General features: G+C 41.9%; 1 pseudogene; it reads right to left on the bottom strand.

The window, feature by feature from the left end:
• Positions 1-43,269: 43,269 nt before the first annotated feature.
• On the bottom strand, positions 43,270-50,058 carry LOC100449557 (dehydrogenase/reductase SDR family member 2, mitochondrial-like; annotated as a pseudogene).
• Positions 50,059-72,089: the final 22,031 nt, after the last annotated feature.

Raw genomic sequence — 72,089 nt, 5'->3', positions numbered from 1 at the left:
CTCCTGAGGATGGGGTCAGTGGTGAGGAAACAGGCCACTGAGACAGTGATGGTGTTTGTAGGCAAAGAAGCTACTTGTATTTGCCAACCACACCAGGAGGCCAGGTTAGTAGTTTCAAAACAAGTTTTCTGCCAAGAAAAACACACAAAAACCCATAGATTCATGCTCTGTAAATCTCAGAAGCAACTCTGTCCCATCCCTGGTCATGCCCTACACTGGATCTGTCTTAGAATTCTATGTGCAAACTGGCCCCTGCTACCTGTGACACCCCCGAGGGCCTGGCTTTCATTCATCCTCCTATCCAATCACTATCTGGTCCCCAGGGTAAAGTGCAGTATCTATACCCAGAGTCACAGCCTGCAGAGCCTCTGGGAGAAGCCGGCCACCAGGATGCTCTTCCCAGTGACGTAGCTGGCATCTGCAGAGTGCAGGAAGGACATGGTTCCTGCACAGTCCTCTTAACCCCTGCATGGAAAGAGAACAGAACTGAGGCCTCAGCCTATGCTCTAATGAACTCTGACCGCTGGTCCTGCTGCTCTGAACACAGGGCCCAGCACCACCTCCAGCCCTGAATCCCACCTCCTCGGCCCATCAGAGGCCTGGGCTCCATAGAGAGATATGGTGGGGCCCCTCAAGCCCTCCAGATCCCACCTCATGGGCTGTGTATCCCCAGACTCTGTGAGAGGACGGGCTGATAGGTGAGGATACAGTCTGAGAGCCCTGTCTCCCCTGGAGAAGACTACCTGTACCTGTTATCCACAGAGGTTCTTAAAGGAGTTTTGCAGAGCCAGGTTATCTTCAACCTGAAAAAATTCAGAGGCTCAGTGCTAGATAGAACTGTGAAGGGGCAGAGAGGCTGCCATGGCAGACTCATGCCCTTGTGGGCAGATGGCCCTGCTCAGTGCTGGGTCTGCAGTCCCTCGACTGCTCCCACAGAGGACAGCCTTGGTGCGGATACAGGAAGTGAGAGGCTGCTGGTCTCACAGAGCCATGGCCAGGCTGGGGAAACCAACAAAGTGGTTGGTGGGGGCAACTGGGAGCTGCTGAATCCTCATCATGTGGTTAAATTCAGTTCTTGATGATTCCTGGCAACAGGTGGGGCACCTGGATGCCCTTTGGTGCCAGCTCTATAGCCAAGGGCTTGGTGAGTCCCAGCAGTGCAGTTTTGCTGGTGGTGTAGGCCTCCAGCATCTAAGAAGGAAATGAAATGGATAAGGTGCACTGCGCTGGAGGAGAAGGGCTCTTGCTAGACCCCCAAGGCTATGGAGGATGACTATGCCTGCTCTTACACCTGCACTCACATGTTTCTCCCACTCCACTCCAGGAAATTACCAGTGAATAAATCTGAGCAGGAGCGGAATGAAACCTGGGCTTAAAGAAAAGTCAGGAAGGCAGAGGCTGTGTTCACCCATGCTTAGCCCAGAGAGAATTGCCTAGGGTGCAGAGCCAGGGAAATGCACTAAAGAGACCCATGACCAGATTCCTGCTCTACCATGACTGGTCACCCTTGGGCAAGTCACTTAACATCTCCATGTCTCAATCTCCTCCTCTGCCACAGGGAGTTTATCAGGCCTGCTCTGTGACAGTCATAGGAATGTCATGAAGGGACACTGATAGCCTATAGTGCCCCCTGGTGTAAATTTTTTTAAAAAACTTTCCTCTGAGCTTATGCAGCCCCACTGGTGCCTGATTTTGTGAGAGCAAATAGTAAAGCCATCCTGTTCTTCAGGTGAATGTAGCCCCAAGCCAGGGTACATGTCTTGTCAAGCAGAGCATGGACTGGATTTCAGCTCCCACTTGTTTCTAGACTAGGTGACCTTGTGCAGTGAACAACCTATACAACCACACATGGCAGCCCTGGGGCTTTAGGAACTAAATGAGATAATGGCAATAAGTGCGGTTTTAAATGTGGGCAGGACAGGCATACAGTGTTGTGCACTTGGATTTTACTATCATGCGGGATCAATATTCACCTCCCTCATCCTGGCAACCAGTCCACTGCCCTATCCCCAAACTCCCCACTAACTGTTTGAGGTACACAGACAGCAGCAGAGGCAATCAGCGCCACAGGCCTTCCCCTGTGAGAAGAGGACAGGCATGACAAGTGGAAGATGTACATAATTAAGAAGCTATTTGCTTCCAGAAAATGAGCTTCCAAGTGACGAGGAGGCAGAATTGAGGAAGAGGAAAGAAGGGAAAGTAGGGACAGTGCCAGGGTCTCTGGGAAGAAGTTACTTCTTTGGGGAAGTTAGAGCTGAGAAGGCCCTGACACAAGCTCCCCTGCTCAGATGCCCCAGGACTCCCAGGAACTAGCACCCAGGCAGGGCCAATCAGCATCTGGAATTCTGGAGAACAGGACCTGGGAACATGGAGCCATCAGTGTGAGGCTGCCACCTGGGGATGGCCACTCTCACAGGAGGAAAATGCATTGAGAGTGGCCTGGGTTGCAAATCTCACTTCAGAGCAGGAGCAGTAACTAGTTGCTGACTTGGATTCAAACAAGCCCAGACGAATGGCAAAAGGTGGAGAGTAGCTCCACCATGAGAGACCTCAGCAGGGGAGGGACTGAAGGAGCTTCTTTTGGCCTCTCTGGAAAGGTTAAGGTCCCATGGCTATACCGCATCGCCCTGTCCCATGCCTTGCAGCTACCACTGGCCTGTGGTTCTCAGAGGACAGAGCACGTCAGAGATGATTGGGGCTCCCCTCTTGGTGTGGAGTCCACCCGCCACATTCTTTCCAAATGTTCCCTTTCGCTGTGTTGGTCACATCCTGTGGGGCCCAAGGAGCCTGAAGACGTGGTTTAGGAAGTGACAAGAGAGCCTGGCATCCAGGGCACACTCCACCCTGTTCTCCTTGGGATATTCCACTTCCTGGGCCCCATCCCCCAGTGTTGCCTCGGGATAGCAGAGAGCAAGGCAAAGTCTCCCCAACTCCCGTGGAGCCCTCACCCCATCTTCTCCATATGGGGCAGCAGCTGGCTTAGCAGTAGGGCCAGGGCCTTCGCATTCCTGCTCGGGATCTGAAGTCAGAACGAGGAGGGGAAGGGGGACTGTCCGTTCAGCCGGCACCTCTGCTCACCTGGAGTCCCACGGACCAGACTGAGGGGAGGCGCTGAGGGTCTGCGTTGCTGCTATGTGACCGCTGAGTCATGGAGGAAAAAGGGACCTGCGGGATGTGCCCTGCCCCCCAGGAACACTTGGCTAAAAACCACCTCACTGTGATTTGCTGCACAGACTCGCCGCAGGGCACAGCACCCTCCAGAAAAACAGGTCACTGAAAATAATATCAGGGGAGGATGTTAAGAAGGCTGCTTTAATGAGTAGAGGTGAGAATTCACAAGGCATAAACACCAGCCCTGCATGGGGCACTGTTTGGGGCAGGTGCTGAAATTTCAGTTTTTTATAAAAGCAAGAGGCTGGCCTGGGCAGAGATGGGCCAGGAAGGTCACGGACTGTGAGAACCAAAGAGTCAAAGTGGGGCAGGTGGAGAGAGGAGAGGCCTGGTCAGCAGGACAAAGCCTCCCTGAGGACAGGATGGCTCATCCAGATCATAGCACCCAGTCTCTGCCAACAGGGTCAGGTTGGGGGAGATGAGGACTGAGCCCTCACAGGGGAGCACGTCAGGCATGGGGTCTACAGAGGCAGTGGGAGCCCCTGGAATACTCCTGGATTCTGGCTGGGAAGGGGCCTGGGCAGAGGTGTCTTCTCTCAGCTGTGACTGTGGGCAGGTGAGGTGTCCCTGTGACAGCCCAGAGGGGGCCCATGGGACAGGTGCCAGTGAGTCTAGACTGAGACAGCCTCAGAAACCTGAGCCAGGAGACAATCAGGAGCAGAACTGGTGGCAGCTTCTCAGATCTGGGGCTTGATGTGGGACTGAATTGGAGTGACTCCCTCCTAATGAATAGAAAAACGTGAAAATGACAGCATGCAACTTTGGGGACTAGGTCAGAAAAAGCACTGAGGCTTCCATCTTGGTTGCTCTCTCTTAAGCTGTCCTCTTTCTGTCAGCTCCCTTGCTTTGGAGGAAGCCAGCTACACAGAAACTCAGGCAGTCTATGGAGAGGCCCACCTTGTGAGGAGGAAGGCCTCCTGCCAGTGGCCACTTGAGTGAGCCATCTTGGAAGTGGCTCTTCCAGCCCCAGACAAACCTTCAGAAACTAAAGCCATGCTTCACATCCTGACTAGAACCTTATGAGAAACTCTGAGCCCAACCCACCCAGCTAAACCACTCCTGAGTTCCTGCCCCACAAAAACTGAGATAATAAATGGTCATTGTCTTAAGCTACTAGATTTTGGGGTGTTTTGTTACAGAGCAATAGATAATATAATTATGCAAAAGTAACTCCCCATATTTCTCCCAAACCTGCTCCATCTGCCGCCTTCCCCTCCTCTGTTGCTGGCAGGCAACTCCATCTTTCCAATAGCCCCAGCTCAAGACTTGGAGTCATCCTCGATTCCTATCTTTGTCTCATACCTCACATCCAACCTGTCAGAACATCCTGTTGATTCCATCTTCACTATACATCAAAATGTAACATTGTCGCCATTTCCACTGCTACCACCTAGTGGGGCCACCATGACCTCTCTCCTTGCCTACCTGAAGTCTAACCTCAACATGGGGTCTCAGTGATCCTTTAAACATGTAGGCCAGAGCAGGTGACTCCTTTCCTTAAAGTCCACAGTGGCTCCCATTGCCCTCAAAGTAAAAGCCCAAGTCTTACAATGACCTATAAGGCTCTAAGTGATCTGTGAAGCCCGCTTACCTCTGACCTCACTACTGCTCTCCTCCTGGCCACCCCTGCTTCCTTAATGTTCTTCAAACATGTTGAGCACACTCCAGCCTGAAGCCTTGTGCACAGCTGTTCCCTCTACCTGAAATGTTTTTCTTCCAGATATCTACACACCTATCATCCTTCCCTCCTTCAAGTCTTTGCTTAAATGTCTCTTCTCAGTGAAGCCTGATCTGACCACTCTGTTTACAGTTGCAGTCTATCCCCACTACTTCCAGCACTCTGAATCCCTCTTATTCTTTTTCTTTTTCTACCCTACTTATCACCTTCCCACGTCCTATGTAACTGACTTATTTAAATGTTTATTGTTTACCGTCCATACCCCCTGCTAGAATGTGAGCTCCAAGATGGCACTGATCTCTGTCTTTGGTCTCTGGCATATCTCAAGTGTCTACATCAGTGACTAGCACATAGAAGCACTCAGTAAATAAGTGTTGAATGAATAAATTGGCAAATCTACATGTTCCTACATAACAGCTTTATGCAATAGTGCGCTTTTAATCTAAAGCTTCCTGTTTTGAAGTTATTCCAAGTGCTCTGGAGCACCTAACATTATAGTCCCTGAGAACCTCCACTGACCTTCAGCAAGCAGGAGTGCTAGAAAGTACAGAGCAGAAAGGAAACCATGAACCTTAGATTCACATGCTCAGATTCAAGGATGGCAAAGGAGTTGCTGATGATGCAGACAAAATAGATTGTCCCTCTGCAGTGTTAATTAGGTGTATCAGAAAATTACTTATAAAGTATTACAGAAGAGGAGGTAAGAAACATGGCGTCATACATCCCTGATCTTCTAATGAATGAACTATAACAGTGCTGGCCAAAAGAAATATAATATGAGCCATATATTTCAACATGAAATCAATATAAAGACATTAATGATATATTTAACTTTTTTTTGAGACAGGATCTCACTCTGTTGCCCAGGCTGGAGTGCAGTTGTGCAATCAGGGCTCACTGCAGCCTCGACCTCTGGGCTCAAGAGATCCTCCTGCCTCTGTCTCCAGAGTATCTGTGACTACAGGTGCACACCACCACACCTGACTTATTTTTAAATTTTTTGTAGAGACAGTATCTCCCTATGTTGCCCGGGCTGGTCTAAACTCCTGGGCTCATGCGATCCTGTTGCCTCAGCCTCCCAAAGTGCTGAGAGTACAGGCATGAACCACCATGCCCGGCCAAACATTTCTTATACTGAAAAATTTTATGTGCATTGTATACTTACAGCAGGCTTCAGTTCAGACCAGCCACATTTCACATGCTATAGTCTCATGTTGCTAATGATTATCATATTGAACAGTTGCCCAGGCTGGTCTCAAACTCCTGGGCTGAAGTGATCCTCCTGCCTCGGCCTCCCAAAGTGCTGAGTGTACAGGTATGAACCACTATGCCTGGCCAAATATTTTTTGTACTGAAAAGTATATGTGCATTGTATACTTATAGCAGGCTTCAGTTCAGACTAGCCACATTTCACATGCTATAGTCACATGTTGCTAATGACTATCATATTGAACAGTATAGATAAAGAAGCACATATGAGATATGTTCCCATCTTAGTCCAGAAAATGTGGTCGATTTTGCCATAACTCACACTCCTGAGAGTGATGTCAGCCAAGAACATTCTACAGTATCCACAGGCATCCAAACAGTTACAATACTATATCCTAAATCTAGGCCTAATCCTAGTTGAAGATTTGTCCTAGCCTCCTGGTTTTCAGTGACACATGATACACAAGAACTGCAATAGCACAAAGAAGCTTTGTGCTCTGAGCAAATACATTGTCTTACTAAAATTAGAGCAAATCCGAATGACTTATACTCTTTGCTAGGAATCTATAAGAACCTCAGCACTCCACCTAGGACTACAATTCAAAATAAAACATAGCTATATGCGCAAGTAACTTTATCATCTTTTTATAATAGCAGAAAAGTGAAAATAACCTAAATTCACAATAACAAGAAATTTTGGACATTTTTCCTTGATGGGACTATGCAGATAGTTAAATGAAAGTTTTTAAATAGTTCATAATAGTGTGGGGGAAATGCTTATGTTAAAATGCTAAGTGGAAAATCAGGACACAAAATTGTGTATGCAAATATTGAATAATCAAAATTATGTTAAAATAAAATAATACATACAGAAAAAAGCAGAAATACACCATAATGAGATAAAGATTATAAATTAAGCCACACTCCTGCCTGTCCCTGCACAATATATCATTAGAAAAAGAAAAAAAAGAAAGTTAAAAGAAAAAGAAAAAAATCAATAGCAGCACATGAAAACATGAACTGGTGTTCTCGATTAACCAAAATTTATGAGGAATGGAGTCACACTGAAAGATAAACCATAGCCCAAAGTCATGGAAGAGCAGACTGTGTCCAAAGGTAAGAACAGTTATGGCGCCCTGAGTTGGATGGCAGCAGACACAGGAAGGTAGGAGGTGGTCGGGGTGACAGTTTGCAGGTGCTGTGCTGAGAGGAGCTGGCCAAGATGGTCCCTTCCCCAGTACCCACCCCTTGCCAGGCAGCCATTGGCAAAGGTGTTACCCCCATTGTGAGTAATGATGATAAGAATGGAAGGCCACTAACCCAGTATACCAGAAGTCAGAAAAGAGATAGCCTTGTAATTAGAAATCACTTTTAAAAGATGGAAAATTGTAAAAGCATTATTTTAAACCATGCAGCTTCAGAAAGAATAGCAGATAAACTCAAAATAGAAAGGTCATAAAAAAGATAAAAGCAGAAATTATTGAAATGGAAATTAAATTTACCAAAACCTCAAAAGCAATTTTCTTTGGGTGATAGGGCTTTAAGCGTTTGCTTTCCTTTGACTCTCTATTTTTCTTCTCTTACCAACTTTTCTAAGTCTGACTTTTATAATATGAAAATCCTATCTTTAAAAATGTCCTATAACACCACAGAGGATTTTGAAAGTTTATCTTCAAATGCGAATACTTATTAAAGTTCCAACAGTGAAATCTGTTTTTAAGATTTGAACAAGTTGCACACAAGCAATTGGGCAAATTGTATAAAAACTGTAGTGTTCTTAGATTTGCTGAAAGATTACCATGGTCCAAATCTGCTGTTTCAGCCCCACATTTCCTAGACATGGAAATCAGTGGGAGACATCTGGAAGGAGTTGCCTAGGGCAGCGGTCCCCAACCTCTTTGGCACCAGGGACTGGTTTTGTGGAAGGCAATTTTTCCACAGATGGAGCAGGGCAGGGGAAGAGAGGGTGATGGTTTCAGGATGAATCTGTTGCACCTCAGATCATCAGGCATTAGATTCTCATAAGGAGTGCACAGCCTAGACCCCTAACATGCGCCGTTCACAATATAGTTCACGCTCCTACATGAATCTAATGCTGCAGATGATCTGACAGGAGGCAGAGCTCTGGCAGTAATACTTGCTCATCCGCTGCTCACCTCCTTCTGTGTGGCCCAGTTTGTAACAGGCCGTGAACTGGTACTGGTACCAGTCTGAGGAGAGGAAAGCCTCCAGGCCTCTAGGAGTGAAGCCAGCTCAGTAGTGCCTCAGGCAGTGGCTGTTGGCTTCTGCGGCCCAACGGAGATTTGGTTTTTTATCCTCAGGGAAAAAAAGTTTGTTTTTAAAGAAAGTTAGTATTTCTTCTAATAAGAACCTCGTAGCCAAAGGGTAAAAAGGCAGGGTCAGAACTTGGAGAAGCATGTGTACTTCACACACATAGGTGTACAACTACTGCAGACTAGTCCATGAGCCCTTTCCTGGCCACACTCTGGTCACTCCTGGTGGTGAGCAGGGCAAGCGCTCGCCCAGCTCCATTCTGGCATCCTGTAGGGCAGGGAGTAAACTCAGCAAAGGAAGCAACCTGTCTTCAGAGTCCCAGCCCTGAGGGGACATTTCCACCCAGTATTCCTAGGAGACAAGATGCCTCTCTGGAGAGGACAGAACCTTACCTTACCTGAGGACAGAACCCAATTGCCTTTGCCTCTGATTTATGGAAGCGTTGTTTTGTAATGGTGTCAGCTCCATCCATGGATTCCCAGATGCTGTCTCCTTTGTGCACAAATACTTCAACATTAGGTTCAACTCCCAACCCTTCTCTCTTTTTCCTCTTTCTCTTCCTCTAGAATACTCCCCTTGAGTTCAGGCCCATGTGTGTGGACACATGCCACACCCCAGTATAAGTCAGCCCCTCAGAATCTGTTTATAGTGGCTCCATCCTGCAAAGAGCTCTTGCTTGCCTTAGGGTGAAAGTGGGAAAGGAAGAAGAAATGGGAGTCAGAGGATTGTATAATCCACTATCATGTATCATATGATATTGATATGATGTTTCTCACTATCATGTACCATGTATGATAGTGGGAATGCCCCAGAAGGGAAGGGAGGCAAAGTTAGGACAGGATAATGGGTCACCATGGGAAGATTTTAAATGTGAGCCCCATGTCAAGAGTAATCATTTGATGTCCAAGCCACCAACACAACCATGATTCTCCTTTTCACTTAATGCACTTTTGTAATGACCATAATTACCTGTTTCAGTTGATAACATACTTATCTGTATTTCTGACATGGCATGTTAAATTTCTTCAGGACAGTGACTATGCTTATTCTCAGTGATATACCAACACACCCAGAATATTGTTATTCAATTCTAGCTAACAAAACAAACCGCATTAAGTGAAAGGGACTCTCTTATTCTCTGCCAAAGCACTAATGTCCCTTCATATGCAATGAACTTTTCCACTGTCTTCTGCTTGAATGTCTAGTTTTACAAGTTTGCAGTTGAGTCTATGTTCTGTGATGATTTTTTTCTCTTTCTAACTAAAAGTCTAATGAGATTTTACAGTAACTTCCAGAAACAAACTTCCAGGCTACAAAATATTTTACAATGCAGTGTTTAAATCCATGTTTTCTTGGGGTTTTTGTTTGGGACTTTTAAAATCCTTAATCCTGAGCAATTCCTCCTGGCATTGTATAGTCTTTAAAAATATGATTTCTAAAAGATGTATATGCCACCTAATAATGGTCCATAATTAATTTAACAATTTCACTGTTGTTGAATGTTTATGCTGTTTTCAGTTTTTCCTTATTATATGTAATGCCGTGCTCATCCTTACTGATAAAGCTTTGCTTCCACACCTGATTATATCTTTGGGTTAAAATCAGGTAAGTAGAATTAATGAATGATAGATATAAATATTTTAAAGTCTCAGTGCAGCTGTCAAACTGGTTTTCAGAAAGTCTGTACCCCTTTATTCTCCTAATAGCAGTGTATAAAGTTCATTTCATTCACTATTGGTCACCCTGTCACACTGTGTATTTGAATTTCACTTATATGGGGATTGGTGTGGATAGAAATTCAAAGAGGTATGCAAGCCCGTTCCAGCCATGTTGGGTTATGTGGCCTGACAAGGCTGCCTTTTTATTTGAAACATAAAAGTTCATGACTGTGGTATCTTCTACAGGAATTGTAAACTTTTATCAGTTGAAAATATCCTCACACACTGGGGCCTGTCATGGGGTTGGGGAAGGGGAGAGGGATAGCATTAAGAGATATACCTAATGTAAATGATGAGTTAGTGGGTGCAGCACACCAACATGGCGCTTGTATGCATATGTAACAAACCTGCACGTTGTGCACATGTACCCTAGAACTTAAAGTACAATAAAAAAAAAAAGAAGAAAAAAAGAAAATATCCCTCTTTCAGGGCATTGCTCCATTAATTGTCTTCTAGCATTACTATTGCTGACAAGGGGTCTGATGTCAATCTAAGTCTTAGTCTTTTGTATACTTCCTATTATTTTCTCTGTCCAATAAATGGATGAATGGTTAGGTAAATTATGGCATATCCATTCAATGGATTATTATTATGATTCAGCTTTTTTAAAAACCACATCTGTTATTTACCTGAATGAATGTTCCTTATATTTTATCACATGAGAAAAACAAGTTACAGAGATATATACCACTTTTTGAAAAACAAACAAAATTCTCTACATTTCTAATCATATTTTACATAGATTTTTACACATAGAGAAAGATGTCAAAAGGTAAAAATCAGGCTGTTAGTTTTAGATTCCTTTTACTTTAGGAGAAGGAATTTAGATTGCTTTTAATTTAGGTGAAGATCATGAGGTATACTAATAATGTTATTGCATATTTCCTTTAATTTGAGTTTTTGTTACTAGTGGGGTGAGATATCTTTTCATGTTTATTGATCACTTGATTATATTCTTGTGTAAATTTTCTCTTCACATTTTTATCCATTATTTTATTGAGCTATTTGAGGTTTTTTTGGGAATCAATTTATACGAACCCTTTGTATATTATAAAATTACATGTTTGCACATATTTGTTCTAAGTCTACTATTTTTCTTTTACTTTGTTTATGGTATCTTTTGCCATATAAAAAAATGTTAAGTTGGCTGGGCCCGGTGGCTTATGCCTGTAATCCCAGCACTTTGGGAGGCCGAGGCAGGTGGATCATGAGGTCAGGAGTTCAAGACCAGCCTGGCCAAGATGGTAAAACCCCGTATCTACTAAAAATACAAAAAAAAAAATTTAGCTGGGTGTGGTGGCAGGTGCCTGTAATCCCAGCTACTCGGGAGGCTAAGGCAGAGAATTGCTTGAACCCAGGAGGCAGAGGTTCCAGTGAGCCAAGATTGTACCACTGTACTCCAGCCTGGGCAACAAAGCAAGATTCCGTCTCAAAAAAAAAAAAAGTTAAATTGCTATATACCCAGATATATTTATCTTTTTCATTGATGAGCTCTGGGTTTCATGCCATGTTTCAAAATATTTCATCCACTTCAATGTTATACATAAATAATATTCTAAATTTCTATTTTTTCTATATTTAGATCTATAAATCTGATGGGTTTTACCATATATATATCATATATATATATATGATATATATATAACCACACAGGTCAGAGAACCAACGTGGAGATTCCTCAAGTTGCTAATTATGCCTATTATAATTAGACATTTAGGAATTGGGGAAATAACAGGGTGAGCCTATGGAATGACTAGGCCCACTTGAGCTCAGACTCCACTGGTCCCCTGACTATTGTAAGCCCCTACTTTAATAGCAGACCAAAGAGGTGCTTTGGGTCCCCAAGAGTCAATGTCAATTCAGAGTCAGTGTCTACCAACCCCTGCAAGGTCTGGGTATTTTCTTTCTCTAATGAACAGTTACCTAGTAAATTATCACAGTACATTTGGTGAAGGCTTGGAGGAAGACTTATGGTATGTATTTGTGGAAATGATATAGGGTTATTCTTCAAAAGGACTCAGCCTCCCCTTTAATCAAGAGGTTCTGTATCCGTGACTTAACTTAGATTTGGAAACTGAGTAAGAGATCATGACTCTCCACTGTGGTGACTCAAGTCAGGTTTTTGACTACTATATCTAGAGTATTTCCTATTATATAGATCAAACAATAATTTAGTAGGATGACCATCCATCTTTTTTCTACAGACACAGTGATCAATTGCCCCACCAAATATCTCTGTGAGCCGAGGCATTCTAACAATCAGCATGTCCTTGTTGCTCTTTAAAACAGAAGTACTTACTTTGTTTTTGGAGGTTAAGTGATACCACCAGTCCTCTGCTATTCTAAAAACCCATTATCCCCACTGAAATCAGGGAGGCCATCTCAATAGTGAGTAACAGTTTCTACAGTCATATCTGGCCAACAAATAAAACCACTACAGAGATTTACAAGGATTCTGGTCTCTGCACTAATGTATATCTCAAACCCTTAATAAAGGGAGTCTCTTTGAATTTTTCCACAGAACTCTTACCAATACAGGAATAGAAGACATAGGGTGCAGCCACTTCTCCAGGCTGAAACAGAGCCCCTGAGGAAGGAGAAAATCTGAAGATCCCCTGCACCCAGGGCTTTGATTCAGATATTGTTGGAGAGAGCATTGCATGGCTCATGACTCACTAGGTGATGGATAAGCTCATTGAGGTATGGTGCTAGGAAGAGTGACTAGAAAGCCACCTTCTGGGGTATCAGGAGAACCATCTCAGGAAGGTCCTGTGCCTAGGAACTCACTACAAACCATCAAGGAAGTACTGGGTGGAGCCATGCACACAGAGGTGCCACACCGTTGGAACTCACTGGGAAACTGCTTTTTGGAGCCCCAGGAGGAGCTGTGCATGGTGTGCTGTGCTGCATGGAGGCAATGTTTTAGTTCCACAAGCAGGGGCACAAAGGGTGTATTTGCAGCAGAAAGACAATAGATTTAATAACTGACACAATCTCTAAGCAACTAATGACCTCCATCTAATTCTATTTACTTCACTGCTATGTGGGTGTTTTTTATACTCATGTAATATTATTTCAATGATATCTCAAAAATGAGTGGAGACAAAATGTGGGCTGAGTCTGCCATCTTGAACAGGAAGTTTTTTTTTATTATTATACTTTAAGTTTTAGGGTACATGTACACAACATGCAGGTTTGTTACATATGTATACATGTGCCATGTTGGTGTGCTGCACCCATTAACTCGTCATTTAACATTAGGTATATCTCCTAATGCTGTCCCTCCCCTCCCCCCATCCCCCAGCAGGCCCTGGTGTGTGATGTTCCCCTTCCTGTGTCCTTGCGTTTATTGTTCAATTCCCACCTATGAGTGAGAACATGCGGTGTTTGGTTTTTTGTCCTTGCGATAGTTTGCTGAGAATGATGGTTTCCAGCTTCATCCATGTCCCTATGAAGGACATCAACTCATCATTTTTTATGGCTGCATAGTATTCCATGGGGTATATGTGCCACATTTTCTTAATCCAGTCTATCATTGTTGGACATTTGGGTTGGTTCCAAGTCTTTGCTATTGTGAGTAGTGCCGCAATAAACATACGTGGGCATGTGTCTTTATAGCAGCATGATTTATAATCCTTTGGGTATATACCCAGTAATGGGATGGCTGCATCAAATGGTATTTCTAGTTCTAGATCCCTGAGGAATTGCCACACTGACTTCACAATGGCTGAACTAGTTTACAGTCCCACCAACAGTGTAAAAGTCTTCCTATTTCTCCACATCCTCTCCAGCATCTGTTGTTTCCTGACTTTTCAATGGTCGCCATTCTAACTGGTGTGAGATGGTATCTCATTGTGGTTTTGATTTGCATTTCTCTGATGGCCAGTGATGATGAACATTTTTTCATGTGTCTTTTGGCCGCATAAACGTGGAAGTTTCATTTTTTAAAAATGTCTTTAAAGCTGAGTGGAGAACAAACGAAACCCTGGCAATATGTGTGCTGCCAAAGAGAGCACATCGAACACTGGCAATAGATGGCTTATTTAAGTCAACAAAAATTGGCTAAATTGTTAAGTTGTTGAACTTAAAACTCTGGTAGCCTTAGCTTCAATAACACTGCTGTAGGGCTGGGCTGCTCACTACTGTAATCCAAGCCAGCAGTGGGAGGCTGAAGCAGAAGGATTGATTGAGGCCAGGAGTTTGAAACCATCCTAGGCAACATAGAAAAACCTCTGTCTCCACCAAAAAAAAAAAAAAATTAGTTAGCTGTGCATAGAGGCTCACACCTGTAGTCCCAGCTACTTGGGAGGCTGAGGTGGGAGGATTGCTTGTGTCCTGGAGCTCAAAGTTACAGTAAACTATGATGGTGCTACTGCACTCCAGCCTGGGCAACAGAGCAAGACCATGTCTCAAAAAAGAAAAAAAAAGCTGCTATATAGAATGCCCTATTTCTAAAATTAAAAAAAAAAATGCTTTCCTGATGATGTGGCTGAATCAATTAAATGATCTAACGGTGTGAAAGTGCCTAGCATGATAACTGACAATGGAAGGTACTCGATAAATGTTGAGTGAGTGAATAGCAATTACTAAGGAACACCTTCCCCTCCCTTCCACCTTCCAGACAGATGGAACTGGAATGCTGGCAGACAGTGGACAGATACCAAAAACTGTTTTTCTTCTTCCGAGTTTCGTAAGACTATTGAGCACTTATTATGCACTAGGTGATATGCCAGGCTCTGGGAATACACAGAAAAATAACTCAAGGTCTCTTCCCCTAAGAAACTTCCATCTAATGAACAAGATAAGTAAAAACATATTTCGACATGATGTGTATGTGCTATAATAGAGGTAAATGTAAGGTATGAATATAAGACATAGGAAAGGCTGCCAACCCAAACTGGTATGGGCTGGAGAATTAATCCTGGGTTGCATCTAGAAAGATAAATAAGAGTTAGCAAGATAAAGAAAGATGTATTTTCTAAGCACAGGGGCATATATGCAAATATACCTGGTAGGAGAAAGCATGGCACATTTGAGGAGTCCAAATATTTGGTAAGGCAAAAGTATAAAAAGATATTTGAAGTGGTAAGAGATTAAGGTGGAAAGGTAGGGCAAGCAACGGAATTTGTAGGACAAATGTGATATGCTCTCATTTGCATTTAGGAGAAATCTTTTGCCACATTTGGAGAAAGGATTGAAGAGAAATCAGAGCCTGGATGTGAAGAAAACATTAGGAAGCTGCAGCAGTAACCTACGTGAGAAATTAAGAGAACCTAAATCAGATCCATTGCCCATCGAGATTTCACTCATTTTGAGACCTAGAGATTGGTGCTCCTGGAGCTGTGAAATGCACGGCCTCTGTACCCCTGGTGAGTGAGATATGGATACGTGGCTATGGATCTGAGAAATACCTGTGAAACATAATCCACAGATATGATAAGAGGGTAAAAAAGAGGAGTCAGCAATCATACTCAGATTTTTTACAAAAGCAAATGCTTACATGTGGTACCAGTCACTGTGATTGGGAACATTAGAAGAAGAGTATAATTGGGTGGATAAACAGTAAAGTTAGATTTGAGAGATGATGATTTTGAGATGGCTGAAGGACATCTGAGCGGATACATCCAGAAGGCAGTAGACTTTAAATCAGGAGACTCCAGTCTAAAGATAAAAGTGTTGAAGTACTCAGTGTATAGATAGCAATAGAAGCTCTAGAAATGAACAAAGTTGCCCAGGGAGAAGTTGTATACTGAAACAATGAGAAAGTCTAGAACATAACACTTGGAAGCAAATCATTCTAGATATAAGCACTGGCCTGGAAGATAAAAAAAAAAATTTTAAGTAGGAACAACAACAACCAAAAAGAACAGCATCTCTCAAAAATCAATGGAGGAAAATTTCAAGAAAAATAATTATAAACAGCATCAAACTCAGTAGAAAGATCTAGGAAGGTAAATACAGAAAAAGATTCATCAGCTTTAGAAACCAGGAAGTCAATGGTACAAGAGCAGTTGCAGAGGAGTGGTGAGGACAAGGGCCAGGCTGCTCTGCAGTATATGGAAGATTGAGTGGTAGCTACTGCCTGAATCAGGACCCTTTCTGTTGCAAGTATTAGAAACCCAACTCGAACTCATTTAACAAAAAAGAAATTTATTGTATAGTATAAATGGAAAGTATACAGGTAGAGCTGGCTTCTGTCACAGCTATTAATAGACCCAGGGACACTCAGAAATAGTTTTCAGAAAATGGTTTGGATCTCTATCTAACTATCCCTTTTTTCACCCTCCACTTCATCTTTTAATTCTGAATTTAATTTTAAACCTCTGCCTTATTCCCTCCTTATTCAGATGGACTTCTTCCAAGACCACCATAGTTAGTTACCAAATTTCAAATACTCTCAGAATCATAAATCGGAATGAGAAAATCTTAGCTTTATCACAAGAGTTCAGCGACAATTCTAACTGGCCCATCTTAAGTCATGCACCGATCCCCGAACTAACCCTGTGGCCAGGTGAATGGAGAATGCTGACTGCATAGCCTCTAGCAGGTGTGCAACGAAGACATAGGGCAGACACTTTTGGTGATACCCAGGTGCACACGGAGTAGGGAAAGGGTGTTTCCCCCAAAGAAGAGATTCTGGATAGAGGAACAATATATGTCCACTATATTCTACCCTTTGGATGTTTAGCATTCTTTCTTCTCATACATATAGTATCAGAAATGCCCCCACCTACTGCAATGCAACTATCCCATTTATAAATGAAAATATTCTAATTCTGAAAGAGAAATGACCAAATGTAATGTTATTATTGCATCCAGCTCCAACTCTAGATCCTTGAAATATGGGCATTCCTCTTCATTTCAAATCTTTCTCCTCATGGCTATGCACCTATGATTAACTGATACATTTTACCACCCCAGCAGATATAAAATGGTGAAGGGAAATATAAAATTTTAAAATTAAAACATACTATCATCTGGAAAAGGAAACAAACAGCAGCCATCCACCGAAAGTACCTGTTTCTGGGCAGGGATAGCATGGAGTTCTTGTCTCGGCAAAGGAGTGAATTTACTAGTCAGCCAATATGCCTGCCTGCAGTCCCACTGGGAGACCTCTTTTATCCATGGCCATGCTGAGAAGGGTATAGAAGAGATCATAAAATAGAAATCCCTTCCAGAGACTGAACCTCTCTAGCAGCCCACTTCCTGATGACATAGTTTATGAGAGGTGGGGGCCTATGACTGCCCTTGAGGCTGAGGAAACATAAGTTACCATTTTGTTTAGGCTTGGAATTTCACTGATAACCAACTCCAATAAAACTCTAATAGGCATTAGAACCTTTGGGTTCACAGACCTGTACTCTGTCTTGTCTCTATAGCCTCAGAACTTTGCCTGTAGCCCTAGGCCTAAATTTAATCATTTCCTTCTTGGAAAGTAATAAGGTGAAGGCAATAAACCTCTGGTGAAACACTAGGTGAGGCAGAATGATGTGCACCTGTGACCAGCCTGCAGCCCATTGGCTAACCCTAACAAACAGGAAGAAAGATTCCTTGAATCAGATAGTTTGAGAAAGGAGGTATGTGGGAAGATCCCAGGGACTCCAGCTTCCTTCATTTCTCTGGCCTCTCAGGTATCCCAATTTTATCTCCCTGCTGTGTTTCCCACCTTCTTGCCTTTTATGCTAGTTTTAAAACAGGGCAGAAACTTTGGTTTTGGCAATTCTATAAGAAGCATAGTTAACCGAGCCTCAGCAATCTCACCCATAGGCAGAAGGATCTCTATTAGCAAAGTTGTATGTTGTTCCCTTTCTACTTTCAGCCAGGTCAGCTCAGTTCAAATCTTATCCTTTTGGCTTGTTTTTTGGTAAAGGTCACAAGAAACAGCCAATATTTTCTAACACCCTGATATTTTTCTACTAAGTTTCCTAAAGCTCCAGCTTTAATAGACATTGGTCTGAGATAGCTAAGCTGCAGTAAAGACAAGTTTAATCATCTTTGTCACTACCACATAACAAGGAAAGAGGGCTTCTCACTCAGCCAATTTCAAATTTTAGAGTCAATACCCTTGTAAATATTGATTTGACTCAAAGGTCCTTTTTTTGTCTTATTTTTAGAAACATGCAATAACTTGCAGTGCAATGAAATACAGAATTTAATTGGGCTTTAAAATTTAAAACCTTTTTCAAGGCTAGACAGTGATGAACTTTGTAGATAGATTGTCTTGAAATGGAGGTCCCACATAGGATGTTAGATAGTGACAAGTGCTAGGAAGAAAAATAAAGCCAGGAAAAAAAAGTATGGTAGAGAGGTGCAGTTTTATAAAGGGGTCAATACAAAGGTGACATTTGTATAAAGATCTGAATGAGGTAAGATTGCAAACCATGCACTTATCTAAGGGAGAAGTGTCCTAAGAAGAGAGAACAGCTAATGCAATTGTCCTAATGCTGGAGCAAGCCTGGCCTATTGAAGAAACAGAAAGAGAACAATATGGTTAAAGTACAGTGAGTATAATTGCCCAAAAGGTTCTTCCTGCCTGCAGCACAGACAAAACCAATTCACTGAGACTGTGGTATTGCAATAGAAAAAGAACTTAATTATCACAAGGCAACCTAGTGGAAGGACAGGGGTTATTACTCAAATCAGCCTACCTAATGACTCAGAGGATAGCATTTTTCAAAGATAGTTTGGTGGGCAGGGGACTAGGGAATAGGTACTGCTGATTGATTAGGGATGAAAACATAGGGGTGTAGGAAATTGTCCTGTGTGCTGAGTCAGCCTGTGAGTAGGTGCCATAGGACGGATTGAGTCATGAGTCAAGGGTCCAGGTGGAGTCAGTCAGTCTCAGAATGTAAAAATCGGAAAAACATCTCAAAAGAACTTACCATTACTATCATAGAACCTACAATAGTGATATTATCTATGGGAGCAACTGGGAAAGTTGCAAAGTTTGTGACCTCCAGAACAATGGCTGGTTATCATCTAACTATGCCTACATACTAGCAGAATTAGGGCCCCTGCCATAATCCTAATCTCATCGGCTTTTATTAGTTTTAAAAAGGCAGTTTTGGTCACTGAGCAAGGTGTTTGCAAGGGTTAGTTTTAGGAAAGACTATTATCATCATTGCTTCAAAGTTAAACTATAAACTACACTCCTCCCATGGTTAGTGTGGAGTCCTAATTAGGGAAAAGGAGTCAGGCTAGTGGGAATAAGGGAAAGCAGATAAGCTATAAGTCAGGCTTTCTTTATGGCCTAAGACATGTAGCCCTCCTGCGCAAATAACTCACAATCTTCCTGTGCCAAACTATCACCAAACACCTGCAAGTTAGTTCACTGCAACCTTGGTGTTATCAATACTGCACAAAGCCCTCTTCAGCAGACAACATAAACATTATGCTATAAAATCTCCATCAAACCCTTGCTTCCTGGAAGTCAGCTTTTCTTCTGCTGACCTGCCCATTGCCTCCTCACAATGTGTTTTCCCACTTTCTCTGATAAATCTCTCTTTCTTTACCTACAACTGTCTCAGTAAATTAGTTTCCTCCTGCACCACCGGCCCAAATAGTCATCGCTCACCTGAGACATTTTGGTGGCCCATATGTGAACTCTGTCTCTTCATAGGGAACTCTCTCCCTCTCTCTTTTTCCAACTTGGAATCTTCAGTGGACAGCATCTAAGCATGGAGACAATTGCAGGTCTCTGGCCAGAGCTACACTGAGGGTGGGACTAAAAGCTGTCCATGAGAAAGCGTCTAACCACCATCATTCATTCAGATGAGGGACCTAACTCTACTTATTCTTTTCAGTCTTTCAGTAGCTGGCTTCTAGTATCTCTCTGGAAATTGATGGTATAATATTTGACCAAGCCACTCTCTGGTGTTGCTTGAAAGCTGAAAGATGAACAGAGCTGGCTGCCTTGCCCAGAAGGGAGGAAGGCTCTCTCTCCTATCTTTCCTGGTTGAAAAGTCCCTAATCCCTACATGTGATGCAACTGACAGTGGAAGCTCGTTCAAAGCGAGTTCATACACGTTTTAAGTGAATTAGACCCTCTTTTTCTCACTCTGAATTCTCCTATGGAGTCAGCCAGTTGTCCTGTCCTGGACATTGCTAAATCAGGTGATCACAAACAGCCACAGAACAGTGAGTCTTTCCCCACCCACCCCCTCTCCTGGACCCACACTAAGCAGAGATCTTTCTTTATCCCTTTTGAGAGGTGAAGCCAGCTGGACTTCTGGGGTCGAGGGGGGGGGGGAGGTTTGAGAACTTTTCTGTCTTACAAGAGGATTATAAAATGCACCAATCAGCACTTTGTAAGTAGGATTGTAAAACGCACCAATCAGTGCTCTGTAGCTAGCAAGAGGATTGTAAAATGCACCAATCGGCACTCTGTAAAATGCACCAATCAGCGCTCTGTAAAAATAGACAAATCAGCAGGATTCTGAAAGTAATAAATCATGGGGAGGATTGAGAAAAGGGCATTCTGATAGGACAGAAACAGGACATGAGAGGGGACAAATAAGGAAATAAAAGCCTGCCACCCCTAGCTGGCAGCTGCAACCCACTCAGGTCCCCTTCCACACTGTGGAAGCTTTGTTCTTTTGCTCTTCACAATAAATCTTGCTGCTGCTCACTCTTTGGGTCCATGCCATCTTTAAGAGCTGTAACACTCACTGTGAAGTTCTGTGACTCCATTCTTGAAGTCAGTGAGACCACAAACCCACCAGAAGGAACCAACTCCTGACACATTTTTCCCTTGTACCTGGGCTAATCACCCAGTATAAGAGAGTACCAAGACTAGCCATCTAGTATAAGACCCCTGAGCTCCAAATGGTCTTTTCCAACAGGTGGGATGCCCCTTTAGAAAGTGCACCCTGAGTCTCTCAGCTGACATAAGTGAAACCCTTTTCATTGGTGAAGTGCGCCAAGTGAAAGTACAGTTCAATTAGCCCCCAGCTGTGTGTTTTCCAGTCCCACCATGGGAAAACCCCCATCAATTCCTTCTGACTTGCCTCTAGGCTCTATTCTAAAGCTCTAGGACAAATTTGACCCACAAACCCTCAAAAAGAAATGTCTAATTTTCTTATGTAACATAGCATGGCTTCTATGCAGAAAATCATCAAATTAGCCTCCTCAGTCTTTATAACCAAGAGCAGAATAAGGAAAACAAGGCTAAGAAAAAAAAATGCAAAGACAAAAGGCAGGCTAAACTGTTGGCTGCTTTACAAGCCCCAGCCCACTCCAGACTACTCTATAAACACTCCTCCAATTAACTGCCACTGGTGCAGAGGGCCAGGCCACTAAAAGACAAACTGCTTCAATGAGATTAAAGGGGAAAAGCCCCACACAGCTTGCCCACTTGGCTACATGCTTGGCCACTGGAAATGGAACTGCCCTGAAAGCCAAAGGGCCCCCAAGAAAGAATCCCAACCCTCAGTGGCTTTCAGCTCAATGGGCTCTCATCTTTGAAAACAGCTCACCTTAACTCATGACTTCTGGAGGTGGGAAGAATTCATCCCACACTTTGTAGTCTAGGGTGCTAAGGCTCTCTCTGATGGAAGAAAAACAAGGGTGGGAGGGGTTCTAGCCCTGAACCACAATGTGCAGTGGCTGGAAGGCTCACAAGCCATCTTATAAAGCTTAACCTTCTCCTCTTCATTCCTTTCTTTTCTTTTTTTCTTTTTTTCCTGTTCAATCCAGGGGTCCAGCATTAAAAAGGAGAAGGCAGATTCTGACATCCTAACCCCTGATTTTGTTGTTCTCTTTGAAACTAGCTGGTTACCTATTACAGCCTGTTTTTGCGCACATTTCAAGCTGATCGGCAAACTATAGCAGGAAAACTCAAAGCTCAAATGGTTAACCTGCACTATAGAGTTAAGTCTTTGAAAGCTTTCTGCCTCTGTTTTTCTACCTGCTTTAAATCTGCTGTTACTAAGCTGCTGGTGCTGAGATAAGACTCATTGTTTATAATCAAACTAAAATGTAAACATTGAAACCTCATTTAAAGTTAAAAAAAGGTAAAGCAGAATTTTTGGTAAGGAAGGTTATAAAAAATTTATAGAAAAACAATCTTCTATAGTAAACTCTAAAATAAAATGACTGGTTTTTTTTTTTAAAAGTGGTGATTAGAAGAAGTCAGAAAGTCCAAGCATGTCATAAATGGTCTGTTTAAGTCATAAACAATTCATAAAGGGGAATTTATGAAAGAAATTTTGTATTTAATTAAGTTGGTTATAAGTTTTTAAAATTGTAAATGTTTCTTTAAAACAACAACAACAAAAAACTTTCTCAGAATCATATCTCAAAAGTTCAACTTTGCTGCGTCCCACAGCTTCAGCTTTCTTTCCCTGGAAAAGGCCTAAGATAGTAAGTTCTTCAGTCTTTGTCAGCTCCTGTTGTTATTATAGCCTAATGCTAAAATGTTTCATCTTGAAGGTCAAAATTAAACAATAGTCTTCTCTGACATAACTTAATTCTATACTCTTCACTTTTCTTAATATGTCTAAATTCCCAATGTAATAAAAAACTTTTCATGCTCTTCCTATAAGACATAACACTAAACATACCATTCTTGTGTCTAATTAAATTCAAACACTTTTCGTTAAGTTTAACTTCCAGATTATCTAAACTGGCTTCCAATAAGAAAAAAAATCACACTACAAAAGGTTTTTCTTTGCCTTTTTGGTAACTGGCTTTAAAAAAACACAAAATTTTTCTTCTAGGGTTTTTATGGTTTTAAGTCTAACATTTAAGTCTTTAATCCATCTTGAATTAATTTTTGTATAAGGTGTAAGGAAGGGATCCAGTTTCAGCTTCCTACATATGGCTAGCCAGTTTTCCCAGCACCATTTATTAAATAGGGAATCCTTTCCCCATTTCTTGTTTTTGTGAGGTTTGTGAAAGATCAGATGGTTGTAGATGTGTGGTATTATTTCTGAGGGCTCTTCTCTGTTCCATTCATCTATATCTCTGTTTTGGTTACTTTAACTTTGTAGTATAGTTTGAAGTCAGCTAGCGTGATGCCTCCAGCTTTGTTCTTTTTGTTTAGGATTGTCTTGGAAATGCAGGCTCTTTTTTAGTTCCATTGGAAGCCCATTTAGCCTATGATAGAACAAGACTCCATCAAAAAAAAATCTGTAGTAAATCAGACCAGCAGCAGACCGCCAAACAGTGACTATGCTTTTTTTTGTGCAAGTTTGGCTTTGGGAAGTACTTTGGAGCTTCTTCTTTGTCCAGGCACTGAGCTGGTCATCACCTGTTGTTGTATAAAATCCACTTTTCATCACATGTCACAATCCAATTGAGAAATGGTTCATGTTGTTGCAAAGAATAAGAGAGGATGACACTTCAAAATGAAGTTTTTTGGATTTTTGGTCAGCTCATGAGGCACCCACTTATCTAGATTTTTCAACTTTCCAATTTGCTTCAAATGCCAAATGACTGTAGAAATGTCAAGGTGAGTTCTTTGGCAACTTTTTGTGTAGTTGTAAGAGGATCAGCTTCTATGATTGCTTTCAATTGGTTGTTGTCAACTTCCGATGGCCAGCCACTATACTCCTCATCTTCAAGGCTCTTGTCTCTTTTGCAACACTTCTTGAACTACCACTGCCCTGTACATTTGTTAGCAGTTGCTGGGTGAAATGCATTGTAGATGTTGCAAGTTGTCTCTGCTGCTTTACAACCCATTTTGAACTCAAATAAGAAAATCCCTCAAATTTGCTTTTTGTCTAACGTCATTTCCATAGTCTAAAATAAATATAAAATACACAGCAAGTAATGTCATTAGCAAAAAAATAAAATAAAATGAGAAATGTGCATTAAAATCATGTATAACATAACCACATTTATTTAAGAATGTATTCCAATATCAAATAGTAACTTTCAACAATGCAAAAATTGCTATTACATTTGCACCATCTAAATACATGAGGTATACATGTTATTAAACTTCTGCTTGTTTTTCTCTTATTAATTTGCCTTTTGTTGCAGAAAGTTCCAGCTAAGAAATATGAAGGGTGGAGGAGAAAATCATTTTTCCTCTCCTATACTTGTTATATGCTATGTTTAATAATTTTGCCCATTATCTACTTAGGCATCGTATTTTTCTTATAAATTTGCACAATCTTTTTCTTAAGCTCATTAAATCTCATCTGTCATTTTTTGCTGAATCTCCAAAAATAGTATGTAGAAGCAACTCAGGGTCATGAATATTTTGCTTATTGCTTCACCATCACCATAGTGGGAGCTTGCACTCAGAAACTGTGGTATGTAAGAACTCAGGCTCATAGTGCAAATATTAGACTGTACATTTTGTCTCCCCTTTCTGAGGCCCACAACTCATCCTATCTCCTTCCTCCAATTGTCCTTGCTGTCACTTAGTTCCTTCCTACTACAAGTTCCTCCCTGTTTGCTATTCAACTCATTAATCCCTATTTTATAGCAGTTTTCCTCATTATAGTGTGATTTTTTTCTTTTACAGTGAAAGTCTTGTTTCTATGGTGATACAAGAGCAAGTCTTTGCAGAGTTGTTGCAGCTGGAAGCCTTCACTTACTTTAAGAGCTCATTAAAGCTAGTGGAGGTAAAGGGCAGGTGGAGATCCTGGAAGTGCCTAGCAGAGGTTGAAACTTTATAGCAAAGTTAGGAGTCAGTAGGAGCACACAAATAATTCTTTCTTGTCATTGTAATTACCTTGCATAGGCATGAAACTTTCCAAACCTATCTAACATCAACTTTACATATTCATGATATTTTTTACATACAGCCTTAACATTTGGTCTGAGACAACTTTTTGACAATTTAGACAACTTTTCAAACTACTTTTTTGAGGAAGCAGAGTATGTGGCAGCTGCAGAATGATAAAGGATGACTGGAGATTTTTCTCTTCAGAAAAAAGAGAGAACAAACTTTTCTTCGTGTGAAAGGTAAACAGAGAGAGAGAAGTTCAGCAGCATAATTAATAAAGATGGTTATGCAATGTCTAATAACCTCTCCTTTTTGTTTGCCTCTGTACACAATAAAAGTGTTAAAGTATAATTTTCAAAAAAATGTAACATCATGACTCTCATGACTCTTAAGTTTTATTCAACTCAGGAAACCAATAAGATGTTATAACTGATTCAAAGAGCATTTGAGAAGCTAGATGTTTGTAGAAAATATTAACATCAGATTGCTGGGTTAGAGACTGGTTAAAGTTCAACAAGAAAACAAACCAGAACCTTTGGGATCATCTGTTGTATTGCACAGAAATTATTCACATCTCAAACAAAAACCAAACATTAACTTTTGCCCAAAGACAATAGACAACAGAAAACTAAGCCCACTACACTGGTAAATGCCCTGTCATCTCTTCTGCCTATTTCCAAGTTTAAGAAAATTTTTCTGATAGAGTAAAAATTGTTTGGTAAGGGAGGAAGGTATAGTTGGCTCTGGAAATAAGGGAGCTAGGAAGGGTTCTTGGAGCCCATACCTCCTTCCTCCTGACCTAGGATGGAAAATGACTCTTCCAACAGCCTTCCAAACCTGGAGTGAACTGCTCCTTACAGAACTGCCAAAAGGAAGAAATAGAAAAGAAAAAAGGAGCAATAGGTCCAAAGTAAGTCCAAAACCCAACAAGGCAAACAACACTGTCTACTCACTAAATACTGAGGCTTGAGAATAATCTTATTTGGCTCCATGTCTCACCTTTTAGACACGCTGGGGCAGGGGTTGTCCCCCAAGGCCCTGGGCAGCCCAGCCCCAAAATTTATTCTCTCACAGTTCTGGAGGCTGGGAAGTCGAAGATTAAGGTGCCAGCACAGTCTGTGTCTGGTGAGGACTTTCTCTCTGTGTCTACATTGCTGCAACATCTGGAGGGGACAAATATTGTATCTTCACATGGCAGAAAGAATGGAAGGAAAGAGCTCACTGGTTTTCCTGGGTACATTCCACACTGCAGCTCTCATGGGTTGTAGTCTTGTGCCTTTTGGCTGGAGTTGCATACTTGTGGCTCTACAATCCTGGGGTCTTAAGGATAGCCTCACTCCCACCACTCCACCAGACATTGTTCTGTGGTGGCTCCACTCCTGTGGCAGTTCTCTGCCTGGGCCCTGAGGCTCTCTGGGGCATCCTTTGAAATCTAGGTGGAGGAATCCATGCCTCCCAGGTCTTGTGCTCTGTGTACCTGCATAGTTAGTACCATGTGGAAACTACCAAGGGTTGGTTATTCCTGTGCCTTCTGGAGGGGCAGCCCAACACACCAACCCCACTTCAGCCAATCCAGGGCAGCCAAGGGATGCTGCACCAGAATGTGAGGAGCAGAAACCTGAGGCAGCCCTGGACAGAGAGTTTGGAGGTCCCACAAGTTCCCTGGGCTTCTCCAGCACCATGCGCCCTTCCCTTGAAACCATTCTGCCCTCAAGGCTCTAGCACCCTGGCCCTATGATGGGAATGGCAGCCTTGAAGATCTCCAAAATGCCTTCAGTGGCATACTTCCATTGTCTTGATGAATAGCATCTGGCTTCCTTCTCTTCATTCTAATCTCCTTATCAAATGTTCACCTGAGCACACCATTTGGTGTTCTCTCCTGCATATAACTTTTATTTCCGTACAACCTACCTGGGTTAAGATTTTTCCAACTCTTTAAGTTCTGTTTCCCTTTTAATTATAAATTCCATCTTTAATTCATTTCTCTGTCTTGCATTTTACTCTAAGAAGTCAAGAGAAGCTATGCCGTACCCTCAACACTCTGCTTAGAGATTTCTTCCATTAAATATCCTAGTTCACATCTGCCTCCCACAAATTACTAGGACATGGACACTGCTCAGTCAAGTTCTTTGCCAATTTGTAACAAGAATGGCCTTTCCTCCTATTTCCAATAAGGTATTCCTCATTTCAATCTAAGACCTCCTCAGAATGGCCTTTACTGTACGTATTCTGTTCACAACATTCTGTTCATTACCTCTTAGATAATCTCTAAGAAGACTGAGGCTCTCTCCACAGCTGCCCTCTTCTGAGTCCTCATCCAAATAGCCCTTTATGTTTCAGCCTCTACCCATTATCCAGTTCCAAAGCTGCTTCCATATTTTTAGGTGTTTGTTACCGAAGCATTCCACTTCTTGGAGATAGTGACAAGAGGCAGGGAAATTCTGGGCAGAAGAAGGTGAGTCCATGGCCCACTTCTTGGAGATAGTGACAAGAGGCAGGGAAATTCTGGGCAGAAGAGGGTGAGTCCATGGTGAGGGCCCCACCTACAAGTTGAAAAGCCTAATAACACGGCCAAAAGTGAGAATTTTACATCCTGTTTTCCCACTCAAATGTTGCCTTTTCCAAAACCTCCCATGGCATGCCCCACCCCCCATCCTATTCCCATAAAATCCCCAGGCCCCACCAGCAGAGGGAGGAGAAGAGGAAAAGCAGCTGGACATCAGAGACTATGGCTGGACATTGGAGAGAAGCAGCTTGACTTCAAAGGGACGGCTTGATGGCATTGCTTCGGAGAGGAGTTCAGCCAGGGACAGCTGGACTCTAGGGGAATATTATCTTCCCGCACCATCCACTTTTCAGCTCCCCTTCCCACTGAGAACCACTTTCATTGGCAATAAAATCCCCCACATTTACCAATTCCAATTTGTTTGTGCGACCTCATTCCTCCTGGACACTGAATAAGAACTCGAGTGTCAGTGCAAAAGCCTGTCACACTGACCCTCCACTGAGCTGTTAACACTTAAGCCATCCCGTGAATGGCAAAGCTAAAAGAGCACTGACTGTAACACTCTTTCTAGGGCTTCAGGGATAATGGGCACCCCCATAGATGCTGCCACGAGGCCACATGGAGTTTTGCTCCTGCTGGTGGCCAAAAGCACTCACCCCGGCTCCTGCACCCACTCACCTGTGCTCCCCCTTCTGTGAGGGGTGGAATGCAGTGGGACCAAGCAAGTGGAGTCCACTCTGCTGGCACCAAAGCCGCTCGCTATTTCTAGTGCCTATGCACTCCAGTTCCTGCCCACGAAAAGGTCAGGGAAATTTCCTGCTTCATTGGCACCAATTTATGTCTTAGTCCATTCCTGCTGCTATCACAAAAGACCTTAGAATGGGTAATTTTTAAACAGCAGAAATTTATTATCTCACAGTTCTGGGAACTTGGAAGCCCACTATCAGGGAGCCAGTGAATTTGGTGTCTGGTAAGGGCTTACTCTCTGTGTCCAAGTTGCTGCTACCTCTGGAGGGGACAAACACCGTGTCCACACATGACAGAAGAGATGGAAGGGAGGAACTCACTACTTCAAACCCTTTTAAAAAGGCATTAATCCCATTCATGACAGTGGAATCCTCATGACCTAATCACCTCCTAAAGGTCCTGCCTCATAACACTGTTGCAGTGGGGACTAAGTTTCAACATGAATTCTTGAGGCACGCAAATATTCAAAGCACAGTAATAGCCTTCACTTATGGTGTGGTGGGAAACTGAGGACCAGAGAGACTGATATGAGAGTATAGGAGGATTGTTTATTTTAGGTACACACTGGCTCAGCGGACTCACATCCAAAAAGCTGAGCATTAAACAAAGACAGAGTCGGGTTTTTATAAGTGGACTTACAATAAATAAAACAAAAGCAGTTAACCAAATGATAGGTCATATAATCTATAGCATAGCATCACTTGTGGCCTTGCATAGCTGGTGGCCTTGTAGCTGCATTGAAAGAAAAACAACAATTGGCTAAATACAGACATTTGTAAAACATAATCATGCTTAAGAAGCCTGGGAAAGGAGTAACAGTAAAAGAATTTGTCTTTCTTTTTTTTTCCTTCGACCTTGCTCTAGAGCTGGGGGGTGTCTGGAGTCCATTCCTTTGGCCTTGGCTTCTCAAACAGTATTATCTTATAACTGCCCTTGAAGTGAGCTTGCTGCACTTTCCTCTGCTAGGCAGAGGAAAACTTGTTTTTTTCTTTTTAACCCTTGCCTTGCCTGTTACTTTTAGAGCGAATGAATGCATATTTATTTTTAAATTTCTGCCTCAATTGGAGGGGGTGAGGAAAGAAGAGAACTCTTCACAGACAGATTTATAAGGCAGTGGGAGATGCCAGATAATTATTTCTGTCTCCTCTATGAAGAGGGAGAGTGAGGTGGGGAAGGAGCAGGCTTGAGAAGACTGTCCTGGGCTGAATTGTGTCTATCTACCAATCCCTAACCCCTGCCACCAATTCATACATTGAAAGCCTAACCCCAAGTACCTCAGAATGTGAGGTATTTGGAGGTGGGGTCTTCAAAGAGGTAATGATTGTTAAATGAGGACATTGAGGTGGGCCCTAATCTAATATAACCAATGCCCTTATAAGAAGAAGAGATTAGGATGTAGACACACATGAGGAAAAACCATATGAAGACAAAGGGAGAAGATGGCCATCTAGAAGCCAAAGAGAGAGGCCTCAGAAGAAATGAACCCTGAAAACACCCTGATCCTGAACTTCTAGCTTCCAGAACTGTGAGAAAATAAATGTATGTTGTTTAAGCTACTCAGATTATGGTGCTCTGTTATGGTAACCTGCTATGGTTTGAATGTGTCTCCTAAATTTTATTTGTTGGAACTTAAATCCCCAAATTCATATGTTTATGGCATTTGGAGCTGAGGCCTTGAGAGAAAATTAGGATGAGATAAATTTATCAAGTTTTGCCTCCATGATGGGACTGGTGGCTTTATAAAGAGAAGAAAAAAGACCTGAGCTGACATACTCTTGCCCCCTTGACAGGTAATGCCCTCTATCTTGTTATGATGCAATAAGAAGGCCCTCGCCAGATGTTGCCCCTCAAGTGTGGACTTCCCAGCCTCCAGAACTGGAAGAAATAAACTTCTTTTTAAAATAAATTACTAGTCTGTGGTATTCTGTTAATAGCAACAGAAAATGGACTAAGACAGAGCTTTAGTTGGGCCAGGCATGGTGGCTCATGCCTGTAATCCCAGCACTTCCAGAGGCCGAGATGGGTGGATCACGAGGTCAAGAGATTGAGACCATTCTGGCCACCATGGTAAAACCCCGTCTCTACTAAAAATACAAAAAAATTAGCTGGGTGTGGTGGCGCATGCCTATAGTCTCAGCTGCTTGGGAGGCTGAGGCAGGAGAATGGCTTGAACCTGGGAGGCAGAGGTTGCAGTAAGCTGAGATCGCAGACTGCACTCCAGCCTGGTGACATAGTGAGACTCCATCTCAAAAAAAAAAAGACAGAGCTTTAGCAAACTAATAAAATTGGTGGTTTAAATATGTGTTGATGGGGAAGGGAAGTGGTCCTGAGTAGGATCATGTGGAAAAGGTGACAAGTGATATCAAAAGTCAATTTACATTAAAAGCCAAATTCACTAAGAGAATTTCTACAACTTTCCACAACTTAGCTATGGAAGAAAAGAAATTTGGATTGATCAGGCACACATATTCTCCCAATGGGGTACAGTGAAAAAGAAGTGAGGAAAGCAATTAAAGAACTTACAAGACAGTAACTGAAGGGATATATTGTGCAGTCTAGGCTATATAAAGAAGGAAATAAAATGAGAGAGGGATTTACAGATTAGGACAATACGGAGAGGTCAGGGAACAAGAATTCTCCATAATGTTGAAGAGCTGATGTAAGAGGAAATAGAGCAGAAACCAGTGGAAAAGCAAGAATTTGCAGCCAGAGAGTAGGATGTATACATTTAATATTTCAAGATAGAAGGGACCTGGGTGATGACAAGTCTAAGTCACCAACACAATTGGAAGTGGCTGAAGTGAAGTTGAGCTGAAGCTCACTGGATCCGAGGATGTCAAAAAATAATAAGGCTAAATATTAAATTAGTTGAACAAACAATTTACCCAGGATGAAGATAACACTTCAGGTAGGAATTCCATTTCAAGATGGCCGAATAGGAACAGCTCCAGTCTGCAGCTCCCAGCGTGATTGACACAGAAGATGGGTGATTTCTGAATTTCCAACTGAGGTACTTGGTTCATCTCATTGGGACTGGTTGGACAGTGGGTGCAGCCCACAAAAGGCAAGCCAAAATAGGGCAGGGCATCACCTTACCCGGGAGCACAAGAGGTTGGGGGATTTCTGTTTCCTAGCCAAGGGAAGCTGTGACAGACTGTACTTGGAAAATCAGGATACTCCTGCCCAAATACTGCACTTTTCCAATGGTCATAGCAAACGGCACACCAGGAGATTATATCCTGCACCGGGCTCGGCAGGTCCCATGCCCATGGAGCCTTGTTCACTACTAGCACAGCAGTCTCAGATTGACCTGCGAGGCAGCAGCCTGGAAGGGGGAGGGGTGTTCGTCATTGCTGAGTCTTGAGTAGGTAAACAAAACAGCCAAGGAAGCTCAAACTGGCCAGAGCCCACCACAGCTCAGCAAGGCCTGTTGCCTCTGTAGATTCCACCTCTGGGGGCAGAGCATAGCTGAACAAAAGGCAGTAGAAACTTCTGCAGACTTAAGCATCCCTGTCTGACAGCTCCGAAGAGAGCAGTGGTTCTCGCAGCACTGTGTTTGAGCTCTGAGAATGGGCAGACTGCCTCCTCAAGTGGGTCCCTGAACCCTGTGTAGCCTAACTGGGAGACACCTCCCAGTAGGGGCTAAATGACACCTTATACAGGCGGATGCCCCTCTGGGATGAAGCTTCAAGAGGAAGGATCAGGCAGCAATATTTGCTGTTCTGCAATATTTGCTGTTCTGCAGCCTCCACTGGTGATACCCAGGAAAACAAGGTCTGGAGTGGACCTCCAGCAAACTCCAACAGACCTGCAGCTGAGGGACCTGACTGTTGGAAGGAAAACTAACAAACAAAAAGGAACAGCATTAACATCAACAAAAAGAACATCCACACCAAAACCCCATCTGTAGGTCACCAACATCAAAGACCAAAGGTGGATACGAACAGAGGAAGGGGAACATCACACACCCGGGCCTGTTGTGGGGTGGGGGGAGGAGGGAGGGATAGCATTAGGAGATATACCTAATGTTAAATGATGAGTTAATGGGTGCAGCACACCAACATGGCACATGTATATATATGTAACAAACCTGCACGTTGTGCACATGTAACCTAAAATTTAAAGTATAATTAAAAAAAACAAACCACAAAGATGGGGAGAAACCAGAGCAGAAAAGCTCAAAATTCTAACAACCAGAGAAATGCTTCTCCTCCAAAGGATCACAACTCCTCACCAGTAATGGAACAAAGCTGGATGGAGGATGACTTTGATGAGCTGACAGAAGTAGGCTTCGGAAAGTTGGTAATAACAAAGTTCTCCAAGCTAAAGGAGGATGTTCGAACCCATCCCAAAGAAGCTAAAAACCTTGAAAAAAGATTAGACGAATGGCTAACTAGAAGAAACAGTGAAGACAAGACCTTAAAAGACCTGATGGAGCTGAAAACCATTGCATAAGAACTACATGACACATGCATAAGCTTCAATAGCTGATGCGATCAAGTTGAAGAAAGGGCATCAGTGATTGAAGGTCAAATTAATGAAATAAAGCGAGAAGAAAGGAGTAACAAGAAATGAACAAAGCCTGCAAGAAATATGGAACCATGTGAAAAGATCAAATCTACATTGGATTGGTGTTCCTGAAAGTGACGGGGAGAATGGAACCAAGCTGGAAAACACTCTTCAGGATATTATCCAGGAGAACTTCCCAACCCAGCAAGGCAGGCTAATATTCAAGTTCAGGAAATACAGAGAACACCACAAAGATACTCCTCAAGAAAAGCAATCCCAAGACACATAATTGTCAGATTCACCAAGGTTAAAATGAAGGAAAAAATGTTAAGGGCAGCAAGAGAGAAAGGTCAGGTTACCCACAAAGGGAAGCCCACCAGATTAACAGTAGATCTCTTGGCAGAAACTCTACAAGCCAGAAAAGAGTGGAGGCCAATATTCAGCATTCTTAAAGAAAAGAATTTTCAACCCAGAATTTCATATCCAGTCAAACTAAGCTTCATAAGTGAAGGAGAAATAAAATCCTTTACAGACAAGCAAATGCTGAGAGATTTTGTCACCACTAGGCCTGCCTTACAAGAGCTCCTGAAGGAGGCACTAAATGTAGAAAGGAACAACAGGTACAAGCCATGGCAGAAACATGCCAAATTGTAAAGATCATCTATGCTAGGAAGAAACAGCACCAACTAACGGGCAAAATAACCAGCTAACATCATAATGACAGGTTCAAATTCACACATAACAATATTAACCTTAAATATAAGTGGGCTAAATGCCCCAATTAAAAGACACAGACTGGCAAATTGGATAAAAAGTCAAGACCCATCAATGTGCTGTATTCAGGAGATCCATCTCATGTGTAGAGACACATATAGGCTCAAAATAAAGGGACAGAGGATGATCTACTAAGCAAATGGAAAACAAAACAAAACAAAAAAGCAGGAGTTGCAATCCTAGTCTCTGATAAAACAGACTTTAAACCAACAAAGATCAAAAGAGACAAAGAAGGGCATTACATAACGGTAAAGGGATCAATTCCCTTTACCATTCCAACAAAAAGAGCTAACTATCATATATATATATATGCACCCAATACAGGAGCACCCAGATTCATAAAGCAAGTCCTTACAGACCTACAAAGAGACTTAGACTGCCACACAATAATAATAGAAGACTTTAACACCCCACTGTCAATATTAGCCAGATCAATGAGACAGAAGGTTAACAAGGATATCCAGGAATTGAACTGAGCTCTGCACCAAGCAGAACTAATAGACACCTACAGAACTTTCCACCCCAAATCAACAGAATATACATTCTTCTCAGCACCACATTGCACTTATTCCAAAATTGACCACATACTTGGAAGTAAAGCATTCCTCAGCAAATGTAAAAGAATAGAAATCAAAACAAACTGTCTCTTAGACCACATTGCAATGAAATTAGAACTCAGGATTAAGAAACTCACTCAAAACTGCACAACTGTATGGAAACTGAACAACCTGCTCCTGAATGACTACTGGGTACATAACGAAATGAAGGTAGAAATAAAGATGTTCTTTGAAACCAATGAGAACAAAGACACAATGTACCAGAATCTCTGGGACACATTTAAAGCAGTGTGTACAGGGAAATTTATAGCACTAAATGCCCACAAGAGAAAGCAGGAAAGATCTAAAATTGGCACCCTAACATCACAATTAAAAGAACTAGAGAACAAGAGCAAACACAGTCAAAAGCTAGCAGAAGGCAAGAAATAACAAAGATCAGAGCAGAACCGAAGGAGATAGGGGCACAAAAAACCCTTCAAAAGATCAATGAATCCAGGAGCTGGTTTTTTGAAATATCAACAAAATTGATAGACTGCCAGCAAGACTAATAAAGAAGAAAAGAGAGAAGAATCAAACAGATGCAATAAAAAATGATTAAGGGGATATTACCACCCATCCCACAGAAATACAAACTACTGTCAGAGAATACTATAAACACCTCTACGCAAGTAAACTAGAAAACCTAGAAGAAAGAGATAAATTCCAAGACACATGCACCCTCCCAAGACTAAATCAGGGAGAAATTGAATCTCTGAATAGACCAATAACAAGCTCTTAAATTAAGGCAATAATTAATAGACTACCAACCAAAAAAAGTCCAGGACCAGATGGATTCATAGCCGAATTCCACCAGAGGTACAAAGAGGAGCTGGTACCATTCCTTCTGAAAATATTCCAATTAATAGAAAAAGAAGGAATCCTCCCTAACTCATTTGATGAGGCCAGCATCATCCTGATACCAACACCTGGCAGAGACACAACAAAAAAAGAGAATTTTAGACCAATATCCCTGATGAACATCAAAGCAAAAATCCTCAGTAAACTACTGGCAAACCGAATCCAGCAGCACATCAAAAAGTTTATCCACCATGATCAAGTTGGCTTCATCCCTGGGATGCAAGGCTGGTTCAACATACACAAATCAATAAATGTAATCCATCACACAAACAGAACCAAAGACAAAAACCACATAATTATCTCAATAGATGCAGAAAAGGCCTTTGACAAAATTCAACAGCCCTTCATGCTAAAAACTCTCAATAAATTAGGTATTGATGGGACGTATCTCAAAATAATAAGAGCTATTTATGACAAACCCACAGCCAATATCATACTGAATGGGCAAAAACTGGAAGCATTCCCTTTGAAAACTGGCACAAGACAGGGATGCCCTCTCTCCCCACTCCTATTCAACAGTGTTGGAAGTTCTGGCCAGGGCAATCAGGCAGGAGAAGGAAATAAAGGGTATTCAATTAGGAAAAGAGGAAGTCAAATTGTCCCTGTTTGCAGATGACATGATTGTATATTTAGAAAACTGCATGGTCTCAGCCCAAAATCTCCTTAAGCTGATAAGCAACTTCAGCAAAGTCTCAGGATACAAAATCAATGTGCAAAAATCACAAGCATTCTTATACACCAATAACAGACAAACAGAGAGCCAAATCATGAGTGAACTCCCATTCACAATTGCTTCAAAGGAATAAAATACCTAGGAATCCAACTTACAAGGGATGTGAAGGACCTCTTCAAGGAGAACTACAAACCACTGCTCAACAAAATAAAAGAGGACACAAACAGATGGAAGAACATTCCATGCTCATGGACAGGAAGAATCAATATTGTGAAAATGGCCATATTGCCCAAGGTAATTTATAGATTCAATGCCATCCCCATCAAGCTACCAATGACTTTCTTCACAGAATTGGAAAAAACTACTTTAACGTTCATATGGAACCAAAAAGAGCCTGCATTACCAAGACAATCCTAAGCCAAAAGAACAAAACTGGAGGCATCACTTTCCCTGACTTCAAACTATACTACAAGCCTACAGTAACCAAAACAGCATGGTACTGGTACCAAAACAGAACTACAGACCAATGGAACAGAACAGAGGTCTCAGTAATAACACCACACATCTACAACCATCTGATCCTTGACAAACCTCACAAAAACAAGAAATGGGGAAACGATTCCCTATTTAATAAATGGTGCTGGGGAATCTTGCTAGCCATACGTAGAAAGCTGAAACTAGATCCCTTCCTTACAACTTATACAAAAATTAATTCAAGATGGATTCAAGACTTAAATGTTAGACCTAAAACCATAAAAACCCTAGAAGAAAACCTAGGCAATACCATTCAGGACACAGGCATAGGCAAGGACTTCATGACTAAAACACCAAAAGCAATGATGACAAAAGCCAAAATAGACAAATGGGATCTAATTAAACTAAAGAGCTTCTGCACAGCAAAAGAAACTACCGTCAGGGTGAACGGGCAACCTACAGAATGGGAGAAAATGTTTGCAATCTACCCATCTGACAAAGGGCTAATATCCAGAATCTACAAAGAACTTAAACAAATTTACAAGAAACAAACAAACAACCCCATCAAAAAGTTGGCAAAGGATATGAACAGACACTTCTCAAAAGAAGACATTTATGCAGCCAACAGACACATGAAAAAATGCTCATCATCACTGGTCATCAGAGAAATGCAAATAAAAACCACAATGAGATACCATCCCATACCAGTTAGAATGGTGATCATTAAAGAGTCAGGAAACAACAGGTGCTGGAGAGGATGTGGAGAAATAGGAATGCTTTTACACTGTTGGTGGGAGTGTAAACTAGTTCAACCATTGTGGAAGACCATGTGGTGATTCCTCAAAGACCTAGAGCTAGAAATACCATTTGACCCAGAGATCTCATTACTGGGTATATACCCAAAGGATTATAGATCATGCTACTATAAAGACACATGCACATGTATGTTTATTGTGGCACTATTCGCAATAGCAAAGTCTTGGAACCAACCCAAATGTCCATCAGTGATAGACTGGATTAAGAAAATGTGGCACATATACACCATGGAATACTATGCAGCCATAAAAAAGGATGAGTCATGTCCTTTACAGGGACATGGATGAAGCTGGAAAGCATCATTCTGAGCAAACTCTCGCAAGGACAGAAAACCAAACACTGCATATTCTCACTCATAGGTGGGAATTGAACAATGAGAACACTTGGACACAGGATGGGGAACATCACACACCAGGGCCTGTCATGGGGTGGAGGGTGGGGGGAGGGATAGCATTGGGAGAAATACCTAATATAAATGATGGGTTGATGGGTGCAGTGGGCCAGCATGGCACATGTACACCTATGTAACAAGCCTGCACATTGTGCACATGTACCCTAGAACTTAAAATATAATTAAAAAAAAAAGATTTCATCAGTGCCACCCCGCCCAAAAAAAAGAGTTCAGATAAAAAAGAATCTTGTGAGCCAGTTTTCCATGAATGAGAGGAATGGCGGTATGTTTTTTATTCAGTAAACATTTATGGAGCATTTTCCGTAATTCAAGTTCCACAGATATGACCTCAACTAATATTGAATGCTCCCTGTGATCCTAGTGGTCTTCCAGTGGAGACTCCCACACTCAGGTGAAGAAATGGAGGATGGTGATGAGCGGTTGAAGGCCTAAGGGCATGAACCTATGAGAAACACATTTATACATGATAGTGGAAAAGTAATGAATTGGAAGTATCATTGGGGAACCAAGAGAATGTGGCACTCATAAATCTATCTACCAGAAGATAAACCCCATGATAATACGTAGAGACTGTGTATTTCTCATTCACCATTCTATTCTCTGTTCTACCTAGAAAATACTAGACACATAATAAGAGTGCAGAATATTTATGAATTAATGAAGTCAAGTGGTGAGTGATGCATCAGAGAAATAAAAATATCCTCCAACTCAGAACTGAAAGTGTTTCATTTATTTGTGACACTCCCTAAAATGACTCATGTTCAATTTATGGGGCTAGCATAAGATTTCCTCAGTCTGAAAATGTGAGCAGGAGAATCACTGAGCCAGATAGAGATGGCAGATCATTTGTTCAACAACTATTTATTGAGCACCTGTTACATGCAATGTGGATAACCATGAACAAGACTGACAAGGTGCCTGGTCTTATGGAACCTACATTTGAGTGAACAAGACAAACAAAAAACAAGCAAACACTCAAATAAAAATGATAAAGTCAAAGAGTTAAAAGTGCTATGAAGAAAATAAAATAGGATTATGTCATAGAAAGTGACTGTGGTGGGAGCAACTTTATATAAGGTGGTCAAGGGAAGGTGTCTCATGGGGGGTGCTATTTGGTCTGAAACTTAAGTGACTTAAAAAAAAAAAAAAAAAAAAAAGATTTGGTAAGGAGAGTATTCCAGGCAAAGGGAAAGGCACATGAAAAGATTCTGTGTGAGGAACTGTAAGAGTGCCAATGTGACTGGGGCATGGTGAGTGAAGGGGAATGTAGTAGAAGATGAAATCAGAGAGGAAAGCAGGGACTAGACTATGCAAGAATTGAAAGATTAAAGAATCCAAGCTGGGACACCATGTCAGAGTTTGGTTGCTTCATCAAAATTTATTTTCCTTTTTTTCCTGATCACACGGACAATATATATTTCCCAGTCTTCCTTGAAGTTAGATATAGCTTTGAAGTTTCAGGGATGAAAAATACAATATCTCAGATACAAATATTCATAGCAAATTAGGCATGGCAGAAGAAAAGATCAGTGAACTTGAAGACATAGCAGTAGAATATACTCAAAATGAAGCACAGAGAGAAAAAGGCTAGAAAAAGTTCGAGAGTTTCAGTTACCTGTGAGATAATAGGAAGTGGTGTAATAGACAAGTAATTGGAGTCCCATGTAAGGAGAAGAGAGGAAAGGATAGAACAAAAAATAATTGTATAAATAAAGACTGAAGTCTTACAAATTTGAAGAAACTATAAACTCATATAGCATGGGAAAATAAACTCCAAGCGGAATAAACACGTGGGAAAATAAAACCAAGGCACATCATAATAAAACAGCTGAAAACCAGTAATACAGAAACTAAAATCTTAAAATCAGCCACAAGGAGGGAACGGTGAGGGTAGGGGAGACAAATTACATACAAAGGAAAAAAAAGAATTACACAGACTTCTCATTATAAATTATGCAAGCCAGAAGACAAGTAAATGATCTCTCTAAAATGTTGAAAGAAAAAAATTATAAACCTAGAATTTTATAGCAAGCAAACATATCCTTCAAAACTGAAAGGGACTTAGGAGAACAAAATGATAAGCCATAGACTGGCAGAAAATATTTGCAATACAAATTTCTAATGAGGGACTGTATGTAAAATATACAAAGAATTCTTAAAAGTCAACAATAAAAAAGTGAACAATCCAAATTAAAAATAGGCAAATTCGCTGAGCAGATATATTACAAATATGATATACAGATGGAAAATAAGCATATGAAAAGATGCCAATATCGTATATGATTAGGGAATTGCAAATTAAAACAATGAGATGCTACTAAACACCTATTAGAATGGCTAGAATCCAAAACACTGACAACATCAAACAGCCAGTTTGGCTGTTTAATACAAAACTAAACATATTTTTACCATATGGTTTAGCAATCATGCTGTGTTATAAACTGAATGTTTTTATGTCCCCCTAGTTCATATGTTGATGCCCTAACCCTTAATGTAATGGAATTTGGAGGTAGGGCTTTTGAGAAGTAATTAGGTCTATATGAGGTCATGAGGGTGGCCCTCCATAATGGGATTAGTGTGCTTATAAGAAGACGCAGACACCAGAGCTTTCTCTCTGCAAGCAAGAAGTGAACCATCTGCAAGCCAGGAAGAGGGCCAGGAACCAAATCTGCAGCATCTTGATTTTGAACCAGAACTTAAAGTTTGAAAAATTCTCAGCTTATCCAGACTGCAGAGAGCACCATGGGTGTGCCCAAACCACAATTTTATAAGGAGATTAGTATGAGTGTGTGCCACAAAGCCAATCAGCCATCCCAGCAGAGAGACCAGAGAGCACGCTTTCTCTCTGCATCATATGAGACCACTCCAAGCCAGGAAGTGGGCCCTCATAAGAACCTGACCATGCTGGTTCCCTAATCTTGGACTTCCCAGACTCCAGAATAGTGAAAAATAAAAGTCTGTTGTTTAAGCCACCCAGTCTATGGTACTTTATTATAGCAGCCCAGGTTGACTAATACATGGGCCTAGGTATGTACCCAAATGAATTACAAACTTATGTCCATACAAAAAAACTGCACACAAATGTTTACGGCAGTTTTATTTGTAATTGCCAAGACTTGGAACAAACCAAGATGTCCTGTGGTACATCTGGATGATGGACTATTATTCAGTGTTGAAAAGAAATATCTATCAAGCCACAAAAATATACAGAGGAACCACTTAAATGTATATTACTAAGTGAAAGAAGACAGTCTGAAAAGGCCACATACTGTATGATTCCAACCATATGACACCATGGAAAAAAGCAAAACTAAGGAGACAGTAAAAAAAAAAATAGTGGTTGCCAGAGTTTAGCAAGGATGGAGAGATGAATAGAAGGAGCACAGAAGATTTTTAGGACAGTGAAACAATTCTGTATGATACTATAATGGTAGCTATATGTCATTACGTAATTGTCCGAACCCATAGAATGTACAACACCAAGTGAACTCTAACGTAAACTATGGACTTGGGGTGACAATGACGTGTCAATGCAGGTTCATCAATTGTAACAAAGGTACTATTCTGGTATAAGATGTTGATAGTGGGGAAGGCTGGGGGGTAGTGAGCAGGAGATATATAGGAACTCTCTATACATTCTACTCAGTTTTGCTTTGAACCTAAAACTACTCTTAAAAATTAAGTATTTTATGGCCAAGCACAATGGCTCACACCTGTAATCCCAGCACTTTGGGAGGCTGATGGGGGGCAGATCACCTGAGCTCAGGAGTTCAAGACCAGCCTGGCTAACATGGTGAAACCCTGTTTCTACTAAAAATGCAAAAAATTAGCCAGGCATGGTGGCACGCGCCTGTAATCTCAGCTACTCGGGAGGCTGAGGCAAGAGAATCGCTTGAACCCAGGAGGCAGAGGTTGCAGTGAGTCGAGATCGCACCATTGCACTCCAGCTTGGGTAACAAGAGTGAAACTACATCTGAAAAAAAAAAGTATTTTTTAAACATTTAAAAATAAAAAACAAAATGAAGGTTTGTTTCCAGGAATAAAGGGGTAAGAACCTACCAGATGACTGTCCCACAGAAAACAACAATAACATCAGAAGATAATGTTTTTTTAAAGCAACTCCCTGAAGTCACTAGAGAGTGAATAGAAGGCAGACTCTGATGGGAAGTACATCGTTGGAATGGGGAGAAGATGAGCCATACTAAGAAAGTTCCTTTCTTTGTGACTTTTAGCCTGGGGCTAAGTGGAGTTACCATAACACCCATGAAGTGACAGGAGCATGAGTAGAAAAGCTACATTTTTTCTGGATGAGAAAACAGAAAGCTGAAGCTAGTGAAACTGACCACTAAAATGAATGTAAGAATCCTAGAAGTGAAAGATCCAGAGAGGAGAATTCCCAAATTATGTGCCTAATTTACCCCTGAGCCCTGCATGTAAGAATAGATTCAAAGCAGCTCGGCTAAAGACCAAAGATGTAAGTCAAGACCAGAACTGTCACCAGAAAAATAGAGTTTATGGGTCAAATCTAATCCAAACATTTGCCAGCAAAAATAAATGATACTGCACATCATGAAAAAAATAATAGATGCCAGAATATCCACAACTTAAAATTAATAATGCTCAGAATACAAATACAAAATAAGTCAATATAAGAGAACGAAAGATTGATCACTGGATGTGAAAAAAACAAAAGAACAAAGAGATGAAACACATATTCAAGAGAAAAGCATATCAGCTGATTCCAACTCTGAAATGAACCAAATGTTGAAACAAACATATAAGAATTGCAAAGCAACTATTATAAGTATCCTAAATACAGTTTTTAAAATGCTCACAATGAATGAAAAGACAGAAAATATCAGCAAAGAATTTTTTAAATAAAAATTCCATTCCTGTTTACCATAGAAAAATGAAGACATGCTCACACAAAGACTTCAACATGAATAGTCACAAAACGTATAATTATAATAAACAAAAACTGGAAACAACTCAAGTGTCCATCAGCAGGTGAACAAAGATATTGTGGTATATTCATACAGTGGAATATTGTTAAGCAATAGAACGGAAAGAACTACTGAAATACACAACAACAAATATAAATCTCAAAAGCATTATGCTAGGCAAAGGAAGCCAGACATTGAGTACATATAAACCATATGATTCCATTTATATAAAACTCTAAAAAATATATAATCTATCATGACAGAAGATCAATGGTTGCCTTGGGCCATTGGCAGGGGTGTCCAATGGAACGGGGCACAAGAGAACTTGGAGGGGAGCAATGGCATGTTCTGTATTTTTATTATGGTAGTGGTCATATGTATGTAAAAATTTGTTAACACTCAGTGAAAAGTTTGCTTGAAGTGCATCTGATTTATTGTCTATAAGCTGTAAGTAAATGGTTTTCTTAAGGAAAAGATATGGTAACAACATTGATATTCGCAAACTGAATAATCAAGGAGATTTTAATTTAAAATTACTTACAAATAAGTGGACAGGGTTTAGTGCATCCAACAAGGTATAGTGCAGTACTCCTGAGATAGCAACAGCGGGGAGCCATTACCACCTCTAGGCCTGAAGGGACAAGAGGGTTGAAGGTGCTGCCTGACAAGAGCCATAGCCTTCAGTAGAGACTGCCCTCACGGGGTAAGCAGGCAGTAAGGGAGCCTGAGAAACAAATTCCCTGACGTCACTCTCCTGTGCCCTCCAATCTCCTAAGAGTGCCTCCCCTTGACCAAACCCAACTGGAAGCCAGAGGTTAAGGGACTGTGGAAGCATCCCTGCAGGTCAGCCTCTCAGGGCACAGAGAAGAAAAGACACATGGAGAGTGGATCTGGAGGGGCAGATGGAAAGTATCCAGCCCAATTTATAATTTCATGGGAAAGGAATGAAGGAAAGCAGGGAGGGGTAAAAAGTCTTAGGGAATGAGGCAAGGGACTCTGCCAGGGATGAAGCTTCTAGGCCAATGGGACTGCTCATATATCACCAGACAAACAGAAATGAGCCCAGATTAGAAGTGGCCAAACATGTTTGTTTCCAAAATAAAAGTTTCAAACACCTTGCCTTCCTTCTCATTTCCTGAGCAAGTTTCCTTACATGGCCCTGGATCCTAATGACACCCTAAGGCTCCCCACTTCCATATTTCCCTAAGGCCCCCCATTTTCCACTTCAGGACCGTGGCCTCACTCTCTTAGTCTCACACTCTCTTCACAGCTTAGGGGAGTAGCCAGCCACCACGATGTTCTCCCCGGTGATGGAGCACATCTGGAGAGGACAGGAAGGACATGGTTCCTGCATAGTCTTCCAGCTCCCCAAACCTGAGGGAAGAGAGCAGAGCTGAGGGTGCAGCCTTTGAAGTGTTAATCTCTGACCTCAGGTCCTACTGCCCCAGAGGGGTGCCCAGCATTGACCCCAATCAACTCACACCTTACCAGCCTCCATGGGGGGCTCACACCCACCCTCTAGCCTCCAGCCCAGGACTGTGATGTCTTCAGACTTCAAAGAGGGGGCCAGCTAGTAGACCAGAAGATCAAGGATCTATGCCTTCTTGAACCTGAAACTTTCCCTCAAGTAAACACAGACCACTAAAGTCCCAAGCCCCACCTACCGCTGCAATCCATGGACTTTGTTAAAGCCAGGTAGCAAATATGGCAATGTTTTCTCCTGAGGAAAGATTTCAGGTCAATGTTAGGCAGATGGATTGTTGGCAGGAGCAGGGAATGTTGGGGGGCGCTCGTAGCAGGGAGGAGATGGGGGTTGGGAAGAGCACCACGGCAGACCAAGTCCTCTGTGGGAGGGTGACCCCCCTGTTTGGGCGAGAAGGGTGAAGAAGGACTCTGGTCTGCTCCCAGAAAGGACACAGCCCTCCCATGCTTCTACAGGAAAGGGAGAGGTTGTGGGTCCCAAAGGCTGAAGGCCAGAGCCTCTGAGTGACGAACCTGGGCTGGGGCTCCAGCCTAAGTGTGCAGGTCTCTGTGGGCCTCAGTTCAGCTGGAAGCTTTGCTGGCGAAGGGATCTGTGGGACCATGGGGGCAGGGAGTGGGAACAGGAGCCACAGCGACCCTCCCTACTTGCACAAAGTCAGCCTTGATTATTCCTGGCACCAGGCAGTTTACGCAGATGTCTTTTGGAGCCAACTCCATTGCCAGGGACTTAGGCCCAGCAGGGTTGTTTTGTGGATTGGCAATGCAGGGATGGACAATTACCTGAAAAACCAAAGCTGTGACTCTGGGTCACAAACTAAGAAGACATGCCTGACTCCAGCCCCAAACTAAAATGCCTTCCCCCAACCCTCACCACCCCATAATAATTTTCAAGGACTGAAATTCCGAGATCGCAGGGCTCCTCCAGGCTTAGGGAAAGGTCAAGCTGCTGCCATGTGTGTCCAAGCTTGACACAGAGAAAGCTGCACTGTGCTTTTGAACATTCAGGAAGGAAGTGGGAATTAAGAGACCCAGGACCCAGTCCTTGAAGTAATGCAAACTGACTATTCTTACCCTGGGCACGTGGCTTAATGTCTTTGGGTATTAGATCTATTATGACAAAGTGAAATTATACCTGGTCTGTAGCAGTCAGGGTGTTATGCTGGTGTTAACATATCTCTTTTTTTTTAATTTTTATTTTGGTCTTTTTAATAGAGACGGGGTCTCGCTATGCTGCCCAGGCTGGTCTTGAACTCCTGGGCTCAAGCAATTCACCTGCCTCAGCCTCCCAAAGTGCTGAAATTATAGGTGTGAGCCACCACACCCGGCCTGGTGTTTACACATCTTAACTCCGTCTTATCTGGGATCAATAGCCAATTCTCCCACACACCCCTGCAAGGCCTCACAAGAAACCAGTTTCAGGTACCCTCACCCAGCCGCATCCAGAGGGGCTGACACTCACTGGTATTGGCACATAAGCCACCATAGATGAGACCAGAACCACAGAGCTTCCACTGTGAGAAGAAAGGGAGATGAGAAGAGACGAAAGTTCAATAAAGAGACCAGGTGAGCCAGGAAATTGTATTTTCATGCTATGAGGAAACCAGCTCAGGGTTCAGGGTGAAAGCATAAAAGTTTGGGAACTATTTGGAACACTAGAGGGAAGCTGGACATCTAAATTAGTGGATACCGAGGCCACTGCTGGGGTCAAAGCCACCCAATACACACAGCCAAAGTGGCATCCCTTGGGGCATGGTCCCAAGGCTGAGGGGCAGCTCTCCTGGAGAGCAGAGCCAAGTGACACTCATGTGTCCCAGAGACCCCCCGTGAGGTCTGGGCATCACTAACGAGTTCCAGCCTGGCCTGCCCCTGGGCAGCCACGGGACACAGGACAGCCAGGCTCTGCCTGGGAAGGTGAGGAGAAGCAAAACCACAGGGCCTCTGACCAGAAGGGAAACAGATGACATACCCACAGACAAGGGCAAGAGTAACTGGAGCTGGTGGCTCTGGGTGACTTCACTCTGGCCCCTTCATCCCTGCAGCTGCCACTGCAGGGGCAAGGTCCGTGCCACTCCCTGGGATGAAAGAAACAAGGGCCAGTGAAATGTCCTTTGAGGACCTGGAAGGCAGGCCCTGCCCCTCCCCAGCAAGTGTCTCTTCATCTTCATCACAACTGCCACATCCCATGAGGAAGAAGGTAGGCCTGGAAATGGAGAACATGTCCCAAAGGACACACCTACCATCTCCCCTGCCATCCTCTACTTCTTGAGTCCCTGCCCAAGTGCTTCCAGGGAGGTAGAAATAAACAATGCACTTAGACCTCGGTGCCCACTAGCCCCTCTCATCCCCTGTTCTCCATGTGGGGCAGCAGCTGGCTCAGCAGCAGGGCTGGGGTCTTCACGTTCACACACAGGATCTGAAATGAGAAAGAATCCAGGGGCAGGGGACAGGGAGAGATGAGGTCTGTCCAGGGCCCATCTCACTGGTCACTTGGAGACCTGTGGCCAGAGCAAGAATGAAGCCCTGTGACTGTGAGTGCTGGGACACTGTGTTCCTTACTATCTGTGAGGGAAAAGGGATCAGAGGTTCCAGTCCTGCCCAGGTCATAGGGGAGCCACAAATAATCTGTGATTTAGGGGACCCTCTCACTATTGATCCCCACACAACCTCTCCCCAGTCAATATTGCCCTCTGGAGAGGAGGCTGGGAAAATACAAGGGAGGGAGGGAAATCAGGGTAACTTAGTGAGTGCCATTAGGTAGGTGTGGTGAGAGAAGGGAATCCATACTGAGTATTTAGTCTATGTCAGGAAAGGTTTGGAATCAGGATTTTTTTTTTTAACCAGAAGAGCCTGATTGTGGCCGAAGGGAGAGGAGGGGAATTGAAAGTTGAGTCTAGAAGGCCATGGAATGTGAGACCCACAAAGAGAAGGTGGGGTGGACTCCACCAGGAGAAGGGGAGGGGTGATCGGTGGGATGAAGGCTCCCTGAGGAGGGGATGGCTCACATAGATCACAGGACCCAGTCTCTGCCAACAGGGTCAGGTGGGAGACCAGGACTGAGCCCTCGAAGGGGGCCCATCAGGACAGCAGGGGCAGGGGGTCTGCAGAGGCAGTGGGAGCCCCTGGAATGCGCTATTGATTGAGTGGGATGGTGGGCCTAGGCAGGGGTCCCTTCTTTCAGCTGTGTCTGTGAACAAGTGAGGTGCCTCTGTGATAGCCCAGAGGGGGCCCATGGGACAGGAGGAATGAAGGGACTGGAACAGGTGCCAGTGAGTCCAGACTGAGACAGCCTCAGAAACCTGAGCCAAGGGAGGATCTTTGCCATGGATAGACCAGGAAATCTCTGGCCTCTCAGCTCTTTGTAGCAGTGACCGGCACAAGGAGAGTCAGGGTAGAGGAGGCTGCTGGAGCCTGGTCTAGGCTTGGCGTGGTCAGTGCTTGTTCAACTTACTGGTGGGCAGCTTGTCCCAGGGAGCCCCAGCCCCCACCCATCAGAGTCAGCATTGAGGTGGGGAGAGAGGGCATGTGGGAGCTGAGGTACTCTGTGTGCACATGCATGTGTGCAGAAATGGAGGACAGAGAGCCAGGCAGGAAGTGATCCTACCCCGGGTCCTCACCTTGTCCCAGACCAGCTCAATGGCTCCCAGTGTGCTCCCCACCAAGGGATTGACCTCTGCCACGCACACCAGTCACCGCCTCCACAGCGCTCCAGGGCCTGTGGAGAAAATGACAGAGGATGTGGAGGAAGGGAGAAGAGGTAGTGACAACCCAGGGCAAAGTGACAAACCCTTACCCAAGGCCATTCTGCAGCATCCCTGGAGCGCTGGCAGATCCTGGCCATCAGATGTGAGTGAAATATTTGTTTCTCACCTCCTTGGAGGCATCAAATTCCTGCCCCTGTGTGATGCCTGATTGACACCCAGGCCCTGACCAGTCCAGATCTTCACTCTCCTCCCACATTTCTAATCAATTTTGTCTCACCTCTCCCTCCACTCTGGAATCTTCCTCCCACAGTCTCACATCAAGGGCCCATTCATTCTCTGCAACATGCAGCTGCCCACTGCACACTCTTTCAGATTCTGCCTCACAACTCATCCCTTCCAGGGTGGTCACACATGAAGAGCTCTTATCCCAGTGGGCTCCCCAGCACAGCACCTGGGGGTGCGCTAGAGCTGTGCTCTCAAACTTCAACAAGTACACAGATCACTAGCAGACGATGTGGAAAGGTAGCCTCCATTCAAGCAGCCTCAGCTAGATCTGAACTTCCAGGTCTCCAGCAAGCTCCCAGGCCAGGCTGCCCTTTGATTAGCAGTGCTCTAGGCCAGCCCATGTGAGCTCCCTCCTGCCAGGAACATCTCTTCTCAGACACATCTGGTTGTCCATTTGCTTCATTCCCTGGGCAGGGCCCTGTCCCGGGCTGCACACATTGTTCACCTAGATAACATTGCTAGAGACCCCAGCCATGTCAGGGCTGGATCTGGGTATCCCTGTCTTCTCCTCCTCCCACTGCCTGCCCCTTCACCGGGACCATCAGCCGCTCCCGATCCTCGGCCTTCCCCAGGTGGCACACAGTGCCTGCCATGCTCAGAGCGGCCATGGCCCAGCCCATGTTCTGTTGCTTCTGGCCACTGACAACCACGTGGGCCCCATCTTGAACAAGATGCCGAGCGATGGCAAAGTGGATCCTAGGGGCAGAGATGGAGTGATGGCTTCTGCCCTCCCCACTCTCCTCCTGGAAGCCTGATCTTGAGACACAAATTGAGTTCCCTAGTGTTGTCTGACAGCAACCTCCAAATCCTTCTAAGCAGGGAAGAGGAACTGAGTGGCTAATACTTATCAGGCCATCGCAAAGGCTACCCCATTTAATTCTCACAACTTAATGTATAATTATATTTTATAGATAAGGAAATGTTCGTATCAATTTTGTTAAAGGAGTTTTTAAAAAGTAATGTTTCATCAAAACAGTTAACTTGCTGGGTACACTGCCTACATTGTAAAGAATCTTTTTAACGGCCCAGCTTATTTTCTTTTTGTTCTAGCCAGAGGCCTCCAGTATAAATTACAGTTTCTCTAAGCTTAACAGCTTCCCTCCGCTCTGCAGTTGAAACACTTTCATTGTGAAGAACACATTCTGCCCTCTGCATTTCCTTACTTTAAGGAGATCTGATGCACTCTTGATAAGGCTGGCTAAACCCCTGTGATAAAGAAAGAGCAGAAGGCACATTTCCTCTGCGTTGTACAAACTATCTGGGTAGCTTGGAATTTCTTATTGGTATTCATGCTATTTTGTTTTATTGGTATTCACTTATTATGAAGGTCAGGCCTTGGGAGCACCCACAAAGATTTAAAACATCATGGAGATCTGGGAAGTCTAGAATGATTACACAGTTCTGAAATACAATGGTCTAAATTGGTGAAGTTATAGACCATGAAAGGTCAAAAGGAAGATCGTGCCCCTGAAGCACTCAACACCAGAAACTCCGCCTCCTGCCAGTGATAATGACTCATAGCTTGTAGCTTATGATGGCAGTTACAGGATGAGTGGAATTGGAGGGACATGGGAAGAAATGTGACAATGAGAAGAGATTCACCTGTGAAAACTCCCTGAGCCGGTCCTGAGACATTGCCCTGCTCATTCCCCTGGTGCCAGTGGGCATCCTCCAGTCAATGAAACCCCTGAGTCTGAGGGACAAATAGGTCTCAGGTTTCTCCCTATTAGACCAGGATCTTAAAAGGCCATAGCCGCATGGAAGATGGGGAGAGAGGGATGTCCCAGTGGTAATAAAATAAATATCTTGGGACTACTGAGGCAGTAGGTAGGTAGACAAGATTCAAGCACTGCTCTCATTGACCCAGAAAACAGCTGGTTTTCCAACTACATCATTCTTAGAGCTCAGGAACCAGATATTTTAAGGAGAGATGCTGAGATTTGGAGTTAATTATAAATTCCAGAGCTGTATGATGAGGTGGGAGCATTGGGCAGGGATGTGTGAGATGGGCATTGACTGCAGAGCCCACTCTGGAATGAAGACACTGACATCTCCTAGTCAAAAGCCAGCTAGGGACTCCCATTCACTCATCCTCTTGTGGACCCAGTGATCACAGCCACTTTATCAGCCAGGGCACTGCTCTTACCTGCTGTTTTGCCAAACATTTTTGCTGAGAGAGGAACTGGGGGGGCAATGAAGACCCCTAAAGGCCCATGACATAGCCTTGAACATGGCAGTCACTGTCTGGTCTTCCTCCTTCTGGACCCAAAGCTGGGGAAGAACCTGGGAAGATATTCACATTATGGAAGACATTAGGACCTGTGTCTCCATGCATCCTCCATGGAAGTGCCACTGAGGTCTCTGACGGATGTCCCACCATTCTCCAAACTTTCCAGGAAAGTACAGGACTGTCCATGTTCTTTCCACAGCCTATTCCCCCAGAAGGGCTTCCCCACTGTAGTGAACTGCAGCACCACGGCAGACATGGCCAGGCATGGTGCTGGGCCCCTGGTAAGTGCCTGAGTGACATTTACCTGGCTCACCTCCACATCCATCATCTGAGCATTGAACTTGTTGTCAACAGCTCCAGGTTCTGACCTTTCCTGAAGCCACCCCTCAGCTCCGCACCTAAAGTAACAGCAACAGCAACCTCCTCAGATACTAAATTTGTAATATTTCCAACAGGCAAGTTGCTTCTCCTCATCACAAATGACTCCCTTCCAACTCTAGATAAAGTCCAGTCACTCCCTTCTGATTCCAGTAAAGTCAGGCCACTCCCTCTGGTTCCAAAAAATTTCACAGAGTCTCTCCCCTCACCTCCTCCTGACCCCCAGGCCTTCCTGTCCAGGCCCACCTGCCCGAACAGCCCACAGCACCTCGTGTCACTGTAACTGCAACAGCAGCACCTTATATCTGAAACAATTTTCAACACATACCTTTCATCTCAAACCCCCTTACTATCCAATAGGGAGACCAAGGAACAATAATAATCCTAGGTTGTCTCCTCTAAGAGGTATACTGTGAAGCAAGTAGTTTTTCTGGAGACAACCCTGGGAAGAAATGTTAGGAGACTGGAGGGAGTGAGATGGAAAAGAAGATAGCCCAGGAAAGATGAAAGATGGAAGATGAGGAGAGAGGGATGTCCTGGTGGTAATAAGATCAGTATCTTAGGACTACCGAGCCGGTAGGTAGGTAGACAAGATTCAAGTACTGCCCTCATTGACCCACAAAGCAGCTGGTTTTCCAACTACATCATTCGTAGCGCTCAGAAATCAGATATTTTAGGCAGAGATGCTGAGATTTGGAGTTAATTATAAATTCCAGAGCTGTGTGATGAGGTGGGAGCATTGGGCAGGGATGTGTGAGATGGGCATTGACTGCAGAGCCCACTCTGGAATGAGGACACTGACATCTCCTAGTCATGAGCCAGCTAGGCACTCCCATTCAGGAAAGGTGTGTGATCAATCAGGTTACCTCTGTGGCCACTGAAGTTCAATCTGCTGAGGAACTCTGAGCATCTGCTTCAAATTTCAAGGGAATTGGGGACTTAAGGTGGTCCACCCTCCCAGTTTTCCTGCACTCCAGGAAACCCCCAAGTCCCAGGCAAACCAGGACAGCTGGTCAACTCTTGTCAGTCATTGGTTGAGGGCTGCTCCTAAGCAGCATTAAATACCTTAGCACTGCCAGCTTGCCCCACCTGTGCACGGAGCAGGTTCCAGGAACCAGAAAAATCCAGAGAAAGTCACAGGTGCGAGCTGTTGGAAGTTGGGCTGATGAATACAGAAAGGTGACTGCTGAGAGGACTTAGGCGGGATACCAACAGCATCTGCTGTAAAGTTCACATGTATTGATCATTATGTTCTAAGCATAGCACTATGCAATCTTCATGATTTTTTTTCATTTAATAGTCATTTAGCCTTTTGAAGTAGTCATTGTTATTATCCACATTTTATAGAACTGGAAACAGAAGCACAGAGAAATAAATTGTTCAATTTCTCAGAACCAGTAGAAAGCTGAGGTTCAACCTACATCTACTGAATAGAAAACCTGCAGTCTTAGTATCTAAATTATACTGGCTTCTCTGACTCCTCTCAGGAAGGTGCTACATGCTCTGAGCCCATAGAACTTTTATATTTGTCTTGGATATCCTCAAACTTCACTTGGCTTTATAATAATCAGGACACTGTAATATTGATAGAAGAATAGGCACACAGATAGATGGAACAGAACAGAACATCCCAAAATACACCTACACAAGCACAGCAAACTGATTCTTGACAAAGGTGCAAGAACAATCCAATGAGGAAGGTTAATCTTTTAAACAAATGACACTGGAGCAATCAGACCTCTGTAAGAGAATAAAATGAACCTCAAGCTAAACCTCATACTTTATTTATTTATTTTTTTTAAAAGGCCAGATGCGATGGCTTACACCTGTAATCCCAGCATTTGGGGAGGCCAAGGCAGTAGGATCACTTGGCCCAGGAGTAGAGACCAGGCTGAGCAACATAGCAAGAGTCTTGTCTCTACAAAATTAAAAAATTAGCCAGGCAATGTGGTGCACGCCTGTGGTCCCAGCTACTCAAGAAGCTGAGGTGGAGGATCATTTGTGACTGAGATGTCCAGCCTGGGTGACAGACCAAGACCCTCTCTAAAAAAAAACCAAAATCCCTTAAAATTGATCACAGATTTAGATGTAAAACTCTAAAACTTTTTACAGAAAACATAGGCTAAAATCTTCAGGACAAAGAACTAGGTGAAGAGTTCTTAGAAATGGCACCAAAATCATAATCCATAAAAGAAAAAATAAATCAGATTTCCTCAAAATAAAAACATTTGCTCTGTGAAAGACCCTGTTAAGAGAATGAAAAGCTGAGCTATAGATTGGCATTAAAATATTTGCAAACCACATCTGACCAAAAAACCTCATATTTAGAATATATGAAGAACTCTCAAACTCAACAGTAAAAATACAATTCAACTAAAAACTGAGAAAAAATACTTGAGCATTCATCAAAGAGGATATATGCATGCCAAATAAACACCTGAAAAGATGTTGAATATCATTATCCATTAGGGAAATGCAAATTTAAACCACAATGAAATATTACTATTCATCTATTACAACAGCTAAAATCAGAAAAATACCAAATGTTGGTGAGGAAGCAGGGAAACTGGATCTCTCATACCTTGCTGGTGGGAACATAACATGGTACAGCCACTCTGAGAAATAGCTTGGGAATTTCCTTTAAAAAATAAACATTCACTTACCATATGACTCCAGTTGCTGTACTCCCAGGCTTTATCCCAGAATTGAAAACATATGCTCACACAAAATCATGTACATGAATGTTTACAGCAGCTTCATTTGTACGTATTAGCCAAAACTGGGAAGAACTCAAATGTTCTTCAGTGGCTGAATGGTTAAGCAAACTGTAGTACATCCATCCCTTGGACCACTACAAAACAATTGTGCTATATCCCAAACATACATTCAGTATTTGTCCCAGGTTCCTGGCACAGATTTCTGTGGAATTCCCTGAGTGGTAGGAGTGTCTTTCGCTATTCATAATGAGCCCTTTTCAATCATACCTGAGTTTATACTAATGAGGTGACTTTGAGTGGGGCCTCTAAATAGCCTCAGGATGGAACTGGTTACCAGAGAGATCAAGTGATTAAAGGGCTGAAACTTTCAGTTCCACCCACTGACCTCCAGGAAGGGGAGAAGAGGTCTGGAGATTGAGCCCTATAAAAACTCATGAACAATGAGATGCAGAGGGCTTCCAGGTTGGTGAACACACTGGGGTGCTGGGAGGGTGGCGCACCCAGAGAGATAGATATGGAAGCTACACACACACACACAGACACACACACACACACACACACACACACACACACACAGAGCATACCTTGTGCTATGCATCTGTTCCATTTGGCTGTTTTTGAGTTGTATCATTTGGAATAAACCAGTAGGTGTAAATAAAGAGATTTCTTTGAGCCATTCTAGCAAATTATCCAACCCAAGGAATCCCTGATTTATAGCTAGTCAGTCAGAAATATGGGTGGCATGGGATTTGCAACTGACATCTCAAATGGGGGCAATCGGTGAGACTGAACCATTGAACCTGTGGAATCTGGTGCCACTGCCAGCTAGTGTCAGAGTTGGATTGAACTGTGGGGTGCCAGCTGGTGTCAGAAAATTGGAGTGTGAGAAAACACTCTAGAGCAATAAAGAACAAAATACTGATAAGTGCAACAATTTATGGATCTCAAGAGGGTTCCGCTGAGTAAACATAGTTCATTCCAAAAAGTTATGTACCATATGATCCCACTAATATATTCTTGAGATGATAAAATTATAGAAATGTGGAAAAGATTTGTGGTTGCCAGAGGTTAGGGATGGGTTAAGGGGAGGCAGATGAGTGTGACTACAAGAGGTAGCATGAAGGATCTTTGTGGTGATAGAATAGTTCTGTGGCTCAATTGTTGTGGCCACACAAATCAACATGTGATAAAATGTCCAGAACCACACACACACACACACACATACACGCACACACACAAGTGCATGTAAAACTGATGAGATATGGTAAAATTTGTGGATTGTATCAATGTCAATTTCCTGGTTTTGATATTGCACTATCATTATGGAAGATGTTAATACATTATTATAATACCATTGGAACTACTGGATAAAAAGTATGTGAGATCTCTCTGTACTATTTTTGCAACTTTCTCTGAACTTAAAATTATTTTAAACTAAAAGTTTCTTAAGAAATTCACTTAGCTTTGACTTGTAGAACACAATTGGGCTAAGATCTATAAAAGAACAGAACACAAATTAATTAATCAGGCTCAATTTCTGGGACCACTTAAAACAATTGTTTATTAAAGCAGACATCTACACTATATTTACTCCTGCCTCTTAATAAGTGAGGCATATCCTTAATCATTAGTCTTTGTGATTTCACAAATAGTACTTGGGGACAGAGCTTAGAAATGTGTACAGTTTGGCTCTTGAGACATGTGAGAACAAAAGGAAGTGCTCTTCTCAAGGTAATGATGGACAACATCAAAGATCATCATAAGGACAGAGTGATATCCTCAGGCTGGAGCGAGGAGGGGGGCGGGAGAGAGAGAGAGAGAGAGAGAAGGCTTGTGAAGGAAATAGGACGGAGTTTTAGGTTAGGTTAGAGCAGGCTGTGTTTTCACAGCAGGGCTGTGGGCTGCTCCAGGCACAGAGTCTAGTGGGCCTGGGTGTGGAGTGGAACAGAGAAGTGGCGTAGACAGAACAGAGAGCCTGGTAAGGTGGGGTGGAGTGATAAGACCACGGCACTTTGGACTTCGTCTTCTGGATGAAAGAAAGCTTCTGGGTTTTTGTTTTGTTTTGTTTTTGTTTTTAACAAATTGATAATTTTTATGTAAATAAGTGATGATTATGCTCAGGAAGGCATAAACTTCATTCTGGGCCCTAACAACTAAAAGAGCTAATCATTGTTTCTCTAGTACTCTTTTTTTTTTTTTTTTGGTCTTGATTTAATTTTTATTCCACTTCCTGAGTGGTCTATTCTAGTCTAATTTTTTTTTAATTTTTTCTTTCCTTTTAAAAAAATTTCCTGGGTTCTGTCCTTCATAGTCCAGTCTTTATGTCAGTATTAAGCCCATGCACAATTAGGGAATCAATATAAAAAGCTAACAACCCTTCCTAGGGAACAAAATCATAGATATCTGAAAATAGACAAGTTCACATCTGAACTTAACATCAAAACTTTAAACAAGGCTTTCAAAGCAAGTTCAATCTTGTTTGTCTCAAAGAGTGTTATGGACTGAATTTTGTCCCCCCAAAATTCATATGCTGAGGCTCTGGTACAGGTTATGACTATGTTTGGAGATAGGGCCTTTACAGAGGTGATTAAGTTAAAATAATATTGTTGGGGCAAGCCCTAATCTGACTGGTGGTCTTATAAGAAGAGGGAATCTGGATACACAAAAGAGAGCCAAGGACACGTACACATAGAAGGCTGTGGGAGGACAATGAGAAGACACCCATCGCTAGCCAATGAGAGAGGCTTCACAAACCTTGAACTCGATCTTGATCTTGAATTTTCAGGCTCCAGAACTATGAGAAATAAATTTCTGTTTAAGCCACCCAGTCTGTGATATTTTCTTATGCGACCCCTAGCAAACCAGTACAAGGAGAAACCTCACTACTATTCCTTAACACCTCCCATTATGACCTGTTAATTTCCCTCAACCTTTCTTTCAACAGAAATGGAGCACTAAGAGTTTCTGACCTTCAGGAAAAGAAGTCCAGGACATAGTGAATAGAAAAGAGTCCATGCGCCTCAGATTTACAAAATTGAAAAGAGCAAAGGCCCCCCTGATGATACAAGAAAAATAGATTGTACTTCTACTGTGTGGAATAATAGTATTAGAAAGTTAGCAAAGTTATATGGCAAGAGGAGGTAAAAACAAACAAAAAGACCAAAAAACCCCCTATATTTAGAGTTTCCTACTCCATCCTTCATCTTCTGAGACTGACCATATAACAAATTATGTGTACCCATTTAGATCCAGAAAAGGTTGTCATCATTGCCATATTTCCCCCTCCCAAAGAAAATGATGCAATAAGGAGTAGTTGGCCTGCATTCACAGGCATCTATGTGATATGTGCTATAATATTTCACATTCCCAGTCCCAGTCTTTGCCTGTTGTTCAGTTGATCTACCATCTTAGTTTTCAAACACATATAATTTAAAGGAACCATAATAACATTCAGGAATTTGTATGTTCTGAGAATATGTGTGTATATTTTATACATGCCATATATATTATATATAAATATGCATGTATATATGATATAAATTGTGTGTGTGTGTGTGTGTGTAATATGTTAGTAGGTATGGAGTGACCCAATCTGTTTGCCAAAAATCTACAATAATCTTACATCACTTAAAATATTTCACATATAAAAATGGATTTGTGAACAAGAACTTTTATGGCCTTATTTGTAATAGGTAAAAAAATGAATAAAACCTAAATGCTGAATATGGTATATTACTCGATGGGATATATACAGCAAGTAGTTTGTAATAACATAGAAATGCTTCCACTAAAATGCTAACTGAAAAATCATGACACATACTTTTACATATACAATGACAACTTATATTTACACAAGTATCTACATAGAGAAAAGCTAGAAAGAAAAGAAGGTGTGCTGGGATCAAAGTGAAAGATTAAATATGTACTCCAGCCTTCTATACCAAATACCACTAGATGAAGAAGATATTTTTAAAAAGAAAGAAAATCAAAACAAAGCAAAAAAAAGCTTGTAAAAATTATGAGGAGGCTGGGCATGGTGGCTCATACTTGTAATCGCAGCATTTCAAGAGGCTAAGGTGGGAGGATTACTTGAGCTCAGGAGGTTGAGGCTGCAGTGAGCTGCAACCATGCTACTGCACTTCAGCATGGGCAACAAAGTGAGACCCTGTCTGAAAAAAAAATGATAAGGAATTCTTGAAAGATGGATGGTGTGGCCTTGTATGAGAAAATTACAGTCCAAAATGCCTTCAGGAAAAGAATAATAGCAAAAGATGGTAGCAGCTATGGGTGCTCCAAGCTTAGAGGCAGCAGACATAAGGAGTAGGAGGGTCCTGGGCAATTGTCACTGCAGAGGTAAGTCACGCACCACATAACAACATTTCAGTCAACCACAGACCACTTCTACAATGGTGGTCCCATAAGATTATAACACTGTGCTTTAAGTATACCTTTCCTATGTTTAGCTATGTTTAGACACACTGATCCCACTAACCCTTACCACTGTGTTACAATTGCCTACAATATTCAGTACAGTACCATGCTGTAGGAGTTTGCAGCCTAGGAACAATAGGCTATACCATATAGGCTAGATGCATAGTAGGCTACTGCCATCTAGGTTTGTGTAGGTACACTCTACACTGTTGCCGCAATGACAGACTCACCTAATGTTGCATTTCTCAGAACATATACCCATCTTTTAGCCACACATGACTGTATTTGCATTGGGAGGAGCAAGGCCCTTTGGTATCTTCTGCAAATCACTATGATTTTGCCAGGCATCTCAGGAGAAGAAGTATCAGCCCCTCGGAATGTAACTGTGAGAAGGTCAGAAGAAATTTGGATTAGTAAAATAAAATGAAGGAAAAAACAAACAAAAAAAAGCATGATAAATAAGAAACACAAAATAAGATTTCAGAAATAAGTCCAAATATATATGGATGTTCACAATAGATGTGAGTGGGTTAACTTCATGTATTAAAAGATGGAGTCTCTTTTTAAAACCCAGTTAAATACGGTTTGTAAGAGATACAGCTAGAACAACCACCAAAGGAAGATTGAAAATAGGAAGAAAGGAACAGAAGGTCACATATCAGGCAAACGTTAATAAAAGGAAGGAAAGCATGACAATATTATAATAAGAAAAAATATAATTCAAGGAAAAGGGCATTAAAGTGGAAAAAGATAATAAGCATTATCTTTTTTATTAAAATGTTATTAAAAATATATAAAACAAAAATTACAATAGTAACTTTTATGTCTATAACACGAGTTTAAAATGGGAAAATAATAAGTCAGTGAGTTACTTTAACATGTATCCCTATGGAATCAACACTTTACTGGACAAAATATAAGTAAGAATAGAGAGAATTTAAAATAATAATTAATAAAATGTTAATAAATTCCAAAGAGTGGAAATCATGTGAGCCATTCATAGTCACTGACCTGTATGCAATAAATACAGAAAATGAGCATAAAAGTATAGAATCAAAAAAAAAAAACATTTACCTGGAAATTTTAAATCTCCTTATATAATAGTTTTTAAAAGAGAAAAATCACAGCAGAAATCACTACTTAGAAATGAAAAACAAAGCCAGGCATAGTGGCCACACCTGTAATCCCAACACTTTGGGAGGCTGAGGTGGGAGGATCGCTTGAGCCCAGGAGTTGGAGGCTGCAGTGAGCTGTAATTGAGCCTCTGCACTCCATCCTAGGTGAAAGAGCAAGACCCTGTCTTGAAAGAAAAAGAAAAGAAAGAAGAAGGAAGGAAGGAAGGAAGGAAGGAAGGAAGGAAGGAAGGAAGGAAGGAAGGAAGGAAGGAAGGAAAGGGAAGGGACGGAGGGAGGGAGGGAGGAAGGAAAGAGAGAGAGGGAGGGAAGAAAGTAAAGGAAAAGGGAAGAAGGGAGGAAGGGAGGGAGAGAGAGGAAGGAAGGAAGGAAGGAAGGAAAAGGGAAGGAAGGAAAGAAAGGAAGGAAAGAAAGGAAGGAAAGAAAGGAAGGAAAGGAAGGAAGGAAGGAACAACAATATGAAGACTTTGTAGGAAAGTAAAACCCTGTAGGATGTGATCAAAGCAATACACAGAGAATAAAGCAGTCTTTTTTTTATATTACAAATTTATTAAGTTTGATAATATTCACTGTTGATGATAATGCGAACAAAACAAGAACTCCAAGGCATGGCTGGAGGGATGGAAAATAAGTATAAACACTTTGGAAAGCTATGTTGGAACTGCCAAGTAAGGTTGACAATGCATATACTCCATAGCCCAACAGTTCTACTTCTGGGAACTTCTCAGGGAGAAACTCTTGTTCAAGGAGACATATACAAAGACGTGTATTTCTGAGTTGTTCATTGTTACAAGGCTAAGAAAATCTTATTGTCAAACAGCAGGGGGATGAAAAAAATACACTGTTGTTTCTTGGTCCAGTAGAATGCCTAAGAATGAAAATGAATGAATTGGATTTGAGTGTATCAACATAGCAAGTCTCAGAGACATAATGTTGTGGCTAAAAAAAAAAAACAAAGTTGAATATAGAGTATCAAACATTTAGGAAGTTTATCCAAAGGAAAGAAATAAACATATATGAGTATGATAATACTTATTTCAGAAAAAGGGTTACTTCTGAGTAGACAGGAATGAAGAAGAGATGGAAGGTGGCACTGTAACTGTGTTTGTAATGTGTTGTTTATTTGAAAATAATGACAATCTAAAGGGAATGTAGCAAAATATTAGCACAGACAATCTCAGTGGTGAATATATTAATATCATGTGCCTTGAGTGTAAATATAACATAACTTTAAAAAGACTACATATTAAGGCCATGATATATAAAAAATTTAAATGAACAATGAAAATAGTGAAGCTTATAAATAATGCCTAAGTTATTTGTTAACATGGCTCTAAAACACCAGTTAAAGTCTTGATGGAGAAGATACTTGATGTAAGGAATTAATAAACAACACCTGGGTCTTTGAAAGATGCCTAAGCCTTTTGACTCAAGGTGGGACAACCATGTGGTGATAATCATACTCCAGAACTCCCTTTGGGGTCAGGCTAGGACTAGACTATAGCTGAAACCACATCTTGAGTTTCTTCACCTGCCTTATCCTGTTCCCCTTACTTACCTCATTATAATTTACTCAGGAGAGAAGTCTGTCAGTTAATCACTTGTATAGAGATTCCTGTTTCAAGCTGTATTTCTAGAGACCCTGATCTAAGATAGAGTTTGACTGACACAGCCTTGATTCTTGAAAGAACATTTTCACTTGGTGTATAATTCTAGGTCATAACTATCTAATCTTGAAGTTGTTATTCCATTTACTTCTAGCTTCATTGTTGTTTTTTTTTATTATTATACTTTAAGTTTTAGGGTACATGGGCACAATGTACAGGTTAGTTATATGTATACATGTGCCATGCTGGTGTGCTGCACCCATTAACTCATCATTTAGCATTAGGTATATCTCCTAATGCTATCCCTCCCCCCTCCCCCCACCCCACAACAGTCCCCAGAGTGTGATGTTCCCCTTCCTGTGTCCATGTGTTCTCATTGTGATGAGTTCATGTCCTTTGTAGGGACATGGATGAAACTGGAAATCATCACTCTCAGTAAACTATCGCGAGGACAAAAAACCAAACACCGCATGTTCTCACTCATAGATGGGAATTGCACAATGAGAATAAAGCAGTCTTAAATACACTTAGAAAGAAAATAATTGAAAATGAAATAATCTTTCAATGCAAGAAGTTAAATAAAAGAAAAATACTAATAAACCCAAGTGAAAAGAATTTTGAAAACAAAGATAAAAGCAGAAATTATGAAACTGAATACAAAGAAAATCAATAAGAGAATGGAAAAGAAAGATATCAAATTCCCAAAATGGATTTATTTTGATCATGGCACTGTCATTTAATTTTTCTTGAATTTGAATTCTTATTTATTTCCCAAATTTTCAACAAAAAGAATGCATTGCTTTTATATTTAAAAGTCTACTATTTTTAAATGCCCAGTTACTCCTTGGAGAAATGGCTGATTCTAGGGCTGAGACAGGGAAAATATGGGATGGTCCTGGAGCATCTTGTAGTGCCAGAAAGTAAGGAAATGCTCAACAAACAAACATTTAAAAATCCCAAAAGAATGGAGGCCTGGCACAAGGGCACAGGAGCCAAACAAAAAGAGCTTCCCATGATGAAAGCTGCAACAATTTGAGCAATAAAATAAGTAACAAATTATTGGATTTTAATCTAAATAAGATAAATATCTACGTGTCCATATTTATTTTTTTAAAGATTCAGTAAATAACTAAATGGTGGACAAGAAACAAATCTTCTCTATAGAAAAATCCCAAATAATATATGAAGATACTTTTCCTTGTAGGTGGAGTTTAATCCCTTCTTCCCCACCTTGAAGATGGGCTGGATTTGGAGTCTCACTTCCAAAGAAGGGGGAAATAGTAACTTTACAGTGGAGAAACCTGGCAGACACTTCCCTAACCAAGTGATGAAGGTGAACATCATGATCTAAGTAATGCTGATCCCAGGTACTCCTCAATACGATGAGATGAGAAGGGCACTTCTCTCTGTAGCATTTTTCCCCAAAACTCATCCTACCATCAAGAGAAATACATCAGACAAACCAAAACTGAGTAATGTTCTACAACATCCAGCCCAATCCTCTTCAAAACTGTTAAGGCCATGAAAAATGGGATGAGAAAATGTTATGGATGAGGAAAAAACTGCGGAGACACAAGGATTAAACACAATATATTATCCTAGATTGGATCCTTGAGCCATATAGGACATTAGAGAAAAAATTGGTGAGATATTAATAAAGTATATAGTTTAGTTGTAATAATGTACCAGTGTTAATTTCTTAGTTTTGATACACATACCATGTTTTATATAAGATGCTAACATTATGGGAAGCTGGGTGAAGAGTATACAAGAACTCTCTCTACTATATTTGCAATTTTCACACATCTACAATTATTACAAAACTAAAAGTTTTGGGTTTTTTCTTTTTTATATAAATTTTAAGAGGTTAAAAATACAACAATTCTCTCTCTGTCTCTCTCTCTCACTCTGTTTGATTGTTTGTTTGTTTTTGAAACAGGGTCTTACTTTGTCATCTAGGTTGGAGTTCAGCGGGGTGATCTCAGCCCACTGCAGCCTCAACCTCCCAAGCTCAGGTGATCCTTCTGCCTCAGCCTCCCAAGTAGCTAGGACCACAGGTGCATGCCACCATGCCTGGCTGATTTATCTTACTTTATTTTTCTACAGTGACAGGGTCTCACTATATTGCCCAGGCTGGTCTTGAACTCCTGGGCTCAATCAGTCCTCCTACCTTGGCCACCCAAAGTGTTGGGATTACAGGCGTGAGCCACCTGTTGTTTTAAAATGACCAACCACACATGCCTCAGAGAATTTTCCAAGTCTGTTTCTTAAATTTTGAATGGAGAATTTGGCAATGATTATTAAAGTTGTGAATGGTAAAAATCTATTATTAAAATTTCACAACTTTAAATTAGCTGTGCACTTAGAGCTTTTGTATGAAAACTGTGCTATTCTTAAATTTTCTGAATTAATATGTTCCAGTTTCATAGCAGAAACCATCTGACATGCTTTCAAGACAGCAGGATTCACAGGACAGCCCCAGGTAGCACCATCTCATCACTCCCATCCCTAATCCTGGGAAACCCTCCCAGCCCAAGAAGCAAGGCACAGGGTCTCTAAGGGTGGGAATAACTCAGCCCACGGGTGTCTCTGGCAGGGCTGATACTTGCAACCACAGCAGGAAATGGGGATTTGACCTTTTATCTCTGGGGACAAAAAGAAATAAGGAAGTTTGCACTTCCTCTGATGAGGATTTGAGTCCAGGCCTTAAGACTGCCCCTATCTATACTCCGGCACAACTGGTGGTGACCAGTACAGGTTACTGACCACTGGGTTCCCTGGGAGCCAAACTTATCCCTTCCAAATGAGGGCTGTGCTAAGAAGGGGTATGTGTCTCCTAGGGGACTCTGGCCTCTCCAGTCTCAACAACCCATTGTCTCCAGGGGGACCCCTGAAGGAAAGAGACATGCCTACCTGGGACCAACAGACTCAGGTGCTTACCTTGGATTCCTGAGCAGAAGCCTGTGGCTGCAGCAGTCCTGGAGCTGTGCTGATTGCCACTGAGTATCCTGTTATATAAGAGTTCCAGCCCATTCCCTCTTATCTTTCAGACACTCCTTTTAAGCTTACCCTGTTCCTTTCCTACCACACTCCCAAGCCCTTTGTTGAGTCATAAAAACATATAAGCAGGGAATTTTATAAATGGCATTCCAAGATGGCTGAATAGGAACAGCTCCAGTCTATAGCTCCCAGCATGAGTGACGCAGAAGACAGGTGATTTCTGCATTTCTAATTGAGATACCAGGTTCATCTCACTGGGGCTTGTCAGACAGTGGGCACAGGACAGTGGGTGGGTGCAGTGCACCGAGCATGAGCTGAAGCAGGGCAAGGCATCACTTCACCCGGGAAGCACAAGGGGTCAGGGAATTCCCTTTCCTAGTCAAGCAAAACTGTGACACACAGCACCTGGAAAATTGGGTCACTCCCACCCTAATACTGTGCTTTTCCAATGGTCTTAGCAAACGGCACACCAGGAGATTATATCCCGCACCTGGCTTGGAAGGTCCTATGCCCATGGAGCCTCGCTCATTGCTAGCACAGCAGTCTGAGATTGAACTGCAAGGTGGCAGCCAGGCTGGGGGAGGGGCACCTGCCATTGCCGAGGATTGAGTAGGTAAACAAAGTGGCTGGGAAGCTCGAACTGGGTGGACCCCACCGCAGCTCAAGGAGGCCTGCCTGCCTCTGTAGACTCCACCTCTGGGGGCAGGGCATAGCTGAATAAAAGGCAGCAGAAACTTCTGCACACTTAAATGTCCCTATCTGACAGCTTTGAAGAGAGTAGTGGTTTTCCCGGCACGGAGTTTGAGATCTGAGAACGGACAGACTGCCTCCTCAAGTGGGTCCCTGACCCTCAAATAGCCTAACTGGGAGGCACCCCCCAGTAGGGGCAGACTGACACCTCACACAGCTGGGTACCCCTCTGAGACGAAACTTCCAGAGGAACAATCAGGCAGCAACATTCGCTGTTTAGCAATATTCGCTGTTCTGCAGCCTCCGCTACTGATACCCAGGCAAACAGAGTCTGGAGTGGACCTCCAGCAAACTCCAACAGACCTGCAGCTGAGAATCCTGACTGTTAGAGGGAAAACTAACAAACAGAAAGGACATCCACATCAAAACCCCATCTGTACATCACCATCATCAAAGACAAAAGATAGATAAAACCACAAAGATGGAGAAAGAACAGAGCAGAAAAATTGAAAATTCTAAAAATCAGAGTGCCTCTTCTCCTCCAAAGGAACGCAGATCCTCACCAACAATGGAACAAAGCTGGACGGAGAATGACGTTGACGAGCTGAGAGAAGAAGGATTCAGACGATCAAACTACTCCGAGCTAAAGGAGGAAGTTCGAACCCATTGCAAAGAAGTTAAAAACCTTGAAAAAAGATTAGACGAATGGCTAACTAGAATAACCAGTGCAGAGAAGTCCTTAAAGGACCTGATGGAGCTGAAAACCATGGTACAAGAACTACGTGACGAATGCACAAGCTTCAGTAGCCAATTCAATCAACTGGAAGAAAGGGTATCAGTGATTGAAGATCAAATGAATGAAATGAAGCGAGAAGACAAGTTTAAAGAAAAAAGAATAAAAAGAAATGAACAAAGCCTCCAAGAAATATGGGACTATGTGAAAAGACCAAATCTACCTCTGATTGGTGTACATGAAAGGGATGAGGAGAATGGAACCAAGTTGGAAAACGCTCTTCAGGATATTATCTAGGAGAACTTCTCCAACCTAGCAAGGCAGGCCAACATTCAAATTCAGGAAATACAGAGAATGCCACAAAGATACTCCTTGAGAAGAGCAACTCCAAGACACATAATTGTCAGATTCACCGAAGTTGAAATGAAGGAAAAATGTTAATGGCAGCCAGAGAGAAAGGTCGGGTTACCCACAAAGGGTAGCCCATCAGACTAACAGCTGATCTCTCGGCAGAAACTCTACAAGCCAGAAGAGAGTGGGGGCCAATATTCAACATTCTAGAAGAAAATAATTTCCAACCCAGAATTTCATATCCAGCCAAACTAAGTTTCATAAGTGAAGGAGAAATAAAATCCTTTACAGACAAGCAAATGCTGAGAGATTTTGTCACCAACAGGCCTGCCTTACAAGAGCTCCTGAAGGAAGCACTAAACATGGAAAGGAACAACCGGTACCAGCCACTGCAAAAACATGCCAAATTGTAAAGACCATCGAAGCTAGGAAGAAACTGCATCAACTAACTAGCAAAATAACCAGCTAACATCATAATGACAGGATCAAATTCACACATAACAATATTAACCTTAAATGTAAATGGGCTAAATGCTCCAATTAAAAGACACAGACTAGCAAATTGGATAAAGAGTCAAGACCCATCAGTGTGCTGTATTCAGGAAACCAGTCTCACATGCAGAGACACACACAGGCTCAAAATAAAGGGATGGAGGAAGATCTACCAAGCAAATGGAAAACAAAAAAAGGCAGGGGTTGCAATCCTCGTCTCTGATAAAATGGACTTTAAACCAACAAAGATCAAAAGAGACAAAGAAAGGCATTACATAATGGTAAAGGGATCAATTCAACAAGAAGAGCTAACTATCCTAAATATATATGCACCCAATACAGGAGCACCCAGATTCATAAAGCAAGTCCTTAGAGACCTACAAAGAGACTTAGACTCCCACACAATAATAATAGGAGACTTTAACACCCCACTGTCAACATTAGACAGATCAACGAGAGAGAAAGTTAACAAAGATATCCAGGAATTGAACTCAGCTCTGCAACAAGTGGACCTAATAGACATCTACAGAACTCTTCACCCAAAATCTACAGAATATACATTCTTCTCAGCACCACACTGCACTTATTCCAAAATTGACCACATAGTTTGACGTAAAGCACTCCTCAGCAAATGTAAAAGAATAGAAATCACAACAAACTGTCTCTCAGACCACATTGCTATCAAATTAGAACTCAGGGTTAAGAAATTCACTCAAAACCACTCAGCTACATGGAAACTGAACAACCTGCTCCTGAATGACTACTGGGTACATAATGAAATGAAGGCAGAAATAAAGATGTTCTTTGAAACCAACGAGAACAAAGACACAACATGGGACACATTTAAAGCAGTGTGTAGAGGGAAATTTATAGCACTAAATGCCCACAACAGAAAGCAGGAAAGATCTAAAATTGACACCCTAACATCACTGAGAGGCTGAGGCATGAGAATCACTTAAACCCAGGAGGCAGAGGTGAACTAAGATTGCACCACTGCACTCCAGCCTCGGCAACAGAGTGAGACTCAGTCTCAAAAAAAAAAAGAAAGAAAAAAAGAAAAGGAAAGAAAAGAAATAAAACATTACAAATTGAATAGAACCTCCACTTTGCCCTTCTTCCAGATCCATTCTCCTCTCTCTCTGCCCTCCCCAGAGGTGGCTGCTGTTCAGAAGTTGTATATATCATTCTTGTTCATGTTTTTTACATTTTACTACATATGCATTCATAAATCATATATATTGTCTTGTTTGTTTTTAAACTTTACCAGAGGTGATGTTATCACATTGTACTTATCATTATGCAACTTACTGATTTTTAGCAACCTTATGTTTTTGGAATTGAACCACAACATACACATCTCTAGTTCATTCATTTGCACCACCATAGAATATTCTCATTGTATGACTATACACAATCTACTTATCTACCTTCCTGTTGATGGACATTTAGGTTGTTTTAATTTTTATCTATTACACATAATGCTGCCATAAGTATCCTGTTCATATCTCCTTGCACCACACATGTGTGAGCTTTTCCCAGAGTTTATATCTGGAAGGAAGAAGCTGGGTCAAAGATCACATGTATCTTGATTTTTACTGTATATTACCAAATTTGTTTTCCAAAGCCATTGTAGCAATTTACACTTGTATGAAAGCTCCTATTCCTCCACATCATTCCTAATGCTGGTGCTTTCAGACATTTTCATCTGTGTCATTCTGGTAGATGTGAAAGAGCATCTTGTCTTGCTTTGCATTTTCTTGATTAACAGTGAGGTTGATCCTCTTTGCCTGCTGGGTCATTCAGGGTTCCTCCTCTGTAAATTGCCCATTCATTCTCTGTCCACTTTTTATTGGGTTGCTTGCTTGTTTCTTGTTTTTAAGGTATTTGCATATTCTGAACCTACTCCTTTTTTGGTAGGCTTTGCTTATCTTGCTTCTACTTTTTGGGGTTATCTTAAGACCTCCAGCTTACTTACCATTCTTCATTCCTTGAAGATTTTAGCACCAGGGTCATTGTCTCTTTCTAGGACCAACTCTTTCTTAATTATTAGTGACTTCAATATTCATAAGCATGATCTTCTTAGTTTTTTGGCCCCTTCATTCCCAGTGATCCTATCCTCACCCTCCTCCAAGCCACCAACTTCCACAGTCATGCGTGAGACCTTGCCATTACCAACAATAGCATTCTCCCCATTATCTTGAAAGAAGCATCTCACTCTTTCACTATGGCTTCTCATCTTTCAGCATCCTCCCTCCAATAGCCCAATTTCTAAATTCTTCAAACCTAATGGAACCTGCTCTCCACTGACCTGTCAACTTGCACATCCGTCACCCCATTTGTGTCCTCACCTCCTATGTGACTGAGCTTAATTCCACCTTCCATCATGAGAGTCTCTTCTCTGTATGTGTAGCTGTTCCCTTGCTCTTCTCTTCCTCTCTTGGACTTCTCCAGGAAAAAAGAAACCCCAAACTGGAAAAACATAGCTCTCTGTTTACTGTCTAATAGCACACAAGCAAATGATATTGACTAGGGAAAAACACACAAGCATGGTGAAGGGTCTTTCTTTAAATTCATGACCACTGACCTTAGGAAGGTCTTTAGTGCTGCCCTTCAATCTTGCTTCACTTCCCTGGTCAATTCACTCTCTTATACTCTTACAGACAATTATCTTATAACTTCTCTTTTCTCAAACTTCCAACACCTTCTACTTCCTCACTTAGCTGATGGCCTTGTTTCTTATTGCACTGAGATTGTAGAAGCAATCTAAAAAGTATTACCAATCCCTTAAAAAGTATTACCAATCCCTTACATACATTCCCAATTCTCTGCTTTTCTTTCTAGTACAGTGGATAAACTGTCAGTGCTCCTGTGTAAAACCAATGCTCCATTTTTTCCCTGGGTCCCATCCTTTCTCACACCTCCTCAAGGTTATTGTTCTTTACTGGATCATTCCCATCAGCATGCAAACACTCTGTATATTTTCTATATTTAAAAAACACAATCCCTTAATATATGATGCCCTCAACTACCATGCCATTTTTTTTGCTCATTCTACAGAAAAATTCCTCAAAAAGATTATCTGTGTGCACCCTCTCCACTTACTCTTCTCCTATTCTTTCTTGCACCTACTCCAAACAGCCTTTCATCACCACTGCCCTGAAACTATCATTGAGGTCACAGATAATCTCTACTTTGCTAAACCCAATGATAAATGCTCAATCTTCACCTTACCCAGCCTCTCAGCAGCATTTGACATATTCACTTGCTCCTTCTTGACACACCTCCTTCTCTTTGGTTCTCTTCAAATCTCACTGAATTCTTCTTCTCAGTCTCGTTCACTGGTTCCTTCACTTTCCTCCCAACTCTAAAATTGATGTATCCCAAGGCCCAGTCCTCAGACCCTTCCTCTGTAAATACTAACCCACTAGGTGATGTCATCCAGCCCTATGGTTTTAGATACCATTTATTAGACTGACCACTCTCAAATTGCTATCTCAAGCTTCACCCTCTTTCCTGAACTCCAGACTCATATACTGTTCAGCTGGCTACTTGATGTCTGATAAGTGTCTCTAACTTAACGTGTTTAAAACCAAGCTCTCAATGCTCTACCACAAGCCTGTTCCTCCCATAGAGTTCACCATCTTATTAAAAGTTACCATTGTTAGCCCAGTTGCTTAAGCCTCAGAGTCACCACACCTTGGCTTCTCCTCTTCTCTCACATCCCACTTCAGCAAATTATATCTTCTCTACCTTCAAAGTATGTCAGAATACTTAATTAACATCCACTTCTTACCACCTCTACCCCTGTCACCTCATCCCTTACCTGGGTTATTGAAATAGCCTTCTAACAAAACTCCCTACCCCTTCACCCTTGCGCCTTTCCAATCTACTTTCCACACAGTAGCTAGAGTAATCCTATAAACTGCACTCATATCCTGTCACTCCTTAGCGCAAATCCTCCCATGATGTGCCATGCCCTTTAGATGTCCTTGCCATGGCCTTCAAGGCCCTGTGTCCCCTGGCCTCACTACTTGCTCTTTTACCTCATCTTCTATCACTCCCTTCTCCCCGATCCCAGCCACACTGGCCTTCTCGTTGTTCTTCAAAGGCCAAGTACTCTCCGGCCTCAGAGCAATTGTTCAGCTGGTCTTTCCGCCTGAAAATTTCTTTTGCCTGAATATCCACATGCCAAACTCCCCCATCTCCTTGGGCTCTCTCCTCAGGTGTCACCTATCAGGATAGCCTTCACCAACCACCCTGTATAAAGTAGCAAACCCACCTACGATCACTTCCTAGTCCCTTACCCTGCTCTGTTTTTCTCCATGGCACTTATCATCACCTGACATGTTACATATTTATTTGTTTACTGTTAACATAAACCATCACTAGAGCAGGGACTTTGTTTTATTTACTGCTCTGTCCTTAATACTAGGCCAGTGTGTAGCAGCAGCTCAATAAATATTTGTTGAATGAATGAACAAATTAACAAATTATTTTTCCTGAAAGTTTTACAGTTTTGCATTTTTCATATTTAGCTCTTAATTCAAATTTAGTTTATTTTTATATATGGTTTAAAGTAGGAATCTTAATTTATTTTCATGTGGAAAACCAATCATGTGGTTATCATTTATTGACTGTCCTTCCTTTCCTGTAATGACTTGTAACAACACTTCTGTCATTTCCCAAATTTTCATCTATGTGAGGGTCTCTTTCCAGGCTCTCTATTCCATTCTACAGGTCTACTTGTCTATCCCTGTTCCAATAACACAACATTTTATTTACCACAGTGCTATAATAAGCCAAGTACCCTCATCTTATTTTTCTTTGTCGAAATTGTTTTTGCTATTTTCAAAGTTTCCATTTTCTATATGAGTTCCATTATTTAAAAGCAACAGCTGTTGAGATTTTGATCAGAATTGCATTTACTTCATTTATTAAAGTGGGGACAGATGGACATCTGTAAGCTGTTGAGCCTTCTTATATACGATATGTCTTTCCACTTAGTCACAGCTTCATTTTGCTCTTCAAAGATGTTTTATATGCGCACCAGCCTAAGTGACAGAGTGAGACTCCATCTCTTAAAAAAAGATAGCTTATAGTTTTTCCATGAAGATATTGAAAAAAATCTATGTTCTTTTTATTCCTAGATATCTTATAGATCTTGTGAATATTACCTTTTAAAAAAAAAAACATTTTTAACTGGCACCATGTTAAATGGCAACTGTATTGATTTTACATGTTGACCTTGTAGCTAGCAAGCTGCAGAATTATCTAACTAGTTCTAATATATTTTTTAAAATTCTATGCATTTGGTAAATATTGAATTTTTCTCTTCTCTGTGAATTCTTATGCCTTACTTTTTTTATCTCATTGTATTGACAGACCCTCCAGTGTAATGCTGGATGGTGGGGTGATGCAGGCATCCTGACTTCAGTGGGAATGTAATGGTATTTGCCATTAAATGGTATTTATTGTAGGTATTTGGTAGAATTTTATACTAATTTAAGAAAATTTTCCTCTAGTCTTAGTTTACAAGTTTTAAAAATCATGAATAGATTTAAAACTGTATAGAAGAAAATTTTGCATCTGTTAAATGATTATATGGATTGTTCCTTTGATCTGTTGGACTGGATTATGATGATTAATTTTTGTTGGTGAACATTCCTTATATTCTTGGGATAAACCCTTCATGGCCATGATTTATTTATATAAAAAATATATTTTATATATACTACTGTATACCTACTATTACAACTTCATGATTTTTGCATCCATGTTCACCAATGAGATTAATCTATAATTGTCCTTATCCTGGTTTAAAGTTGATTATTTAAAAATGAGATGGGAGGCATTCTGCTTCCACTTAGGATGTACGAAGCCACAAGAGAACATCACCCTCACCCTAGTAATGAAAAAATATAGACAATCTACAAAATTGTAGCTTTTCTTCCATCCATAAGAGAGTTGAGGCCACTATGTGAACTGAGTTCCAAAGAGTGGCGATAAGACCCTCGGAAGAAAGACATGGCACATGAGCGGCTTCCCCTTTGTCAAAGTGTGGGAGGAAGAGGTGACTGCCATAGACGTGAGAAGAAAAAAGCAGCTAACATTCTAACATTTTAGTGAATTATTAAAGGCCAGGACGGACTATCGCAGCAGTTTACAACAGGGTTTCTCAGCTTTGGCGCTATTAACATGCTGGATAATGATTTGTGGTGGAAGGCTGCCCCATGAATTGCAGGATTTTTAGCAGCATTCCTAGCCTCTACCTACCAGATACCAGTAGCACAACCTCTCCCATTTGTGACAACCAAAAATATCTTCAGACATTGCTAAATGTGCCTTGGGGGGCAAAACTGCTTTTGATTGAGGACCAGTGGTGTAGACGGTGGAAACCCAGGCACAGGAGTGTCTGCTGTCACTCACAAGCTCTTTTCCACAGGCTTTCACCACGTGCGAATGAGAAAGACAAGAGACAGGGGGAACCTCAAATTAAAAACCAGAGCTTGTCAGCTTAGAACCAAAACATGACCCAATGGATCTGTTGTCTCCTAGAAACTCACTTTAAATATAAAGAGGTAACTAGGTTAAAAGTTAAAAGATGGAAAAAGGTATATCATATAAGCACTAATCAAAAGAAAGCTGGAGGAGCTATATTAACCATCAAACAAAATAGACTTTAGAACAAAGACTATTATCAGGGATAAAGAGGAATATTACATAATGAAAAAAGGATCAAATGGTCAAAAAGTTGTAAATATCCTAAATGTGTAAGTGTCTAAAAACAGAGCTTCAAAATAGATAAAGTAAAAACTGACAAGACT

This window comes from Pongo abelii, chromosome 15, assembly GCF_028885655.2.
Source record: "Pongo abelii isolate AG06213 chromosome 15, NHGRI_mPonAbe1-v2.0_pri, whole genome shotgun sequence".
NCBI classification, from domain to species: Eukaryota; Metazoa; Chordata; class Mammalia; order Primates; family Hominidae; genus Pongo; species Pongo abelii.
The sequence above is the reverse complement of the archived record's forward strand: the minus strand, read 5'-3'. Positions and strand labels throughout refer to the sequence as shown.